The sequence below is a fragment of the Colletes latitarsis genome, chromosome 5 (assembly GCF_051014445.1).
Source record: "Colletes latitarsis isolate SP2378_abdomen chromosome 5, iyColLati1, whole genome shotgun sequence".
Lineage (NCBI taxonomy): Eukaryota > Metazoa > Arthropoda > Insecta > Hymenoptera > Colletidae > Colletes > Colletes latitarsis.
In genome coordinates this window covers 37,325,974-37,385,959 of record NC_135138.1, presented here as the reverse complement: position 1 = coordinate 37,385,959, position 59,986 = coordinate 37,325,974, and the positions used below count along the sequence as shown (strand labels likewise).

General features: G+C 42.9%; 9 protein-coding genes and 2 long non-coding RNA genes across 16 annotated transcripts; 3 read left to right on the top strand and 8 right to left on the bottom strand.

The window, feature by feature from the left end:
- Window positions 1–339: 339 nt before the first annotated feature.
- On the top strand, window positions 340–6,507 carry LOC143341791 (uncharacterized). The gene is made up of 4 exons (XR_013079681.1): window positions 340–1,117; window positions 1,199–1,279; window positions 1,371–1,483; window positions 4,590–6,507. It is a non-coding gene; the product is annotated as an uncharacterized LOC143341791 (long non-coding RNA).
- A 554-nt stretch (window positions 6,508–7,061) lies between these two features.
- LOC143342181 (1-phosphatidylinositol 4,5-bisphosphate phosphodiesterase) lies at window positions 7,062–33,117 on the top strand. Of its 6 annotated transcripts, XM_076765789.1 has the most exons (20): window positions 7,070–10,016; window positions 17,347–17,401; window positions 23,068–23,296; window positions 24,449–24,508; window positions 24,839–24,976; window positions 25,599–25,678; window positions 26,253–26,388; window positions 26,468–26,568; window positions 26,666–26,832; window positions 27,441–27,651; window positions 27,782–28,040; window positions 29,048–29,248; window positions 29,349–29,553; window positions 29,665–29,822; window positions 29,898–30,104; window positions 30,165–30,537; window positions 30,616–30,765; window positions 30,841–31,018; window positions 31,106–31,556; window positions 31,647–33,117. In XM_076765789.1, exons 3-20 carry the CDS (start codon window positions 23,126–23,128, stop codon window positions 31,713–31,715), a joined length of 3,315 nt encoding a protein of 1,104 aa, XP_076621904.1. In that variant the 5' UTR covers window positions 7,070–10,016; window positions 17,347–17,401; window positions 23,068–23,125; the 3' UTR covers window positions 31,716–33,117. The 6 variants fall into 6 exon arrangements, with proteins under 6 accessions (XP_076621903.1, XP_076621899.1, XP_076621901.1 ...); XM_076765788.1 differs by having other exon boundaries at window positions 7,062–10,016; window positions 29,048–29,242; window positions 30,841–31,556; XM_076765784.1 differs by having other exon boundaries at window positions 7,062–10,016; window positions 29,349–29,822.
- LOC143342185 (uncharacterized) lies at window positions 33,107–34,459 on the bottom strand. The gene is made up of 3 exons (XM_076765794.1): window positions 33,775–34,459; window positions 33,372–33,627; window positions 33,107–33,318 (listed from the first exon to the last, which is right to left on the bottom strand). Exons 1-3 carry the CDS (start codon window positions 33,784–33,786, stop codon window positions 33,215–33,217), a joined length of 372 nt encoding a protein of 123 aa, XP_076621909.1. The 5' UTR covers window positions 33,787–34,459; the 3' UTR covers window positions 33,107–33,214.
- A 994-nt stretch (window positions 34,460–35,453) lies between these two features.
- Window positions 35,454–36,595, bottom strand: LOC143342183 (uncharacterized). The gene has a single exon (XM_076765792.1). The coding sequence runs from the start codon at window positions 36,361–36,363 to the stop codon at window positions 35,746–35,748; it is 618 nt and encodes a 205-aa protein (XP_076621907.1). The 5' UTR covers window positions 36,364–36,595; the 3' UTR covers window positions 35,454–35,745.
- Window positions 36,596–37,773: 1,178 nt separating this feature from the next.
- Window positions 37,774–38,617, bottom strand: LOC143342084 (uncharacterized). Its single transcript, XM_076765568.1, is given in 3 exon segments — window positions 37,774–37,917; window positions 38,177–38,524; window positions 38,606–38,617. Coding segments are annotated over 3 exon segments (504 nt in total).
- A 2,981-nt stretch (window positions 38,618–41,598) lies between these two features.
- On the bottom strand, window positions 41,599–42,523 carry LOC143342184 (uncharacterized). Its single transcript, XM_076765793.1, has 4 exons — window positions 42,466–42,523; window positions 42,186–42,312; window positions 41,865–42,034; window positions 41,599–41,754 (listed from the first exon to the last, which is right to left on the bottom strand). The coding sequence occupies exons 1-4, from the start codon at window positions 42,475–42,477 to the stop codon at window positions 41,614–41,616; spliced, it is 450 nt and encodes a 149-aa protein (XP_076621908.1). The 5' UTR covers window positions 42,478–42,523; the 3' UTR covers window positions 41,599–41,613.
- Window positions 41,599–46,911, top strand: LOC143342187 (uncharacterized). The gene is made up of 2 exons (XR_013079744.1): window positions 41,599–41,750; window positions 41,903–46,911. It is a non-coding gene; the product is annotated as an uncharacterized LOC143342187 (long non-coding RNA).
- Window positions 46,912–46,929: 18 nt separating this feature from the next.
- LOC143342186 (uncharacterized) lies at window positions 46,930–47,867 on the bottom strand. The gene is made up of 5 exons (XM_076765795.1): window positions 47,814–47,867; window positions 47,561–47,684; window positions 47,389–47,463; window positions 47,222–47,331; window positions 46,930–47,140 (listed from the first exon to the last, which is right to left on the bottom strand). Exons 1-5 carry the CDS (start codon window positions 47,823–47,825, stop codon window positions 46,952–46,954), a joined length of 510 nt encoding a protein of 169 aa, XP_076621910.1. The 5' UTR covers window positions 47,826–47,867; the 3' UTR covers window positions 46,930–46,951.
- Window positions 47,868–50,379: 2,512 nt separating this feature from the next.
- LOC143342182 (uncharacterized) lies at window positions 50,380–51,520 on the bottom strand. The gene is made up of 3 exons (XM_076765790.1): window positions 51,471–51,520; window positions 50,756–51,263; window positions 50,380–50,678 (listed from the first exon to the last, which is right to left on the bottom strand). Exons 1-3 carry the CDS (start codon window positions 51,492–51,494, stop codon window positions 50,380–50,382), a joined length of 831 nt encoding a protein of 276 aa, XP_076621905.1. The 5' UTR covers window positions 51,495–51,520.
- A 2,935-nt stretch (window positions 51,521–54,455) lies between these two features.
- On the bottom strand, window positions 54,456–55,802 carry LOC143342083 (uncharacterized). Its single transcript, XM_076765567.1, has 4 exons — window positions 55,749–55,802; window positions 55,453–55,526; window positions 55,160–55,389; window positions 54,456–54,772 (listed from the first exon to the last, which is right to left on the bottom strand). Exons 1-4 carry the CDS (start codon window positions 55,800–55,802, stop codon window positions 54,456–54,458), a joined length of 675 nt encoding a protein of 224 aa, XP_076621682.1.
- Window positions 55,803–58,262: 2,460 nt separating this feature from the next.
- Window positions 58,263–59,476, bottom strand: LOC143342082 (uncharacterized). Its single transcript, XM_076765566.1, has 5 exons — window positions 59,459–59,476; window positions 58,994–59,329; window positions 58,737–58,933; window positions 58,446–58,683; window positions 58,263–58,358 (listed from the first exon to the last, which is right to left on the bottom strand). Exons 1-5 carry the CDS (start codon window positions 59,474–59,476, stop codon window positions 58,263–58,265), a joined length of 885 nt encoding a protein of 294 aa, XP_076621681.1.
- Between the last annotated feature and the right edge of the window lie 510 nt (window positions 59,477–59,986).

Below are 59,986 nucleotides of genomic sequence, written 5' to 3'. Positions count from 1 at the left end.
AGAAGCGTAACAAAAATTAACGGGTATATTAATATTTATATATTTTTATTCCTTTATTAAATCATTGCAAGCATGATTATAATTTTCTAATCGGCCATTGTTAAGATAAAGTATGAAAATCGTTAACTTTTTATCCACTTCGATATATATCGAAGTATACACAAATGGCGTCGGTACATATTGACGATAAATTGTAATAGTTTATATTTTACTGTATTCTGATCGCGATTGAATATTTTCAAGTGTTATTTATTTAATTGATTGTTCATATTTCTTTCTTTATGAGTTTTAATTGTAATTTGCATACATTTTCGATGCAAGTTTAAGAAAAAGTAGAAACTACGTAGTTGGAATATGCTATTGAAGCATAAATAACCAACGAACTTTAATTTTTGCAAATTTCGGGATATTTATAAAAATTACGGGATATTCTAACGTTTGATAAAGTAGACATAATCATGCTTACAACTCTAACTATGAAACTTAGTGATATAGTATTTATAAATTGAATAATTGCTTGTACTTAATATTTTATCGTTGATATTCTCATTGATAGAGAATATTTCGCCTTCGTGGCATTGAACTTTTACATGGCAAACTATATATACAGTAGTACTAAGTAAAGCAGTGTTTCTGTTGACGAACATTGACTAAGGAGAGAAAAAAGAAAAACTGTTAGGAAAAGCACTGGTGTGCTTGTTGTATTTCTTATCTCCTGTCCCTTTCTATTCAGCTTCTGTTTCCAGGAAATTTGTTGGCCGCGCGCAATGCGGCCGGTAGATTCAGTGATTGTGCGTAGCAACAGTTTGTTTTTCAGGGTGAAGTGACCCTGAGTAAGTTGTCGTACAACGTAGTTAGGCAAACGCGAGGATAGAAGCAGTGTTTCCTACGCAGTATTAAATTATTTCCAGAGCATCGTGGCTCTTCTTGTTTTTTGAATCGCGATAATAGAGTCATTTGTTCGCCGATTTCAATCTTCGGTCGCGGTAATCTAATTTAATACTTCTTAATTAAATTAATTATTTTTTCAATTTGAAATTTAAACTCCCCGTTACCGGAATTAGAGTCAGTGCATCGCTGAAGAGGATTATTAGGCGGTGCTCCACGAGCGAACAATGTAAATATAAATTTATACTTTGAAATTTTTAACTAAAAATCTCTGTAGTTTTAACAATAGATTCTAATTGTTTTCTTACAGTTTTCTTACAGTCTGAACGTGATCTTGAAAACCAGCAGCAGTACCCGAGGGGTATCGGGCGGTGGACCATGAGGGAACAACGTAAGTATCAATTTATACTTTCAATTTTTGATTAAAAATCTCTATAATTTTAACAATAGATTATAATTGTTTTCTTGCTGGCTTGTTACAGTTCCTGGGCCTGATCCTGAACACCAGCAGGACCAGGCTGACTGATGACTGATGACTGATGACTTCCACTAGGCAGCAACATCCCAAAAACACATCTCATGAAGTTCATCATTGGTAAGTCGCATGCTATTTTGTTTCCTCTGGTCCCCAACCATGTTGTAGGATGAAAGATCCGAATCAACACGGGTGACCAGTTGTATACTTAGTATTTTTGGCAAGTTTAGTGACCGCGGGTATTTTCTATACCCACGCCTGGTAACATGTATTATATTTCTTCAGCGTAGGCTAGATAGGGTCTTCTTGCACTCGCGTTTTTTAATGTAACAATTAAATGTTTTACAATATAATAAATATTTTTTAGAAAATATATGAAATATTTCTATTAACTTTATATTAATTGTATGCCAGAATAGAATATGAATTGATATAATGAAAACATTATATTAATTATATGATTGAGTAAAATATAAATATCAATTACTATGACATTATACCCTAATTTTTCCACATTAATATAATAATTAAATATCGAACGTTTCCTCAATTAATACATCATACGATGTATTTTATGTGCAAGAAGGCATTTCGCGACTGGTCGATTTTTGAGTCAAAGTAACTTGCATTGTATATTAATTTCATCTTTTGAAAAATTTACTTTGACGACAGAGTCGACCAAGGATAACTAAATATTTTAAATACCAGTTTAATAAATTCATTTCAATAATGTATTTCCAATTTCTAAAGTAAATTATTTTATTACAAAATCTTAATTAAAGTCTTTCGCTTCAAATAATTAAATTAAATTCATAATAATTTTCCTGTATAATAATATTTTTCAATATTAATGTATTTTATTCTTGATATATTAAATATATGAAATCGAGTCGTTTTAACTAAGAATTAAACAAGAAATACCGTTTAGTTACATTTAATTAACTTTTCTAGTCAGGATTTTCAGGATACTTTTCCGTGTTCGTTGCCTAAGTTCATGCACATGCCCAGGTGTTATTTGCATGAGCGAATGCAACGGGCACGATGACTTTGTTTATAACAATTTACAATAATAATCCATATGTGTGCGTCTGACATTGCGCTAGTGCATCGTGCACGACGTAATTTCCACATGTGTGTGTCTGTGGTTAGGATGTGGAATTGCGTCGTTTAAACAATTCACTACAATTCTCTATATTTCTATTAACTGCAACATTCAATTTTTATTTACCAATTTATCAAATTAATTATTGATTTTGCTGTTTATGTATTCGTTTCCATACACGATAATTCTAGTAATTCATACTAAAATAAAATAATAAATACAATATACTCGATGAATGACTTTGTATTATATTAAATTATATAAAGATTTTATATTATATCAAAATATTATCTATAATATAAATACGCAATGGTCGCTAGCCTTTGTCAGACGATTTCAGAAATTGGTACGTACATTTAGAGTATGAATGTAGTGTTATGTCCGGGTGTCGGAGGAACCCCGGGGAGTCCTCTCTAGTTTAGGTCGCGCCCGGACATTGAGAATGAGAACCGTGGAGTGTTTGTTTGCGAGAATGAGTTTTGCAATTTTTTAAATATAGGGTTAGGTAGGTAGGTAACTTTACTGTCTGGTATGTGTGCTAAATCTAAGTAGGTAGGGTCAGGGCAGGACTGTCACATTAGTCTTTCGGGTAGGCGCGTTTCGCGTGGCAGTTCTGTACCTGTAGTTACGATTTCGAGGGTAGAAATCTTGCTAATTCAAACAGTCTACGCTGTTTGTTTTAGCTTTATTTTCGACTCCTCGAATCGCGCGACTCTTAAAGTCGCTCTCTCGCGCTCGCGGTCGTGGTCAGGTCCCTTACGAAACGCTCGTCCCCCTCGAGATTCACCACGTATGCTCGACCAACAATTCGTATATTGTTGGAAGACTACGTATTGCACAAAATCTCGAGCCCAGTCTTATGTAAGTTTCAGGCTTCGGCAGGACCGCCGAAGAAAGAAAAGGCTCTAATATAAGCTGAAGAGGCCCCGACAAACTGTCTCAAGAGAGGGCTGCAACAAATGGCTCTTCATCTTCATCTTCGGATGAGGATGGAGAGTCATTCCAGTTATTACCATGTCACTTTACTTGCCTGTAGTTTTGTAGTTAGTTTGTTTTTTTGGCTGGCTCACGTATGCATGTACTTTGTACATGATTGCACCATACATGCCAGCTATCCCTCCCCTGTGTTCTGTTGGCTGGCTCACGTATGCATGTACCTGGTACATGATTGCACCATACATGCCAGCCATCAGGGCAACTCGCGGTTTTAATATACATAGAGTTGCGAATGTGCAATAATCGCGTTTGTTCTTAGAGTTGCGAACTGTTATTCTTCGCGTTGCCTTTTCAGGGTAGTGTTGCGACTTGACACGATACGTGATTGATTTTATGCAAACTTAGGTATTGAATGTTTGCTTTTAAAATAGTGTTGCGAATTATTGATAAACGCGATTGCTTGTAGAGTTGCGAATTACTGTTTTTCGCGTTTACTTTTCAGGGTAGTGTTGCGAACAGTCACAATTCGCGTTGCTTTTTTACTCTCTTATACATATAATGAATATCAACCGCGTTTGCAATTTTCATATTATAAATTAGAGTTGCGATCTTGATTTATCGTGCGATTTTTTTATTAGCTTTGCGATATTTTCAATGCCCAAATTCAACCCCAACTGTAGTATTAGAAGTAGTTAGTTTGTGGCCAGTACATGTGTATGTACATGTACAATTAGCCCGTGATTAAAGTTAGAGTTGCGAATAATATAATGTTCGCGTTTGCTCGTAGAGTTGCGAATAAATATTTATCGCGTTGATACGTCAGTGTTGCGACTAAATACGATTCGCGATTGATTTTATGCAAACCTAGGAACCGAGAGTTTGCTTTAAAAATAGCGTTGCGAATTATTAAGAAACGCGATTGCGAATTAGAGTTGCGAATTACTATTTTTCGCGTTTGCTTTTCAGGGTAGTGTTGCGAATAATTACCATTCGCGATTGTTTTTATTGTTACAAGTCGCGTTTGGAATTTTTCAATTATAAATTAGCGTTGCGATTGTTGATTTATCGCGTTGTTTGTCCCGTAGTGTTGCGATTTTAAAACATCTAACTTCATCCTCATATGTGCCACACTATTGTAGTTTGAAGTAGCTTGAAGTAGTTAGTTTATTTTATGCATGTATGTTGCAGCTACAACTGAAGAAGGCAGTACCTGATCCAGCATTTTTGGGCAACGCGATTTGCATTAGCGTTGCGAAACATAAATATATTTCCATTAAAGATAGAGTTGCGAATATACAATAATCGCGTTTGCTTGTAGAGTTGCGAATTCCTATTTTTCGCGTTTCCTTTTCAGAGTAGCGTTGCGAATTCCATACGCGGTTGCTTTTATTGTTATTTAAGAATAGTGTTGCGAATGCACCAATCGGTTTGCTCTTAGCGTTGCGAATTACTATTTTTCGCGTTTGCTTTTCAGGGTAGTGTTGCGAATAATCACTATTCGCGATTGCTTTCATTGTTATAAATCGCGTTTGGAATTTTCCTATTATAAATTAGCGTTGCGATCTTGATTTATCGCGTTTTTTATTACGTAGTGTTGCGATCTAATGCCCAAAATTTGACGCTGACAACTGCTCCAAGATCATCACGATGAAGCTGGGGATTCTACAAAGCCTTGGATGGCTCAACTTTATTATTAAAATTAGTGTTGCGCATAATTGAATATGGGTGCACGCGATTTAATTAATAAAGGAACCCTGTGTGGTTTATTTTACGAATAACAAGCACCACTCGTGTATAGTTTTTTATTTTATAAATTAGCGTTGCGAAAGAAAGAATGGTCCACTCACGGGTTGTTTGAATTTAAGACGAGTGGACGTTTATTTCAGCTATTTGAAATAAATATTTTCTTTATATATTTCTCAAAAGAAATACTGCTTGAAAGTACTGTTGTAAATAGACCAAGTGTTTCATTCTCCATAACGTGTACAAATTTATAACTTTTATGTGTACATTTTTATCACAGATTTGTGATGCATCTAAAAATGTTATATTATGATTAATTTTATTGTAGATTGAATTTATGATTCCAATATATATATATCTATATCACTAATTATTCATTATTAGAGTTGGTAATTTTTACGGGAGATAATAACCTTTGCAACCCAATTGTTATTTATAAATAGTGAATTTTTTTATTAATATTCTGTATTCTTTGCATAAATTAAAGTTTGCTCGCGATCATTGTTTTAATTGATGGAAAATAGAATGCTTGCATCAAAAGGATATGCAAATTGCAATTCCATATTTCATATTGAGAGTTCATTTCCGCGTAGAATCGATATTTTCGTTCGTTATTGCTTTTTCTGTACGAACATAATTTAGTCTTTAATACAGTAAAATATAATTATTGCAATGTATACGTCTGGAAAATTGTTTTATTTCATAAAAGAAACGAAAAATAAGATCTACGGTAACAAATGAATACAATTTTCAATCTATTCGATATTTATCTTAACACTGAGACGAATTTAACATTTTATTCAATTTTAATTACGTAATATTTATGTTTTTAAACTTTTTAATATCAATTTTTACTCGTGAAAGCTTTAGTTCAAATATTAATTTCATATTTTTCATTCATTCGTATATAATTATTTTTATCTGTGTCCACTAATACACTTTCATTTCAGCTATTAATCCTTTGAACTAGTTCTTGTTACAGAATATATAATCATTGAAGAATGGAATCGGAAATGGTACACGGATTCCATCTTGATCGTTCTTAGAGATATATTTCATACAATTCTATTTATTGTTTAATTTTATGTTTCAGGGAAACATCGTGGGATTGACGAAGACACCAAGAAGAAAATATCTTGTCTTATTTCTTCGTTTTATATCGGTTATGTTTATTGTATAATGAGTGTATGTTTTAGAAAAACATCGTGGAATTGATGAAGACACCAAGAAGAAAATATTTCCTGGTACATCTTCGTTTCTACAGATTGCGTTAGAATATAAGTACAAATGTATATAGATAGTAGCGTTCTCCTGCGTTTTATTAAATACTGTGCGTAACGTGTGTGCGAAACGTGTGCGTAAATTTAAGTAGGAATGATTAATATTAAGGTATATATTAGTATTCTAATATGCAAGATCCATACGTGCAGTTGCACATTTCTGGTTGGATCTTCAGTGTCTTATTAGGCAGTCATAATGAAAGCTTTCATTTAAGAAGGAATAATTAATAATAAAGTACATATTGGTACTTTAATAGTCAGGATTCGTACGTGCGGTTGCACATTCCAATTTCGTTTCTAGAAAACATGTGTATCATCTCACATGTATCAACATTTTGTTAGGGGTTTGATCTATTCATTAGTTAGAGTACATACGAGCAGTTGCACATTTCAATTTCGCTTCTAGAAAACATGTGTATCATCTCACATGTATTGATATTTTGTTAGGTTTTTCATCTCTTCATTGAGCAGTTCTTTTAAGAACTCTCTTTTTGTAGCTCATTTCTAATTGTTCGATAGCTTCTCTCTTAGATAGGTATTCGAATTCCTCGCCAAAGGAAGGGTGGTTGGGGCGAGGCTAGGGTGGGTCTCCATTCGCAGCAACCTCCTCGCGGTGAGACCTGGGGATTATTATTTACTATGTAATTAATAATTATATTAATTACATAGCAAATAATATGAGCTAATGGCTGCGTTCTTCTTATAGTTTCACCTATCTTCTTCGCCCCGGTACATCTTAAATTAATCGATTGATGCTCATTTCTGGACCGTACAGCTTTCATTCCGTTAAAAAGTACTAACATTTCTGTAATTTCATTTTCTGTCTTACTTCCTCTTGTGTTCATTTCTAAATCTGTTGGTAACGTTGCGAATGACACTGAAATGGTAATGGGGCTCTAGAGCCCCAGAAAAATGGTCCTAAAAAATACATTGGGTGAAAGGTTTACTCGTATACTTTATGAACTTTCGTGACCCAATCTGACTGCCATATCGACCTGAAAATTCGGGGTGATTTTAACGTCCTCTTCTCATGTATGACGGTCAGTTGAGAAACTATTCACTGAATTAGTATTGATGGATTCATTTCTAAATCTGTTGGTAATGTTGTGAGTGACACGAAAATGGTAATGGGGTTTCGAGACCCCATAAAAATGGGTCGAGAAAATACTTTACCATACGTGTTAAATACGTATACCTCGTCTGTGGATGCACTTCCCGTGCATACTCCATCGATAAACGATGCAATTTTCCTCGCGATGCAGTTCCATCTGACGTTAAATTCGACCACCTGTCAGGTAACAAAGCTTGCTCGTTACTTAGCCAGAAGATTCCTTTTTTATCGAAACTCGCAAGATTCTAATTTTGTCATTGATCCGTTGTAAACTCTCGATAGTATTTACGATACGCTTTCTCAGCTTGGCTTGGAGATAAATTTGAGCGAGGGAATTTATGAAACGATCGAGTATTGTCACCCATCGACCGAAGCGAAACGTACGCATAAAACCGGTTTACCAATGACCTAATAGTTACGCAAGATTCTGAACTTTGCTATTTACCTTGCTACTTAAAAAATACTCTTCTCTGTTACGCACCCAGCGTGCAATTACTTGCAATATAAAATTAATTTTATAATATGTAACTTGTCGAGCACTTCCTTGAAATTAATTTCTAACAATAATTCCTCATTTTTGCGTTACTGACAGACGCGATACATGTGACTTGCAAAGTAGTGCATTTTATTGATAAAGTCGATCACCCAATACTCCCGTTACGAGAACTGTTGCGCAAAAAGCAATAGGTACAACCAATAAGCATTTGATCTTTCGATCCGTTTATCTCGTTAATATAACCACGTTCCTGTTTTATTTTTATTAGCTTGCAGATCAGAGTGGCATGTTTATTTACATATCACCTGTCTACTAGCATAGTTAGCTGTCTTCGCTCTATTCGCGAAGAAATGTATTTATATCTTCTGATTCAGCCTTTCATTCTCTACTGAAGCAAATTCGGAAATATCATAGGATGTGTTTTGAATATACGGTTACCTGATGTCTTTTCAGAGATAATCTTACCGTCTTGTTTCATTCTTTTCGTTTTACGTCGAAAACGAATAAGGATCCAGTGAAATATTTGCATAACAACGTTTCTAAATATAATAGAAATGCGAGTTCAACGTAATCTAGACACCCGTGTTTTTCAAATGCTAAACAAACGTATACACGCTTCTAAAATGTCCCGATATCTAATTACTCTCCACTCGAAGAATCTAAATATACTGTGTCCAAAACGAGCTTCCATTCAAGTGGTATAATTTGAGTTCACCGCTTCGAAGTGGCGTGGTCCCGTAAGTACTCAGACACGGAAACTCGTCGCAGGGCTGAACGTTGCTTAAATATTAGGCTACATTGCTCGCTGTTTGCAGAGAGGGTCTTTTCCTCGGACTCGATGACTAATTTATCTCGTAAAAGAATAGTAAATGTCGCGAAAAGATGAATAATATTTAGATGCTACTTACTGTTCGTTTTTCATTTACGAATGCTGTATGTAATTTTTTTTCCTTCGCGACATTCGAATACGAGGAAAAACAATTCTGTAGAATCTATTGAATATTCGTCAGGATAGCTTCGTAAATAAGGATAAGCCAATTCCTATTATTAAACGCAAGTAAGTAAGTTTAATGGACAAACACCGTTTCGAAAGATCGAATGCAAGGAATGCAATATTCAGAAAATACCTCGATGAATCTTTTATCCGGAAAGTAGCAAGAGACCTCAAGGAACATTTCCGCCATTACGCAAAACTGCAAGGCTGGTCTAGATACGAAAAAGAACACTTGTTTACAGAAGAGCTCGCGAATGCATTCGGACAGTTCTAGGCTGTAATCGTCGATAACGAATTCGAGTCAACTTAAATTCTTTCTCCTGCTGAAACGACATAAATAAAACTCCATGTTACGATCTTGATCCTAGAAAAAATTCAGGGACAGTCTTGCATAAAATGATTATGTCGTATAGATCCAAGGAATCTCGATCCAAAATAGCAGCATTGGAGAAGAAGAATGTTCTCTGCGGTCCGATTGAAAACGATGGGTCTTTTCGACAGGTTTACCAAAAAAAAAAAAAAAAAAAAATAAAAACTCCAAGTTCTCTTTTTATAGCTCGAGTCTAATAATAGGCGGGGCGGGTGTGTAGATCGTTTGCCCGGTTCGCGTTTCGAATCGTGATCCGCTCGTCAGGGAATGCATTTACCAACGGAGAGAGCTGTAAACGAAGCGGCAAGTCGTGGCACATGCGCGCAGAGAATAGGACGGTATCGAGCCAGGCTGGTGGCTTGCCCGTCAACAGACGGTGCCGCACCGTCAGTTTCTTCCGCCGCGCCTGAAAGGCGTTCAGTGTTGCACCGAGGAAACCGCGCGCTCCTCGCAGAACCGTTCGTTCGCCTTTTTTTTTTTCTTTATTTTCCCTCCTCGAGGCTCGAAGCGTCCGCGCGTGCATTACAGCGTGCGAGCCCGCTGCCAGAGGACCCAGTGGAAGAATGTGATCGGGACTGGTGCACGTCTGCCGCCGTCGTTCAACCGGCGATCTCGCACATCGTGAGTACAAGACACCTTGCACGAATTACAGCGTGTAAGTGCGTGCGTGAGTGCGTGCGTTGTACGCGTCCGTCCATGGTCACTGGACGTCACGAGCACGCGTTGCGTGTGTCTCGGTACCGACAACCTTGACGATCGTTTACGCGGTTCGAACGACCATCGAACCACCTTGTTCTCGCTTGTTCGTTTCGCCTTCCGTTTGTCTTTCCCGCTCATGCGTGATGTGCATTGTAGTCCCGCGTGCACGCACGGCTTCCACCCTCGATAAACCGTCACGCGTCACGCCAATGCGTGATCGACGTCGCCAGCACCGATCGCGCGATCGACGGGCCTCCAGACACCGGGTAAGAAAGTGGGAGGCGATACGGTGGTGATCCACACGACCCTGACTGAGAGCCTCCCGAGGGATTTTCGAGGTCAAGGGGATCCGGAGCGTGGCCGAGTAATAGCGGGACAAACACATCTCCCCCGTGAAACGTCGCGGTCGATCCCTCTGACCACCTTCCTATCGTCGATATTAACTTGTCATCGGCCATCAACCACTTTATCTCCGGTTCTCTCGCTTCTCTGCCGTCTCTCTCCCTCCTTCTCTGACTTCTGACCTTCTCGTCGGTGGGGACCCCGGCTCTAACGACCGGAGAAACAAGGCGCCTCCGGTGTTATGCTCGTTAGTTCCGCGGTGACGTGGTTTCCATTCTTCGAGAAACTCGTCGCGACCGATGCACGAACTTTAAGCCCCGCTTTCCGGGTACTCGTGTCAAAGTTCACCCGAGACTTTCTATCGCCGTTACGCGTCTTTGTCACTTTGTACGCGCCAAAGAGTTACGGAACGACGATTATAGGGGGGACGTTTAAAAAGCGTAACGAGATAATAGCTTTGACAGTACTCTTAAATAAAGTATTACTGTTTTGTGCGTCGCGGTTTCGTAGAAACGATTTCCGTCGATATTCCTAATGAAATTCGAACGACTCGAGGACATCGTTACGCGTCGATGATGCACAGATACTAGCACGACGCATTAGGAAGCTAATGCTTCCGAGAAAGCAGCAAAAAGCGTTTGTCTTGCCATCTGATTTATAGTAAAACAACGATTAAATATAATGCAATACTCGATGTGTTATTTTAGAATTGGATTTCGCGATGGCTGCGTTGCTCGAGTCTACGATGGTCGAAGAGAATGCCCCTGGAAAAAATTCAGATTCACCGATTGAAATATTTGAGGAAGGCTATTCTCTGTTGACTAAGATTTAGCATCGTATAAATTAATGACTAATAGCATTCGTATCGCGGGAATGCAATTTATGGGCAAGGAGTACTCTGTTTACATCGTGTCTCATAGTTTCTGGCAGTGGGCATCTGTTTAAAAAGTCGTGTCAATGTCTCGCCAGTAGATAGTAAAGTAAACGCGAGATCCTGATCCAGAACAGAATATGCTAGCTATTTATTCTTGCGTATTTCTCAACTCAAAGGGATTTTCCGTTTTGTATGGACGCTATTTTAGTACTATAGAAACACATCAATATGTCATTCGATTAAAAATAACACTGTTCTCTGGAGCGTCGCTGTAATCAGGGCTTTTTATAGCCGAATCGTCGTTTAATCTATTTTTAATCGAATGACTCAAATGTATACGTCCTTGACGGGAACTAATAAAAATTTATGTTGTTAGCTTCGACTAGTCTAGTAATGTGATCTCATGGTGTGTATTTTACTTGGTCCTCTGATGTTTTAGTCCTCTGATGGACTAAAGATCATTTAGAAATACTTGATTATAGTTTTTTAGGCATCGTCGATCATTTTGTCTAGTTGAGAGTCAACGTTTCTTTATTCTATTTTTAGAAACGATAACATATATATTAAATAGAAAACGTACCGATAGCAAAACTATAAATTACGATAGAAACAGAAACCAAATAAAAATCACAGTCGGTCTCGTAAAACGACGATGTAACTGGATGAATGGGACATGTGGTTGATGTCTGGCGTAACATCGGTTTATGTGTTCTCGTTGAAATTTGGATCATGCAACCGACGAAGAATCCAGAGCACCGCACAGACAAATTGTAAAAAATTCATTACGACCAACTAGAACAGCGTTTCTGAAACGGTAGTCTGCCATCCCCTAGGGGTCTGCAAACGTGTTGGAGGGATTCCGTGAGAGGGAGGAAACAAGACCCACACTACCTAATGAAATTTTTTCAAAATACTGCTCGTAATATTTTCCTAAGTCTGGAGCAATTGAAATATCGTTCACAGTTTTATTAACATTGTTCAAAATTATGAGGAAACGCGAGTATAATGTCCAAGAAAGGTAGAAAGGTCGCTAAACGTAGCTGAAAAATATTAAATCTATACACTTATAGAAGCTTCCAAGAAGAAGTTAACGCTCTGTCCCGAATTTAAATAACAGCGTGACAGACGGTGTCGTTTAAATCGCGTGTCGGAGGAACGATAAATTCTGTTTCGTGCAACGCTTGCGATCAATCGCGTACCAGAGATCATTGTAAAAATCACGAGAGCCTCTCGTACGTTGCTTCGAACGTGGCTGGTGACCCTTCGGATCGCCTCCATTCTTCTTAAAGCGACCGCGAAGCGTATTAAGCGATCGAGCGGTCAATGTCGCGGCTTAACTCGTCCTTCGAAGCCCGCGCCGGAAGTTATGTAATTATCGATCCGTGAGCGGTAATTGAACCACGGTCAGCCGTCGATTAATCTGTCGGTCGAAGAAATTCTCGGTGGCTCGTTGCTCGTTCTGTGTGTGCGTGTGGCCTCAGGATCCAAGCAACGCCCCGCTATTCATCGACTGTGCAAATATTTTTTCACGACGCTCCGCTTATTATGTGTATCAAAGTGTAAATGTTTGCGCTGTATTTACGAGCGTGTGTGCGCAAAGTCTAATGGCTACTTCGCAGGCGATGCTGGCCATATTTTGTAAAAAAAAAAAGGAGAAAAAAAACTGTCCCCCCGGAAAAGGGAACGCCGGAGCCGGTAGCTACCCTAAAGAGGTAAACGCATAAAATGCACCGTAAATGTTTGCGCGCGTGCGGCTGCTGCTTTTATCGGCGACTTCGCTTTTCCATTCGTGTCCGTCGGCCTTCTATTGAACGTCAATTTCATTCATTCTCGCGCGTAGCCACGATTAGGGCGTTACGTAATATCGCACGGACTCGTAATGCACACAAGTCGGATGGTTCGCGGCGAAACGAGGTTGCGCCGCACGGTGAATTACTCACTTAAGGCTTTCACGCGGCTCCGCGCAATCGACACACGGATATTATAATGTCACGATGGCATTCGCGCCATCCGTGGCAATATCGGCCTCCGAAAGGTCGGACTCGACCCGTACCACTTCGGGAAAGACGATATTCGATAACTTTAATTAGATCCGCTGTCCTATTTAAAAGCCAAGAGTTTTCACCGCAATCGCGGTTGCCCTGGAATAATTGAATTCTTGAATTCCATTAGAGATTCTCGAAAATCAATACACTCTGTCCACTTAGGCGTGCAGGAATATCGGGATCCACTCAATTAGGTCTCGCGATATCGACTCGCTTTCACAAATCAATCAAAATTGACAGAAATCAACTTACAAACTACTTCGATCATCTTCGAACGAGCACATCAAACTCGTATATTCTAATTCAGAATATTAGAAAGATCACGAAAGAAAATTTATTGTCGTATGTTACGTATGGATTGTAGATACTATCGATCGACTCTAATAACGTGTCATTGAGTTCGTAGGCGTGTACGTGTATGAGAGTGCGCCTTATTATATGGCGCTTGGAAATATTAAAATCGAGTCCATTGTTTGAACACCACGTCGAGGGGCTATTGAGCTCACTTTGAAACAGCTTGCAAGACTTCGTTAACTTTAAGAAATGACTCGACGTAGATGCTCAATATTGGCCAAATTGTCGAGAACTTGTGATAAAATATACGAAAACAATTAATTTTTTGACTGGCTTGTACATTTAACAGTTATTGAAAGGTCTAGAATGAGAATAGGAAATATAAGAGTTATGGAAGCGGGAAGCGTAAAAGGATTTCGTTTTGTGGATAATAGAATACTATCGAGTATGCTATTATTCCGTGGGAACGTGTTTCCAACAATCTATTAAAGCTCCAAGTCGAAAGTTTTATTAATTTTTGCAGCAACGCTGCGACAAGCTGGAAGAATGTGGTTCCGGGGAAAAGGAAAATGGCTCTGAAGTTTTCTATCTCCCCTCTTAGCCGTAATACACCGCCTGCTCCAAACTCTCGAAACTTTATCAATACTTGGAATTTCTTGCGTATTTATAGCAACTTTCTTTCAAAAGTAAAATCGATATTTTAGGAAAGAATTTGTTCTTCTGGAGTAAAAATAACCACTCCCGTAGCGTTCAAAGTTTTCAACTTAAAAATTATGTACGTTATATAGGTCTCGCTATAATTATATTTGTAAAACTTTGATACGTTGAGCAGTACCTCGATAGGAAAATTGATTTTCATAAAATTGATATCCGACGACAAGCCTATACTCAGGAAACCCTTGGCTACAATGTTACGACTCGTCTATAAGCCTAGAAACTTTTAAGAATGGAGGGATCAAAGTTCGAGAAGTTCTGCTTGGTCGATGCTTGTTAGTAATCGCTTCAATAAGTAAAGTCGCTGAGTGGCAGCATAGGTTGCGTGTTAACTTTTGCGATGCGAGTTCCCTTCGACGAATCCCCTTTTCTTTTCAACGCACTGTTAAAACATACGTATATCAAAAATATCCATAGAAACAGATTTTCAATTTCGAACAATACAATTTTACCATGCATAGGATTAACGTTTATCGTGTGCTTACGGAAAAATCAACGTTTTCGCGAACAATGATTCTAGAGCGATTCGTAAATTATCTAATAAACCTGTCCCCGTGTAGGAGACGCAAGGTTCGTGGAAATAGCGTCCGAGATGTTTTGCGAGCAGTCAGCGAGGGGATTATCAATAGCGACAGGCTATGTTACGACATATTCTGCGTTCTTCCGCTTTCACGATCGAAATACTTGTTCCACGCTTGCCCATTAAGTATCCACGGAGTTCGCGTGTTGGCGCGTGCGCTCGCGACACGTTGTTAACGCGGTCTTGAGAAAATCGTCGGGTGCCAGGCGCCAGAAATGTTTTCATCGTGCCAGGGAAGAACCACTGTACACACCCCCGCATTATTTTCGCAACGCTTCTCCGTTTACGAGACGAAAACTTCTGTAGAGGCTGCGCGCGAGCAGGTTGCACGACGCGTGTACTCGACCGTACACGACACAAACCGAATCGACGTTTACGAACGATACCGCTATTTCAAGCGAGAACCGATGCGTCTGGAATAACGTTTTGCAAACAGCGGTTCGCCAGCGGCAAATTAGCGGGTTAGGCATCGAGCCAGTCGTCGACAGACGGATCCTCGAATCTCGCGGCGGTGTTAGCATCGAATAATACGGAAATATCGAAGCCACCGACGTCCACCAATTTAACACGATCAATACCGTTTCATTGGAAGCGACAGGGAGCTTTATTTCGCCGTCGATCCGGTTGACGTTTTCTTGAAAGAACGCGCGTGAACGCTCTCGACCCTCCTGTCGTTGATTTATAGGTGGATACTATGCTTTTATTCTGATTGGGAGCCAGAACGGGGGACGTTTCCCGAAAAGTGCGGAAACACGAGAGATCCTAAAAATATCTACGCGTCTTGGAGCTGTTTCGTTGGATAACGCTTGACCTTATTCCGCCGGTTCCTTCGCTTTTCCTTTCCCTCCCCCCGTCGACTGTATTCTTCCGTTATCATTGTTGCTCGTTCGCTGAAACGCGTGCACCGAATACGTGCAAACGTTAAAAAATATCGCCATCAGCCGATGGCCCCGACGCTCCCATTCGTTTCGGTGCGGGAACAATGGTCGGGAGAACAATGAGCAAAGTCGCGGCTGTTCTTCGAACGTTCAAAGCGACGCGAAAACGGTTTAGCGCATCTAATATTCGTACGCTACCGTAGACGTCATTCGTTTACTTTTGCGAAACTCTACTTCCTACTGCGTCAGTCGAGATAAAGTCTCGATAACTCGCGGGATATCCGTGCACGATAGTAACCGTCGATCGGTACCCGACCTTTCTCGCCCGCGAACGATATATATCCGGTTACAGAATAATGGTCAATCTTGGCCGCGCGATAAGCGTTTAATTAAATGCGCTTCATTAGCCGCTAGTTCGCCGCGAAACTTGCGACGTCGACGTTCGCGTTTCGCGACCAGCCTCGAATTTACCGTCTATCGACGATCGTTTCGTAATCTCGGGATCAAGTGTGACTAAGTGTTTTCAATTAAGGCGTTACGTCATTCTAGTTTATGTTGTTTTCGATAATTTAATTAATAGTCAACGTATTAGTAAACTCCTAACGTTTCCCGGATAAACAAGGTAGGCTATTTTATAGTGACTAATATAAATACATTAACTTTTTGTTAATATCCTTGCCCCGTGTTATTTAAAAGAAGTCTGAGTCAGACCTAGTTTTCTCTCTGTTTACACGTGGATTTTTAAAAAGTTTTCACTTTGAAAGTGGTTGTATCGAGTGACTGTCGAGTTATGCTTATCCAGGTCAGGATATGTCGTATCGAGAAGAACGCGATTTCAGCTTGACATTTTTGAAAATATACATAATTCTACAAAGTACCTCCAGTCGACCGTTCCTACGCCATACATTTACTCGTTCGCAGTCACAACAAGGTTTGTGTATTTTGTCCATCGATTTTTTATGTCCGCGTGCGTCAGGCGGACGCTCCTTACTAGAGTATATTGTAATCACGTTTGTAGAACACACAGAATCCAAATATACACAAGGCAAATATTCTCGAACAATGGAATTTCTCTCTTTCGATCGACGAACGACAAACAACCGGTGTTCTTTATGGTCCCACATTTTTCTCGAAACGAATGTCCACGTTACTTTGTCCCAGTCAGCACCCACTATCGGTCTATTATTAATAACATCGATAAAGTTTCTTCCCCCAAAGCTTTTCCCGGAACTTTCAAATATTGGCAATTTTTCGATCCGCGAGAATTTCAACCGGAATCGAGTAATGCAGTTTGCGTCGCGAGATTTGATAGATTGAAAATGAGATGAGATTCAGGGATCTCTGGCGGCCGGAAGCGCGGGAAACGATGTTTGACAGACGCGTGAAATACCCACCGAAGATTGGTCATAAAATCCGGAGAATCGAATTTGCGTGTCGGTTGCTATACATAGGCACGAAGACCTTGACTCTCGCGGAGATGTAAGAAAACCGCATTATAAACTTTATTTGATCTTTCCTGCCGTAGGTGCAGCGGGGACCTAAAATGTGCAAGCCAGCCAGGAAGAAACGCTCTTAACGTCGTAAGTGGCCTTCACTGTTCTTCGCTTCACTTTGTTCCTTCTACCGTAAGTTAACGTCGTTCGCTCCCGCGGTTTCCCCTGCCTGAAAAGGAGCCGAAATTGTACAGAATTTTTCCCCCGAGTTTTACGCTTCGCGTGGCTTGATGGCGGGTAAACGAATCGCGGGGGCGGGAGCACGGATCTAAACTCTTTCACTGGCAGAAATACACGCGGAGGACGTCGACGACTATCAGGATTTTTGAACAGCAGATATCCGTACCGATATGCAATTTATGAGAAGAATTCTCTCCGCTGCATTCCAGATGAATCACGATTAAAATCCCAACGAGCGCTTCCCCGATGTTGATTTATGCAAACAGCCATTGCCATTGTATACCAATTAATAAAGCCGATTATCCGTCGAGTATTTTTGTCCAAGCAGCTAAGAATCGCCATCTATTCTTTGCAAAACTTTACGATAGCATCGTGGGTAGTTCAATTTGCTTACATTGTATCTTTACAAATGCAAATTCATTTTTTTTTTTACGGTCCATTTCCTGCATTCAGACGCGCAGCGATCCCCGTAATACGCGTTTCGTATTCCAACTTCCTGTTTTGCACACGTTGCTTTTCCATATTTTTTTTATTTTTCTCTCTGTATATTCCATACGCACGAAATTAGAATTAAATTGGCAATTATGAAACGCAGAAAATTGTAGCTTCGTCCACGCGAACTTTGGTTTAAAAATCCGACCGCTGTCGCAATCAGTCTTGGAGTAACCTACTTTTGCAAACATTAAGCTTACAGTTTAATTTCACAGTAATAAACTTTCGTTCCAACCGCCAAACCGTCCGAGTCATTCCCAACTAATATCGCGAGTCTTAATTTACGGTTCGAGAGGATTTGAAAGTCGCTACTACTTCCGAAGAAAAATCCAACGAGGAAAACCAATTCAAAAGATTTGCAGAAAGTTTTCGCTGAATTTGCATGAGCAATCGTGGTGTATGTGTTTGTTCTATAGTTACCGCCGCAATCCTGCACAGTATAAAGTCCAAAGTGCATGTAAACAGAGTCGAAAAATGAGCATACGCGATTCGAAAATTCAAAGAATTCGATTTCGTACACATGGCGTACAAGGACTTGACCGATTCTGATTTTAAAATTAATCCGATACCCAGTGTAAAATTCCGTGTTTAAATATTTATATTTATCTAAAAATCCCTCGATAAAATTGAGGATTTCGAATTCACTCGCTTGTATGCAGTCTTATGTTGTAACCTAGGCACGTTCGTGTTTCACAGTCAGGAGCAAATTCTATATTTCTGTTTATGTATTGAACTTTATCCATGAATAATGTTTGTTCTCAGTCAGGAGTATTAAACTTACTCTCCTGTGAGATGATATCTACACTCCAGAATCTATTATTTTTATGAATATAACTTTGCCCAAAGATAACAGCGAGTAGACGACAGGCGAAAACTTATAAATTGCGAAATAGCATCGAAAGAAATATTACAAAATAAAATAATAGAAATATGGACTCTCGTAGAAATAACTAAACAACTCGTGGAGAGCATAAAACGTAAACTCGGACGTATAATCAATGCGAAACGCGGTGCAACTAAGTATATATAGCAACGTAGAATAATACAACAATAATTTATGCGTTCGAGTGCTTTTACGGTCTCCGTAAAAAACTTGTTTACATTCAATGTTCTATGAATTCTTCATAGGTGTTTTGCGTCCCAGAATTCGTTGAATTTTATCCTCGATAAATTATTAACTACGATTGACATTTAGAATGATCGACATCGGTTGTTTCATTTCTGATTAGTCGCGAGCGTGATCAAACAGGTATCGAAACCGATGTAATTGACAGATATCGACAAGATAATCACGCGTCCGAGTAAATCCGAAATCGTTTGAAAACGTACATTGGAATGTCTCGATCAAGGATATCAATTTCAAACACAAATGTAACGACGGTATCGAAACACGTGTCGAAACGATAAACAGTCTTTCTCGTTACTAATCAACCGGACAACGATGCAAGGCGCTTCCGGTGTCGTGAAATAACGCGTAAAAGCTGCGTTCTATTTTCCATGGAGAGAAGTTCAGGATTTATTTCTCGGCACAGGGGGGCGTGTGCCGTGCTCTAGCGTCGTTCTATTTTCACCTAGTCGTCTCTGTCTATGGTTCGTCCTACTTTGTAGCCAGGGAATAAAGGTCAATCGGTGCAACGATGCCAGCAAATCCTTTGCGCTTCGATACAGTATCGACCCGTCGAAAGAACCAAAAGCGTGTCGCGATCGCGGCGATACAATTTTATCCGAATAATATTTAAGCGATAAAAATAAACTTTCGAGCGTTCGATGCAAAGAAGAATAATTTCTATTCGACGGTTGAAAATTTCGTTCGTCCCTGCTCCAAAAGCGTCCATTTGGAGTGACCTTTAACGGACCGTCGCTCCCGACAGCCCTGGGAATTTAAATCCGTTTGTTATCGTTATACGCCGAAGCGACGGTCAATCTCAGTTTCGTTCGACCGAAAAGGAAAGAAAGCCCGAGTTCGAGATCACTTAAGCTCGAGAGGTCGATCCGGAGCTGCTGCGACCTGACTGATTGAAGAATAACTTAAGAAGTCTGTGTAGTTTGGACGCGAAAAGAAGTTCTCCGTTTTCACATTTTTTTAATTTCTTTCACATTGTCTTGAAACGGTATTCAACAAACTTTGAAAATTGTTTTGGAAAATTAGCAACGTTTATAGGACTTTGAATTCTCTGTATTCGTTTTTCCCTGAAATAAAATGTTTCAATCCGGTTGGCACGATATCTCAGGATATTTTGACTCTATCATCTGAACTAAAATAAACTCGATATCTGTAAACGTTTCTTTTATCGCGCGAAGAAGCACGACTTAGCGAAGAAATCGAACGTTTGCTCTAACGTGCTGTAAGTTTTTCGATTCCCAAGCTTCCTCGTATCTTGTGTTTTAATAACTACTTTTATGCATAATGACTCCCAGTACCAATTAAAGTATGTTTGAAAATTCTTTAGCAATAATTGAGACTGATTAAAACTCAAGGTGCAGGCGCCGTAGATAAGATTGTAACTTTGAACAGAAAAATTGAAACGATTATGAATATTCACGAGGTTAAGACGATTCGAAGTAGAAGCATAGTTATGTAGTACAGGAATTTGGGTTAAATCTTTTCGAGTGCGGTAATGTATTTCGCTCGATTCTCTCGAGACAAAAGCAAATATCTATGTAAGTTATTTAAATGCTTCGAACAACGTAACCTAATTGCCTTGTAACAATATTGATAGCGGTATCGAACGACGGAGGTGAATAGAAAGTAACACCGAGGTCGCAGTTTACGCGAATAGGCGGCAGTGATAGGCGATTATAGCAGAGATATATTAGTACTATGGCAAGTAGAAAATATTTTAAATCCGATCCATGCCAGGCCTCGTGGTTAACATATATTAAACTCGATGTCAAAGGGTTAAACGTCAAATATGCGGCTGAATGTTAACGAACCGGTCGTGTGCGCCATTCACGCGATGCAATCTGAAAAGAAAAGGCATCACGCGACGCAAGAAAGTCTTGGAACGATGACATTACCGTTTGAGACACAGCCTGTCGGACGTGACAGCAAATTGGGTTAAGAAACGCTGTTAACTCGATCTCCGAAGAGACCATCCGACGATCGAGGTTGTGAAAATAGTGTTAAAGTCCTCGTGAACTGTGCCACCGAAGCCAACAATAACAAAATTGATTGATGCTCGCCTAGATTCTGTCGAACAGGTCGGTGAACGAACGCGAAGATTTATCGTTCGATCGACAAACGTGAATTTCTTTACGGACGAGGCTTCCGCGCTTAGAAAGCCAATTAACGTGGAGCGTCTCGCGCACGGGGCGAAGATCGAAGCTCTCCGCTTAACGAGATCAACGTCTAATTGGATTCTAATGCCGATGAAAGACATCGTAAGCACCTATGCGGCTCATTCTGCCCCAAGTTAATACGCAATTCTTGTTAGGAAAATACAATTAACAGGCGGTTTACACCAGGAACGTTAAAAAAGATTCATCGGACTCTCTTCCTCGATCAAAACGCGTTCGAATCTTCGTTAAATCATTTCAGTCGTCCTGAAAATAAAACGAGAAAGATAATATTTAAATTCTATTTTAAAATACCGTCGCTACATTAAATTACATTTTTTTATTCTGATAGCGAGCGATAACCAACCTCATATACTTTAATTATTTGTTTTCTCGATCTGTTTCCTATCTGTGAAATGCCGCCAATCGTGTTTACAGTAAAAACATGTTTGCTTGAACAGCGGATGCATCGTTACTTGGAAAGCCTAGAGTACTCGTTCCGAGCTAAAAAAAATTCGGGCGATATATTTCAAGGTCAACAAATAAACTTATAAAAATTTATGTCCGTCTACCTTGTGCTTTTCGTTAAAAAAATTTCGAAATATCGAAAGTCGAAACTTTATTTCGTTTACTGAGTCGCGATATTGCAGTCGATACTTCTGCTTTGATTAAAAAATCTTCTGCATTTCAGAATCAAAGTTCTCACAAGAATCTACGCGATCGAACAATTGTTTCGTGCTCCATATTCTAATCCCGATTGTTTACATTGTTTCACATTCCTTTACTTCGATTCACTTCGCGCATTCTTTTCGGTGAAACGGTTCCTTTTTCTCGTGCCACGTTGTCTGTTCAAAATGTAATATCACAGTCCAGAATACTTCAACAAAACGATTGCGAGGAATAGAAAAATAAACGCGTAGAATTGTATTCGCATAGGCAGTGATAACTTGTGCCAACAGTTACTTTTAATCGCGAATTTGCAATGCATGACACTAAAGTTACAATAAAAACTCGGAATTTCGTAAGAAGAACATACCATTTGAAAATGGCGTTTCTCTAGAAATTTGCAATTTAGAAATGCATTTAATAGAATACGATTATAAGACTGCGATAATCGGGAGGACTCATCTCGATAGAGGCCAGATAATCCATAGAGCTTCTCGGTTAGCTAAACGATCCTCTCGATGGGAATCTCCGCTTAAAAGACGGTCCCGCGAACGTGTTTTTATCCAATTCGGTTAACGCGTCGGTGGTCGTTCCGAATAAAAGAACTTCAAACGGTAACCGCGACGATCGTTTGGTATTCTCAGTCGCGCCCGCAAACTTTCGTAATCTCGACGAACGACGCTGGAATCGGTAATGAGGCGACGCGATAAGAACGCAGCCGCGCAACTATTTCGCCAAAACTGCCGCAATTAATAATTTAAACGAATCTCGCTCGGGACTTTTAAGTGGCCGGCACAGTCGGACGGATCCAGCTTCGACTACCATGTAAAAATTTATGAGCAGCCTAACTTGGATGCGGTAGACTAATTTTCAGGTTGCACGCGCAACCGAGATTTCATTCGTATCCACCGTTCGGAGCATTCAACTGTGTCACGGTCGCGCGCTGTCTTTTAAAACGCCATTATTTTTGACATATTCTATCAGCGTTTGCTTCGTCTTACGATAGAAGTTCGGTTCTTCGATTTCTCTAAGAATCAAGTGCTACTTTTTGCAACCTTTTGCGTGGTTCTCAAACTTGGCGATTTTAAAATACTTTGTGGCGTTTGGAAATTTTTTTTAAATCTTGGGACTCTCGTTAGGAATCGGACGAGAACCGACGTGCGTGCTGATCGACGCGGACAAATCGGTGCCAGGAAGATGACGAAAAGGTTCGAGTTCAATTGGCAGATCGAGGTACCGGTAGCGCTCCGTCATGGATGCACTTTCGATCGGTGGGCAGAGGAGAAGGACAACACGGAACTCGAGCCGAGTTGCATGTTCAAGGTCGACGAATATGCCTTCTTCATCTACTGGCAGAGCGAGGGAAAGGTGAAACGAGAATTTCCTTTGATGTCCGGCCCATCCTCCTACGAGAGAAACCTGTCCGCTTTCGATTTTAATCTGCTTCTGTAGATCGTTTGAAAAGTTCGTGATCTCCTGTATTTAATTGTCGAAGTTGCAATTTAAATGCTCGAAGTAGTACGTTTTCGGTTTACAACGACCCTCGTAGAAAATACGAGGCGCCATGGCTCGATAAATTTCGAGATATAACTTATTTATGCACACCTTGCGCAACGAATATCCATCATTTTGTCATTTTATTCCATCGAAGTGACCGAGGCGCAGGTGGTGGAAATGGGAGTTGGTGTGTTCCAGGTCTCTTTTCCTTCCTTTTCTGCCATTACGATAGCTACGTGCATGATGCACGGTGATAATGCTAGCTGTAATTTCGGTTTTTACTCTTTCCAGGAAAGCAACTCGGTTGACATTACGAAATATTTCCGGGGAACGAAATTAATTTTGTAGTCTACCAAATTGCTGCAATTACAAACGAATCCTATTTAAAAAGACAGAAAAGGAGATTCAAACACGCGACCTCGAGCATGAAACTCCCGCTTATATCGTTCACGCCACGGCGACTTCGATGAAAAAGCGACGAAGATTGATATCCTTACTACACGTTGCATACTATGTACACATGAAACTTGCATTGTATATACATTCAAACTTATCGAGTTATGATATTCGTTGCTTTGCATATATTACCCGGAACGTGAAATTTACCATCCAGCAAAAGTAGATTAAAATCGGAGGCGGACAGGTGAGGCTCTTCCCTCGTTATCGCGTCGACTAAGGTTTATCCTCGACCATTTTTCAAATTACAGCGTAACAAATGGAAGCATAAATATTTTGCGGTATTCCTAATACCACTGACACGATTAAAAAATTGCAAATATTAAAATTTGTTTATTCTAAGCGTTTCAAATACACGTCCATTCGTTAGAGGAAGTCGATATCGTGCATCGAGGCAGAGTTGGGCAAAATGTGTATCGCTGAATCTAGCTGATTACGACGAATTGTTATCATGGTTCGTTAATCAATTACAAATTCAATCAAGGTGTGATTAATTATTGGCCAACCCTGCGTCGCAGACGAAGGTGCGAGAAAACTGTTTTAGCGTCGATGTAATTTGTTGCGCAGGAGGGAGACGTGATAGAGCTGTGTCAAGTGAGCGACATACGCGCCGGTGGATTGCCCAAGGTAAGAAAACCCTTGTTCTCGAGCAGTTTGAACCAGAGGTTTGCTTTCGTTTGAAATATTCAGCGGAGAGCTCAGCGAGAGTCCGACGGAGACGAATGTACTCGAGCGGAACTCGTCGGTACACGGAAATGTTTTGTCGTTTGTTCGCAACGTTAACGAATTCATTCGTGCCCTCGTATCCCCATTCATACCCAAGCATTTCGACGTTTCTTCCTCTCTTAAAACTACTCTGCGTCGAATTCAATCGACGGCATACATAATTTTTCCACAGCGTGTTTCAATCGAATCTAATTAAACCCGACTATCGCATCGTTCTGTAATGTTACGTAGGATCCGAAGTTGTACGATAAGCTCTTGACAAAGCACGGTGAGCAATTGGAGGAGAAAAGTTTGACCATCTGCTCCGGCGTAGATTACACCAATATCAATTACCAACATGTCGTTTGTCCGGATCCAGCGACGGCCAAGGTAAGTTGGATCGATAGAGCCTTCTGCTCCTCGCTGTTTGATCGTCCGTCTGGAAAATTAGCGAACGAAATCTCGGAGTAATAGGATGCTTCTTAAGGGATTATTCTGGTCCAGATGGTCATCTTCGTGGAAATCTCTACGAATTAAGGAGCTATTGAACGCGAATAATTGTTTCTGCTAATTGAGCGTTCGAAGTTCTCGGCGTCTTTTCAACATCGGTTGCAGAGAAAACGGAGGAAAGACTGAGAACGAGCCTCTGCAAAATTTATGGCTACTAAACTTTTAATTCTCTCTAATCTGTTCCAATCTCGTCGTTTTATTCTGCCCCATTTCCCACGATACTATATTTATGTCTTATCTTTAAATTAGATTTTAAGTTTTGTTTCTCTGTATCGCGGACAAAGTCGTCGAATAAACAAACAGAGAAATATAGTATTATGGGAATTGCTCTTTTAGACCCTCTGGACCGCAATACTCCGTTAATTGGAATATCGTTTTGCCCGACGTTGGTGCAATTAGAGCGCTCACATGCGAATCGAACGTAGAGATATTTTCCAATCCGCTGGTTAGGAAATTATTAAGGTAATCAATAAGCCCACGTGTTTGCTGTGTCCTGTGACAGGTATGGCTGGATGGCGTACGATCGATTACGCACAACGTGAAAGCCAACAACGTTTGCCCGCTTACGTGCTTGAAGAAACAGTGAGTTTACTAATGCAATTACACGTGCACACCCACGCCGCAGTAATGTTTACGCCGTGAAATAATTGGCCAGAAACGTTGTCGAAGGCCTATCGTACGCAACATGGACGTCACGTTGCTGGACGTGACGTTCCATCGTGGATTCTCTCCGCAGTCTGACGAAATTTACGAAGCCTTTTCAATCGGGACGAACCACGTACAGTACACCCGCGCTTGTTGACTGAATTCTTCCCCGCCGTTTAGACGCCATCGATATTCTTTTTCCTCTGGCCGATCGAATGAAATTATTAAATATAAAACACTTTCTATCGCGTTAGGGTGTGTCACGGCGCCAGAAGGGTGGCAGCCCTTTGATATATCGGTCACTGGTGTTGATCTTTCTCTCACCACGCGTCAACGAGTCTCTGCACCGACCATCTAGAATTCGTATCCGGATCTCTCCGTTTGACGCCTGGTTGTCCCGATTTTACGACAAAAAACGCGGCCCCGTAACGTTTCGCCGCGCTAATAGGAAAGTTATTCCTGGAGCATCTTTTTGTCGTTGAAAAATATGCAGTTTTTTGTCATGTTCCAGTTGGATGAGGCTCAGAATGCTGGTCGATCCGAATGGAAAAGTTCCGGTGAAAGTGGTTGCGAGGACTTTCGCGTCCGGGAAAACGGAAAAGCTCGTCTATCAGTGCCTCGCCGATTTAGGCCTACCTAGCGGAAAGGTACAAAGAAAGAACCACGTATCGTTTCGACGCGAACGATCCCGTTGACTCAACTGAAAAAAACGATCGAAATTTCTAGAACGACGTGATCGAGCCGGACGATTTCACCTTCGACACCTTCTATGCGCTCTACCACAAGATCTGCCCGAGAAACGACATAGAAGAACTGTTTCAATCCATGTGAGTACAAGAAGCGTAACTTTTCCCGATTCGATATCGATTCCACGATAAACCCGAAGAAACGTGTACCGTTTTTGTTCGCTTCCGGTCGTTGCAGCACCCAGGGTAAAGCAGACACGATCAATCTGGATCAATTGGTTACGTTTTTGAACGAGAAACAACGCGATCCGACTTTGAACGAGATCCTCTATCCCTTGTACGACGAAAAGAGAGCGATGGAAATCATAAAGGATTACGAGCAAAACGAGACCGCACGAAATCAAAGTAGGACTTCCCTTCTCTGTGTTTCTTAACGGTTTTAAGGGAGCTTCGCCAACATCGAGTAGAAAATAATTGAAGTAATATATACGTCGTACGGTCGCGAACGTTGCAATAAAGTATCGACGACGGGGAATTGGTTTGGGGGCTGCCGGATATAAATAAAATTTTCTAGCGGTAGTCGTAACAAGTTCGCTATGGTTACGACTTTGATCCTTATCTTTTAATGCTCTACGCTGCTATAAAATATTACGAGGACTGTATTGAAACGTGGAATGCAAAAATTATAACTTTATAAGCTGAACTTAGATCCAACTGTTTGAATCTAGATGTCAAGAATTTTCTCGTTCGTATAAAATTATCAATGTCGGAAGCAAATCTGTCTGATCGTCGATAGAAGGGTAACGATGCTTCTAAAGATTCCGGTTCGTATCCGGCACAATTGAATGGAAAATATCTGGAGAACGTTCTCTTCAAATATTTTGTACTTGTTGATTGAAATCGCCTGGCTCCGCGGCTCTCCCCATTGAATATCTGCTATCGACCGCCTAAGTGTTCGAACTAGTTTGTATCTGCGAAACGGCATCCTTTCAGAAGCAATCACGTCCTTTCAGAAACGATGACGAAGGATGGTTTCATAAGGTACCTGATCTCCGACGAGAACGCGCCGGTTTTCCTGGACAGGCTGGACGTTTACATGGACATGGACCAGCCTCTGGCGCATTATTACATCAACTCGAGTCACAACACGTATTTGAGCGGTCGTCAATTTGGGGGGAAGAGCAGCGTCGAAATGTATAGACAGGTGTTACTCGCTGGTTGTAGGTAAGGGCAACGAAATGTCGACCGAACAGGCGTAAATTTCATTCGACTCGCGTTTCGGAGTACCGTTCTGGCTGAAGATAAATCAACTTTGTTCGAAACTTTCATCGTTAATGATGGTTTAATGTTTAAGGTGCATCGAATTGGACTGTTGGGATGGGAAAGGCGAGGACGAGGAGCCGATAATCACGCACGGGAAAGCCATGTGCACGGATATTCTCTTCAAAGACGTGATTTACGCAGTGAGAGACACTGCTTTCGTTACTTCCGAGTTCCCCGTTATACTCAGCTTTGAGAACCACTGCGGCAAAAAGCAGCAATATAAGCTGGCAAAGTATTGTGACGAAATTTTGGGTGACCTGCTGCTGAAAGAACCTCTCAAAGAGTATCCCGTAAGTTTCGTCGGTATTCAGAATTATTACGCGTGATATAAAACGGCTTAATGTTTTGGCGAATCTACGTAAACATTGCCTGATAACAGACAAAGCCCCTACGTCAATCGGAATCTAGATTCTCATCGATAAACAAGGCAAAAGTACTCCGAGCCTATTGTTATCGAAGCTTATCTTTATTGAGCACTCGATACACTATATACAGGGTGTGTCGGCTCGAATAACACTATCGGGCATGGGCAGATTTACGATGAAAAAATAAATCGAAAATTCATCTCGAGAAAAGTAAGTTTGCAAATCTATTCGCGTGCACTAGCGTCAAACGTTTATTAGAAATTAGCGACGAGTAAAAAATCGTTATTCGTATGGAGTCCACCCTGTATGCATGTATGTATCAACACTTTAATGGGAGACTCTAGAGGCCAAAATAAGACGAAAACCAAGAATATCAATTTGTTGTTGAAGGCTTCGTTAAACAGTTATTAACGTTTAAAGTTCCGACCGTACTGAATTTTTTTCTCGAAAATGCGCAGGATTTTCGGGGTACGTCTATTCACCAAAAATTATTCTAATCGACCCCTGCAATTGAAAATAATTTTTCTAGAACGATTTGAAAAATTTTAATTTCACCGAAAAATTTGTCCACCTACTCGAATTTTTTTCTCGAAAGTGGGTAGGATTTCGAGGGTATGTGTAATGACCAAAAATGATTGTAATTGACCCCAGAATCTAGAAATAATTTTTTTAGAACGATTTGAAATTTTTGAATTTAATTGTTAATTACTTTTTAACGAAGCCTCCATCAGCAAATGAGTATTCTTGATTTCCGTCTTATTTAGGCCTCTAGAATCCTCTATTAAAATTTTTCCCAAGGGTGGCCGAACACCCTGTATATTAGAGATTAGATTATGCGTGTTCTATAAACGAGGTTGGCAGTTGCGGGCAGATATCGATTAGGTAAAAGTGAGCATTAACAAAATGTTCGATGGTGTGTTTCGATAAAATAGCTGGAACCCGGGGTGCCTCTGCCGCCGCCCAGCGCTCTCAAGCGTAAAATCCTGATCAAAAACAAACGTTTGAAGCCGGAGGTGGAGAAGCATGAATTGGAGCTGTTTAGACAAGGTCAGTTCGTTATCGAGGACGAAGTCAAAGAAGACGCCAGCGCGCTGCCAGTCGTGGCATCGGTCGTTGAACAGCAATCGGTAAAGGTAACCCTCGATATATGCGCCAAGCATGGAATCCCCTAGATCCATTTTTCACGTTCGACGAGACGGAACGGTTCACCGTAGTCGATCGTGTCGTTTTCAGGAGGAAGTTTCGACCGCGGAATCGGTCGCGTCGTCGACGACCGGTACACAGCCGCAATCTGGCTCCAGCGCCGGTCTGGGCGACAGTTTGGAATTGGCAGTGGTTCAACCATACACCGGAAGCACGACGAACGTGCACCCGTTGCTATCGTCCATGGTTAACTATGCTCAACCCATCAAGTTCGTGGGCTTCGATATCGCCGAACGTAAGAGCACAGATAAATCCTTTAGGTTCAATCCTTTTTTCGATGCCCCTTCGACGACCCTCGCGGGGGTAAAGACGGGAAGGCAATGTACTCCTTTGTCTGTTCGTACAGAGAAAAATATTCATCACAACATGTCTTCCTTCGCGGAGAACACCGGCCTGAACTACCTGAAGACGCAAGCCATCGAGTTCGTCAATTACAACAAGCGACAAATGAGTCGAATTTACCCGAAAGGCACACGGGCCGACTCGTCGAATTACATGCCACAAGTAATTTCCTACGGCGTTGTAGATCGCGACCAAACGACCTTTTCACGCGTCTAACAATCGATCGTTGGGAAACAGGTCTTCTGGAATGCTGGCTGCCAAATGGTATCGTTGAATTTCCAAACCGCGGACCTGCCTATGCAACTGAACCAAGGGAAGTTCGAGTACAACGGCTCGTCGGGCTACCTTCTGAAGCCGGACTTCATGAGACGAGCCGACAGGAGCTTCGATCCTTTCGCGGAGAGTCCTGTGGACGGCGTGATCGCCACCCAGTGCAGCGTCAAGGTATTTCTTCGCGTCTCAATGCCCGTCGAGACTCGCGTTAACCTTCGTTCTGGGTGGCAGGTGATAGCTGGACAATTTTTGTCCGACAAGAAAGTCGGGACGTACGTGGAGGTGGAGATGTACGGTCTACCCACGGACACCATTCGCAAAGAGTTTCGAACCAGAGTTGTCCCGGCGAACGGCCTGAATCCCGTTTACAATGAAGAACCCTTCCTGTTTCGAAAAGTGGTCCTGCCGGACCTGGCTGCGTTAAGGTTCGCCGTTTACGACGAGTCCAATGGGAAGCTTTTAGGCCAGAGAATAGTCCCTCTCGACGGTCTACAGTCAGGGTACAGGCACATATCTTTGAGAACGGAGGCGAATTTCCCCATGTCTCTGCCTATGCTCTTCTGCAACATCGAGATCAAGATCTACGTGCCGGACGGCTACGAAGGTTAGCCAGTTTCTGGAAAGAAACGACAGTCGCGCGATTAAGGGTAGGCTGAGAATTTTCTATTGACTGAAATTTCAGGACTTATGGACGCTCTTACGGCACCGCGGGCCTACAAGAAACCGGAGAACATGTCGCAGAATAAAATGCGCGGCCTCGGGATCGAGGAGAACGACAACAGGGGCAGCGATTCCGCTCCTCCTCATCATCGCGAGCCACCCAAACCCAGGGGTAAATATTAAATACCGAACGTTAGGGGCGATGCATAGCGTTGTACTTCCTGCTGAAATTGGAATTTATCAACAGAGGAGATGAAGTTCGACCCGATAACGGTGGAGGTGTTGCGACAAGAGAAGGGTTACCAGAAAGTGCTGAGAAAGCAGCAGAAGGACTTGGAGTCGTTGAAGAAGAGACAGCAAAAAGAGAAACTAACCGTCCAGAAGCAACACTGCGTTGCGATAGAGAAGATTATCAAAGGGAAAAAGTACGTAACAGTTCGCTTGCTTCGCTTTCGTGGCATAGTGATCGTGCCTTCGATAAAGAGGCGAGCGTCTGTTTCTTGTTTCGACAGCAAAGCGGAGCTCTCGAGGGACCCGACCGTTCGTAGAGCAGTTTCCGACCAGACCGTTCAGTGGTCCCGTCTGGCCGACAGGCAGCGTCGCGAGGAACGCGACCTGGTTCGTTCCCACCTGGAGGAGCGACGGAACACCTTGTGCAAGCTGTGCGTGACCGCTCAGGTGTCCCAGCAGAAGCAGCTCGGGGCGCGTCACGAACGTGAGATCAAGGAAATGAACGCGAGACAGGCGAGGCTCTCGGTGGAAAGCATGAGGGAGGTGATGAACGACAAAACATTGAAGACCAGGGGTATCAAGGAGGGCAGACTCAGGGAGAAGCAACAGAACAACACGAAGAAGTTTATGGAGGAGAGGAAGATCGCGCAGATCATACAGAACAGGGAGAAGGAGAAGCTGAAAGTAATTCACGAGAAGCAACTGGAGGAATTGCAGAAGGACATGAACGCGGTACGAAACAATCTGTTATTTTTTTTAAGTAATTTATCCAGCGGGGTTTGGGGCAAAATTGTCGAACGGTCGTGGAAATTATTCTTCCAGATCATGGACATGTACAAAAACGAGGAGATGGAGTACGAACTGGGCCCTAAAACCGAATTTTACGTGTGATGGCCGTCGCGGTGCGTCGTATTCGTACCTCTGCATCCGGGACGGTTACAGGGGGACTGAGGTGCTGCGTTCAGAGAATCCGCTATAAACGTTAATTACAATTGGAATTGGGAACAAGCCTCGTTAGCTGTCGTTCTCCGATCTGCCGACGTTTTCGCCCAGACGCGATCACGTCAGCGTCGCGAGAACCGGAAGCAACAAAACAAACTCCGCGTTAATCGTAATTCTAGTTCATTCTCCTGGATATTTTTTTATAAAAAGAAAGCATCTTGTAACTCTCCATACTCTCCGTCGTCGCACGAGCAAGTACCTAGACTAAATAAGGGAGTCAATAAAAACTAAAGTGATCTAGTCAAGTTCTTATATTAATGATAAGTATATATTTATTATATGTGCAGGTACGTCCAGTTGAAGCGTGCGCGCAGCAATTGCATCTCAACGGAGTGCAGAGATAATTTATTCGTTTCAGAATCACATTCTACGTAAAATGGTGCACAGCCGTATTTTTCTCTAGGTTCTATGTTTTCTAAGGTATCTAGAGAAACATTCACAATATCACTGAGAGCAGACCTTTTTATTTCAAGGCTAATTTTATTAAAACAGTAAGATATTTTATAGCAGATGAAATATTTCGACCTAGTACCATTTGAATCCCCTTTCAGAATATTGAAAGGTACGTACGTGCCACTTTATCTTTTCAAATTGCAACTTAAATGGGATGTTTGCTGGGAAGTTAAACGAGCTCGCGAAAGTCGAGGAACAGTTTTTCTGTGTCTTTCAATTTGAGAATCGATTGCGTGTGCAGGCTCGAGCTGTTCGTACCGCGTACACGAGAAGCGGATCGCGCGGAGTCAGCGTGCCGCGGGATTCGTCGATTTAAATATTTTTCGATTGTTAACGCTATTATCGAATTCTATCGTACCGCGTGCGTGAGCGAGAGAGCGACTGTGCGAGCACGTGTGTTTCATTGCCTAACGCCGAAAGGGATTTGCCGTCAACGTAACGATTCCTTCGCTATAATTGTACTCCGAACAATGCTTGTTACGGTCCGGAAGCAGTCGATAGATCACGCGTACACGGCCATAGCCGTGTAGGTGGTGCCGGACGCGATTAGAGTATTAGTGTCCCGCGATTTTCAGTCACGATCGAGCAGGTACTCGTTTCGGGAATCCTTTTTTCCCTCCTCGGAAGAGTACACTCGCACGAATGGTCCAAAGTCGTAACGTCGCGAGCCAAAATAGCATTGTACATAAAACCGAACTAAAGGAGAGCCTAGCATAATAATTACCACGTCGTTGTTTTCATTCTAATAATGTTATTTACACAAATGATTATATTAACCTATATTATATATATATTGGATATAAAGGAGTAAGGAGAAATAAAGAGATTGCTAGCCCAAGTCGTCGTCGTCGTGTCTCAAACTCGATCAACGATTTATTTAATATCCGACACAAGAAATGAAATTAAATTACGATTTGGATATCATATTCCAGTAACTAATACTCGTAATCGTGTTCGTGGTTAAATCGATCGTAATCTTGAGGAAGACTGTGCCGGTGTTCGAGGTCCAAGTCGTTCGTCGTTACCTCCTCGAACGGATCTGGAAAGATAAGTCGGTGATATCGATTCACGAATAGTTTGAACTAGAATTACCTTCTGCCAAATGGTCCACGAAATTCTGCTGGATACCAGCCGGTTGATCTTCGTCGTAAGCGTTTCCTAGATCTAGGTTTCCATCTTGCGTTTTATAGTCTTCGAGATGCGGTATTTCAGGTTCGCCGATTCGTACGTTCTGGTAGCTAGTGGCACCGTTGCCATGATAAATGCTCTGGAAGTTCGGGAAATAGGTCTGATCCGATGCTCTGGGAAGTCTTGCCGCTTCACAGATCACGAGAACCGCGAGATACGACTGGAAAAACAGATAATATTCATAGGTACAGATATATTAGATCAGATATAATTCTTCGTAGACTTATGACGCGAATAATGATAACAATTTTTTAAAAATTGCTCGTTAAAAATCACTGTTGGCAATATTACGGAGAAAGCAACTCACAAAGTATCTCATAACGAAGGCTTAGAACGAGTCGGTGATCGTCTTCGGTATTCACTGAAGGAAATTTTCCCGTCAGCATACATTATATACGTTCGCGTAGGGTTTCGAAAGCCCATGCGAAAATCTGGCCGGATGTTTACGATCGGTGGTTGGCGTGGACACGATACACCGACGTGCACGTGGGCATGAGAAAATCGGTGGATCGTTGCGGTTTCAAAACCGCGAAACGGTGCGTCTCTCGTCGTTGCCACTTATGCAACGCTCGACGTTACGAGCTGCGTGACGAAACGACGATTCCTTGAAATAATCGGGAATCAGTTGGAAAGCTCGACCCATCGCTGGGCAGCCCGCAATTAATTCCCTAGTTAGTCCACCGTCGATCTGTCGTAATCGGGTCGAGTGATAAAAGGCAAAGAAATGTCGGGACTCGTCTAACCTTAGAAAGGCCGAGCCAAGAGCTGTCACGTTGGAGGTCACGTTTTTCAAATTGAAATTAGGAATAATTAATTTAGAATTACGAAAAGTGCACCAATCGTGGCAATGCACACGCGTTAGATAAAACATTTTTTTCACTTGATCCCTCGCGGGTAGAAAGGGGATACCTTTATGGCAATTTGGGGACAATTAGAAACGAATCGATCTAAGGCCGTGCCTCTCACCAGGTAGCAATACCGGTTCCCACAATGTAAACATCGATGAGTCAATAACGTAAGTTTGGTAAAGTTTTGAAGAGAATCATATTGCAGAATTGCAAGTGTAATGAGCACACGTATCGTCTGCTAACAATAAATTTTTCTTTCAGATTCGCGAGATCTTCAACGGTGCGGTGTCTACAGAGAAACCCCAACGACCATGAATTATAATTCGCGTCAATATTATCTTCGTTTGCTCGTTTCTAAACTCACATATCATTTTAACAACGGGCCGGCAATATCGTTTCTCCTGAGGAGAGAAAAAGCTATGCATACGTTCATTGCGGTTGCTTTTTTCGTAGACTTTCATATTTTACGGCGTTAAGTGCGCCTCGTTCTAGATTCTCATATAATGTCAACATAAATATTAGGTATCTATTTTTCTATTCACACTTTCTAAGCTTCGTCAAGAATAGTAGAAAAACAGCAAAGGTATTCTCTCAGCATACGATGAGAATTTAACGATCGCTGGCACAAACTTGTTAAATCTGTAGCTCCGACCAGAGTTGGGCAAACTGTAATCACACGGTAATTACCGGTCTAATTGCAACGTAATCCAAATGGTAAATCTTTAAAGCGTGCAAAACTATTTAACTACGTTTTGCCCAACTCTGATGTGCGCGATAAATATTCCATCCGGTAAAAATTAAACCACTGCGCGAGGCAAAGTTTGTTTGTCGACCCGTGGATATCCAAGAATGTAATATCCCGAAGGAACGAGTGTCCGAGAGTGGCCAGCACGGCTCGGGAAGTTATACACGACCTTAGAAGCGACGTTAATGCGATTCAGCATCCGAGAACAATCGAGGAAACTTTCGCGAATGAGTTTCTGCGGGTCAGGCGAATTAAGACCTCTGGAAAGGCAATCTCCCGACGAGATGTGGTCCTGTCGAATGAAAAGGTTTGGGAGAGTTTCGCGAAAATTACCGGGCTATCGAAACTTTGCGCTTCAAACGGTCGCGTACCCCTGTTTGAATCCTTGTCGCGTCAAGGATTCTCGTTTCGTGGACCTTGAAGGGAGAGATTACGGAAGGGGAAAGTTTGATGACGGACGGACGGATGGAGTGTATACGACAACAAGATTGATACTTCCTTCGTTTTTATTGTACAATCCGCGAAATGGAAACCTTGCTAAATTACGCGTGACTGCGACTCGTTGCGACGATGAGGGTTTCGCGGAAGAACCTCGAAGCTTTGTGGTTCCCGGTACTTTCGAAGCTGGACGATCGATCTGGATCGATCGTTGTGATTGCGCCGCGACAGCTACGCCTCGGCCCCTTTAGGGACACCATGGTTTCGCCGCCGCTTGATAGACGGGCGCAGAATGGACGACAGGTTGGACCACTGGGTGGACCACTGGATGGACCACTGGTTGGACCACTGGATGGACCACTGGATGGACCACTGGATGGCTGACAGGGTGCACTGGCACCTGCACCACCTTTGGCGGCTGGTATTGAGGAAGATGGACGACCTGGGGGACTGGAACGTCGTACTTCTTGAAGTAGACCTTGGGTGGCTCGTACATCACCTTCTGATAGGTGGGCTGAATATAGACGGGCTTCTGGTAGACTGGCGCGTACGAGACCATCGGTTTCTGGTAGATCGGATACACTACTTTGGTGGGCTGGACGACGGGCTTCACCACTACGGGAGCTACTACAGGCTTCACCACCACAGGAGCTACTACAGGCTTCGCGACGACCGAATAACTAGGCTGATGAACAACGGGCGCTGCATGCACCACCGGTTTCACGTAAATTTGTGGCGGGGGTGAGTAAGAGATCGGATGGGAATAAACCGGTGGACACGGGTTATGATACGACTCCCTTTTTAGCTTCATTTCCTCCGCCATGGCAGCGTCTTCCATCATTACATCTGGCATGTGCATGCCCATCGCAGTCTCCGAACGTACGCTCGACAGCCATATCAGACACGGTATCTGCAGATTACAAAACAGTTTAATTACAAATTAATAACGAAAGCGTAAACTAGGATCGACCGTAGTCTCGTCGAACAGTTTATATTTAATCACTTGCAAAGTAGCGACCGTGATTGAGGTCTAACAGCTCCTTGCAACGATAATTAGTATTATTTTCAAGAAGCACAACGAGACGTAGGATCGAAATCGAAGTGTAGACGGGCTTTCAGTCTGCTTACCAGTAGTCTGAGCATGATTAATTCGTCGTCGTCGAAACGATCTTCCCGAAGAACGCCGGATCTAATGTCCTGGGCGAAACTAGAAGCGCGTCGTCCGCGTCCGTCGATTTTATAAACTTTTGCTCCACTTAAACGGGGCAGGTTTCTTACGGTCCGAAGTCGAATGCGATTCCCTTAAGCGGCCGTAAAAAGCGGTCGTCGATCAGGCCTATGATGCAACTGGTCTCGCGCCCCGGTATTTCCTGAATAAATTCTGTACCTCGGAGCGTACAGTCACGTTACGCGATCGTAGTTAGGCGTTCGTCATTTACAACACCGACGGTCAGTCATTGGCCGGTTTCTGGACCGACAAAACCGGAGCGCAGGACTCGTAACGCGCTCCCTGGATCGCTGCAGGTGTCGCCTACAGAAATTCGCGATACGGGCAAGAAAAAGTTACGCTCGCGGGAAATATTTACTACGACGTTATTTAATTTATGGTATATCCAATCGAGAGACCGTAAATCAGTGTTTTCCCAAGCGGGGGGGGTCGCCTTCCATAGAAGGACAGTCTTGCGATCAAAAGGGACCGCGTGTACAGTCGCATTCGAACACAGTTACAAAAATCATACGAGATCCTTTCAGTTTTCGAAATAACTCCGTCCTTTATCATCCTTAAAATTATTGAAAAGTATCTCGTAGACGTTCTCGATTAACTCGAAGTCACCGGTTCAGCAACCGGTTCCGGAGATCCTCTATTCGCAAAATCATCTACTTTTACTTTCACCGAGACGCAAAGTAATTATTTCGTTGCAGATCCGGTGGCAATTAAGTCGAGAAAACACGCGGGGTATTCGATCCTCGAAAGAATCGTATTTGGTGTTGGGTGACCCAATTAAGAAATACTGCGACACAAAGGAAAAACGAGTCGCGGTGGTCGAAACAGAAACAGAGCCTAGCGTCGCGCTTTCGAAACGGATCGCCTCGTCGGAGGAAAGAAAGCGACAGGATCGGTTACGAATAAAACAATTTATTTAGACAACGTAACAATGCATTATGTATAGAGTGACGTACTATTTACAAGTGTTGCAATTCCAAGAAACAACGTGTTTCTATCGGTTATATTTTTTGGCTAAACTGCTTCGAAGACGTCATTGCTCCTGAGGGATCAGTGCTTCCAACCGTGTCCCTTGCTCTGATGATGGAAGACGTGTTTGTAGACGGGCACGTGGACTGGATACGGTTTCGGGATGGGCACTGGAAAATGCTTTTCCACCGTCACGGGATATGGTCTCTCGACGACGTACGGTACCTGTGCACAAACCAATCTTGAGTCTCTAAATGGAATTACGGAGTTGAACAACCGTTGTTACCAGTCTATCGCGAACGACGAACGACGTTTCACTCATAAACGAGTGACAACTAGAATTCTCCGCGGACCAGATTGTCCAAGAATGGTACACCGACCGGATACTTTCGCGTATAGATCGTCGGAGAACCGAGGAACGCAATGCAATTTGGTATCTTTCGATAGATCAGGAGTTGGACGCGATATTACGTTCACTGTGTACCTTTTTCTCCACCAAGTAGGGTTCGGGCTTTTCCACGGGGATTTCCACGTGCTTGACCACCTCTACAGGCACCGGATGTGGCACTGGAACTTCGACGTGGTACGGCTGAGGGATCGGAACCTTGATCTGTTGCGGAACCGCGACCGGGACCGGGTGCGGAATCGGTATGGCGTATTTTTTGTAAATCGGAATTTCCACGGGTTTCGAGGTTTCGTGGTAGGTAGATCCGCCATGGCCTTCGTCGTACGATGCGCACACTGCTGCCACCAGAGCGGCAAATATCTAGAGTCGAGACAATAAATGAACTTTGGTACACGTCGGTGAAACTCTTGCACTGGAGAAAAATCTCTTAAGAAAGATTAGGGGGTTCGTGGCTGTGGAACTTCACGCGGTAAACGCGACTCGAGAAACTCTCGGATAGAAACTTACGAAAATCCTCATGGTCTTTTTGCTGAACCCAGCGATCACGCTCGAACGAATCTACGGCGCTCAACCCGCAATGTTAACTTGCCACGAACTGTTTGTTACTTTCAAAGTCACGGCCAAGTATTTATATACCAAAGTCACTTTCTCCCTTCTCTTCATTACGTTGCCTCTTTCTACACGTCGCGTATATTCGTCGGCGTCTGTCTGCGTAGATAAAATAACACATCTACGAGCGGACGAGCATTCGCTCTTCCTGACATTCACGCATCGGCCTGCCCCCAGTTCCCGTAAATCCAACTCTGTATTAATTGGACAATTAGCGAGATTAACATTTTACAGCGCATCGATGTTGTCGCGATACCGAACCTCCTCGTTCCCGACGCTAAACGTTCATTTTTCTAACGCCGATGATCGATCGCGATTGAAACGACGCCCCCGTTCCGAGAACTCGTCAACCCGTGTATTTACGCACGAGTAATTAGGCGAGGGAACGATAGATATTTGAGAAATTTACAGTCACTGCTCCCACGGATACCAAACGCAGTAGTCGCTTTCGATTTTCACCGTATCGAATGAACGTTACATTGTTGTGGAACAAATAGCTCCAGCGAAAGGAAGTTGTTCCTATCGCGTCGATTATCTCTTCATTGAGTAATTATGAGTGTAATTAACAATCCTTGTTATCCAGCGGCGAATTAGTTTTTCGATAATCGTAGGTGGCTGAGTATAGTAATCTTTGAGTTCGATCGAGCGAGGAGAACACAACCTGGTCGTGGTTTGGTTCGCTGGATGAACAATTTGTAAATTACTGTCAGCCAGGTTCGTTATTAGTCGAGGCGTTTTCATCTGAAATTAACACGCGATCGCTGTAGATCGTTTAACGTCGTTGTAACTTTCGCGCCCAGGGTGTAAAACGACAGACAAAGCATACTATTACTTCGTATAGGAAACGTGTAAATTTATTGAATTTTTTGATACAGTTTATATTTACAAACTGTTTCAATATTCAATATTTAATATATGGAATGTTTCGAAGACATTACTATAATTCTATATAAAATAACCCTACTAATATGCATACAATTTCTACTTTATTCTCTTCTTAATTTACTTCAATCAGGTTTAGACTTAATCTAGACCTACTTCTTCACTAGTGTCATAGATACCAGTGAAGTCAGTCTTTGAATCCAGTTCTTTGAAAGTCTTCTTTTAATTTCTCCTTCCAGATCTTGATATTAATGGGTTGTAAACAAATATCGTAGCAGTGTTATTTTATTAAATATTCAAAATAATGTCCTTGAACCTCTACTTAATTGACACAGAGAATTATAGATTATAGATTAGAGAATTAGAGAACATTTAACAGAAATAGAATTGGTCGAAACATATTCAGGACGATACATATTTATTCGATGGCGTGAGTCGTTTGTTTTATTTTTGATTTTGAGAAATTATATATGCATTAGTGCACATATATCATACTCAACGTGGTTGAAACGTCAACGGCTAATTAAACACTCTCTCTTATCTTGTTACACTTACATCCAATATATTACACTGTTTTGAATAACTTCTCATCCGATCCATACTAGATAAAAAAATGAATAAAACACAACTTTCACGTTAAATGTATAGTCTTTGCTCGCTGCGATACTTCATTCGTAAATACGGAGCATCCTATTCTTTAAAATTGTTGTTGCAACAGAAACAGTTATATAAATCGCCTACAGCGTCTTTTTAATTGACCGAAGAATGTTTCTGAACGAATAAAATTTCCTAAACTCCAACTCTACGTTCGTGTGCGACCGCAAAAACATTTACGCGTGCAGTCGGAGATATTCGACTTAGCGCGAGTGCAGGGTTCATCGAATGTCCATCGATCATCCCGTTGCGCCGTGGATCTAACTTTCAAACGGGCCTTGGCACAGATACATGAAAACGTGCAGCATGTATTGAAGGAAAGTGCTGGCGAGCTGTACGATGATTTTAATAAATACATATGAGTACACGGAGCAAAGCAGAAAATAATACATATCGTGAACCAACCAAGTCTGCCTCAACGTATTATTTTCTCCTTAATAATCTCGTATCGTTACACGAAGAAAATATTAATTTACTCTTGTAAGACCGACAGGGTGAATGTCAAGGTTGATCGAAGAAACCTTGCCTCGGATCGATCTATCGATCCGTCACGAAGAGGCCATCTGGTGGTTTGAAATTTGATCGAAAGGTGGGTAGTAAAAATTTAATATTAAACGTTTTTGATATTAATTAGTACTTTTTGAATATTTAATACGAGACGTTACGAGAGCATGCCGAGGTGTGGCCATGGGAGAGAAGTTGCACAGAAGATTCGAATCGTACACGATACTCTCCGTATCAGCGAGCGGAACAGTGAAAGTGTATCTCGAGTAAAAGTGGTTTTGATGCAGGAACGCCGCTGTCTCAGGCTCATTATGGCGAATCAAGATCGCGCAGAATTCCCTGACGGTGGTCGGTTCCTTTCTAGTCGATTCGTAACACCGCGGATCAAAAAGGGGAACGAAACGCGCGGGGATTACGCGTTGCCCCTTTGTTCGTCGACAAACCGCGACCAGGAAGACGCGTTCGACCTAGTACCGTTTCCTGTCGATCGAACCTGCAGGATTATCTTCCGCGATCGACTAATTGAATTATGCGCGGGGTGAGCGTGCACGCGAACGCGATCGCCGACGCGTATAGATCATCGAGTGCGATTAAGTCAAGATGACGCTTTACATTTCAGACATCGTTTATTAACAAGAAACAAACTTCGGTTCGCTGGAGTAGGAAAAACTTAACGAGTGCGTAAAATCGTAACGGTAACAGGAGTATCGGTAACATCGGTGTCGACGACGCAGCGGTCGACACGAGCCTCTTATCAGCGTTCGTTTGGACCGATGCGTCAAGTTCGATTAAATGATTTCCAGGCGAAACGATCATCGGTCCGTAGAGAAGTTCCCAAGCAGCTTAGCGGCAAGCTGAATTGGAGCTTAGTGCCATCCTTTGCTCTTGGAGGTGTAATGGAATACGTGCTTGTAGACTGGAACGTGAACCGGATACGGCTTGGCGACGGGAATAGGGAATTTCTTCTCCACGTACACCGGATACGGCTTCTCCACCACAAAAGGTACCTGCGTCAATGCGAGAATTACACGTTAGAACGATCGATCGAGGCACTTGACGTTACCAACCGCGCAAAGATATTCCTAATAATTCTATTTGAGCGATGACAAGTGCTTACATGCTTCTCGACGATAACGGGTTCTGGTTTCTCAATAGGGACTTCGACTTCTTTGACGACCTCCACCGGGTAAGGCTGAGGAATCTCGATGGGGACATTTTGCGGCTGCGGGATCGGGATTTCTATCTTCTGAGGTATCTCGACTGGCACTGGATGAGGTATCGGGATCGCTGGAAAAACAAACGGTTATTGTTAATCATCGTGCTCTTTAAAAATACGTACGCAGAATCAGACAATCGTTACGCAATTCTTTTAAAAATACGAGCGTCCAAATACTCTTGTCTGATTCTGCGACTGCAGTAAATTTCCTAAAATATTTACCATATTTTTTATAGATTGGTATCTCCACTGGCCTCGACTTTTCCTCGTAGGTCGAGTGACCGTGGTCTTCGTCCAGGTGCCCCGCAAAAACCATTCCAGCAAACATAGTTAGCCCGATCAACGCGATCTGTAAACATTCCAGTCGTTATTCTCATTCCTCGTCAATTTCCGATAGCAAGTAAGGTTTTGTTAGTATTCGAATAATCTGTAAGTGCATTTAGACGTTGAAACGATTTAACAAAATTTCCAGTTCCGCGTGTTTTTCGAATAAAAATCTTACAATTTGATTCATAGCTGCAGGTGTTCGGACAGGGGTGTATTAATTGTGTGAGTACAAGAATCGAGCGTTGAATGTCTATGGCAGTGGAACACCGAGCTTATATACTAACATCGATTCCACCACCTTTCACTGATTCCTTATACTAGAGTCTCGACCCTTTCCATGTTATACTGAGCTAGATCTAACCGCGGGACAACCTTTAGGGGAAGTCTATGCGCCGCTGATGAATATGAAAGGTTCGCGTTTCATTTTTCACGCGGTTCATTGAACCGCTCCCTGTCTACGGTGCACAGGAAGTTTGGATTACGCGTGCTTGCGGGTGCGGGAAATGCATGGAAGTACCCGTCGTTAGGGTAATACTCTCCGTTCAATGGATCGCTTTTAACGTGAATGAAAGAATTTTACCCATATCGGGTCAAAGTGTACGCTGCTCGCGCTCGAACTCATCGTAAACGTATAATTTAGACTCGTTAGATGCTCGATGCTTCGTTCGTAACTTGTTCGAATTTCGATCAACAATTTTAAGAATACGACCAAGAATTATTATTAATTCTTCTTAAGCTTGGAAGAAGTTGGAAATTAAAGATTAATCTAGATATCAGACGGGGGAAATTTAAGTGGAATCATAAATAATTTTACGCTTACCGCGAAGTCACCGACACCGCGGAAGATCAAAAGCGTCTTCGGATGCAACCGCAAATTTACCGGAAGTGAACGCCGGGTGCGGTCGCGAAAACTTCCAGAGACGATTCCGACTCCGTGGCAACTGAGCCGTCGATTCTCTCTGTGGAATTAAATATTCAAGAACGGCGGCGGTAGAAAAAAAAAATCCATTAATCGTCCCACGTAAATCACGATACTCTGCGTGGAGGTCGAAGCGTGCTAGTGAAATTGTTTCGCCTAGCATTTTTAACTCGCTGATGCGAGAAAGGGCGGTCACCCATGAGATTTCTTTTTCGGGTGTAGACGGCCCCGCAGCTGTATCGCTCGTATCTCAATTTTACCGGAAGTGAAGGTGAATACCGCTCTCCGCCGTGAAGGCATTCAAAGCAACTCAAATTTTTCGGTACGATGGAATGAAAGTCGTAATGCGTTCTTGTGAAAGGATTTCTCGCGAAATGGTGATCGATCCAATGAATTTCTTTTTTTTTTATCCCATTATAAATGCAGATAGGTTAATATGTTTCGCCAAACTCGACGTAACGAGACTCATCACTCAATAAGAATTTCCAAGCTGCGCTCTTCTGGAACAGTATTCAATTCCTTTTTTATTTCTAACTCGAAGATGACCAGATGATCATATTACGATGATAGTTTAGACAAACGAGTTCTTTCAAAATCAGATATTTTGGAACGTTTGATCTAAACGATCGATCTGTGCCCGCGAGAGAGAAAAAGAAAGTCTATCCAGTTTCATAAATCATACCTTTGCAACATTCTTTAACACCGCTGATACGGGTAGTATTTCTCGTGGTCTTGCTTTGAAAATTTATAATTATCATTCGTAGCCGGGATCCTCTTACTCCGAGCGGTAGTTTAATTATTCGACGCCACCTCGTCGTCCAGGAAACATCGCAACGCAATTTGGTTGTCCGCTAACGTGTATATTAATCCCAGAAGCCCGGAGATGAGATAGAACAGAAGTTAAATGTAACTGCGGCAGCAATTTAATGCGAACGCGGATAATATGTAATATGGTAATATCTCTGGATGGGAGACCATGCTACCGTGAGCTATCATTTCACGGTGGAAAGTTTGTCTCGGAATTCGGTACGGTTTATACGGCTACAATGTCTCCTCTGCGCGAATTTCCGTCGTACAGAGTCGTTGTTTGCATTAAACGCAAGTATCAGAATGTCCCACAAAATATTGCTCGTACCGGAATCTTAATTTAATTACCGATAATTTGCAACGAAACACAATTTCCAGCGCGGTGATTCATGAGATTCTATCATCGTTCCGAGTGCAATCGTTCTTCCCTGCTGATCGTTTGAACAAAATAAACCGTACGAAGCCTCTATTATACACCGAGTGAATTATTATCCCAAACGTAGAAATAGTCCGATTCTCGCACCGGAATCGCTACGATAATTTAATGCTTGATGTTTAGCAACAATCGAGGCGTATCGCCTCTGTTTAGAACGTCTTTAACGCGGCGACTGCCGAGCTCCGCGTCGAATTTTACTTTCGCCGGTGAACTTTTTTTTTCTGTAACATGCATTTCTTTCGCCCACGTTCTTGTTCCTGTTTCTACGCGCATGCAAGGTAGCGTTGAATTACGCTCGTTATCGTAAAGAACAACGTGAAAGGACAGCCGAGAGGCGTACGCGAAAGCAATCATTAGAGAAGTCCTTGCACTTCTTTGCATCGAGTCGAGAGAGCAATTAAATTTACCGGTTTTAACAATTTCTTCGTGTGTAATTTGATCGTTTATATTCGAGCGTACGGGAAACAGAAGAAAAATTAAATAGACAAATAGATGGTATGAAGTAATAATACCTCTCGAGGCAGGCATTTCAAACTTCAGCCGTTTTGCTATTGCTTCGGAACATGATCTTCGCGGAAATGAACAGAAGGGTGCATTTATTCGTAAGAAGTTTAAGCTATGTTTAAATCTTCTTTACAGCCTCATTACTATATGGTTGCATGATCGAAAGATGTCTCGAGAGATATGCACGTTCTATTTAAGTTCAAAAATAAATTTATTATAAGGGTTGATCGCATTGGTTAGGGGGTTGGAAAATCGGGACGATACCTTAGCGTGAACAGGCCCTTCTAATCTATTTTACAAGTTTCGGTTTCTTTTGTCGCACGTCTGATGTATTTATTTAATTACCTGCAACACGTTTGCTTGACATGTAATTAAAATGAACAGGAGTACTCGCGGAAGAGTAATTTGGAGGCGCGTTAATGCCTGTAACCGCAAGTTATTTAGAACCGGTCGACTGGCCGGTGTAATGCTACATCAATTCCGGCTTTTCGACCAGTTGTGGCGACAGGTAGTTTACACAAATAAATTGTAATTCTCTCTTAAGCGATAATATTATCTTATATAAATGTTCGTATCGTCATACTGTTTGGAGGACATAATCCATAGATTGTGCAACGTACGCTTGGATAACAAATCTCGCGAACGTTAACGTAGAACATGGAACACGGAACCTGACAGCTGAATATTTTCCCATTCCTGCACAATGTACAGGAAAAAATCCAAAGATACATCCTCCTACGATTTCCTTTGCTCTTCCGCCTTCCTAATGATTGTCAAGATCGACCAAACGACGGATCATCTTCGTGCCTTACTTTCTCCGCGTCAGACGTTTTCTATCCTCGTTTCTTGATACGTTTTCACTACGTAGTCTATCATTTGCAGGACCCTTTTGAACCCAAAGTTGAGAATATAATGTATTATAAATAACATACATCTTCTCGCTTTTGACCACTTTCTCGCGTTTTCTGGCCTCTGTCGCGTTGCTCGACGGAAGGACAACGCGTCCTTCCGTTGCAGACGAGCTTGATTATCCATCAATTACCTCATCGTTTCTTGCGTTAACGATGTGCTCGCGAGGCTCGATTAAATGCCCGCTTCCGTTCTTCCGCGTTGAGTAAACGAGATCGGAAAAACGTCGAGTGAAAGTTGATTTTGAATTTTGTTTTCGCTTCTCCACAAATGCTAGAATTTAGGTAAGATTAATTCCGTCGACGCGGAGACGAATTTCAAGAAGAATAAATTTCGAACAGTTACGTTCTCTTTCCCCCATCGAGCACTATCTTGCCGTGAATTTACGAAGGTCAATGACAGAGGAAAGCAATCGCGGTGATTACTTTCGCCACCAGCGTCCTACGTGTACATTCTCCTTTCTCCATCGCACCATCGTCCACCATTGTCACGACTCAATAATCGTGACATCGAGTCAACGTAATCACGTAACTCGGGATTCCTTTGTTTTTCTGTATCCTGTGATTGCTGAAATTAATCTGAAATACCAGAACTCTCGTGTAGCTACATTATAACATCGTTACTATCGATTTTTTTGGTAAAGCATGCATATTCAGATAGAAAGTAAAGTAAAAAGAAAGAAGATAGGGGCATGTGCGTAAAACGCGGAAATAAAATAATGATACGGCAGTAGGCTGAACCGTGAATCGCGAAGATCGTTTGGATTCGAGCTATAAGTTGCGTAACGAAATAGATTGATGTGGCACTCGTTAGCGAGCACAACCATTTTATTAATTCAATTAAGTTTACAGTATAGAGTACGATGAGAGTCTAGATATTCTAAAGCACGTTGCTTTAGATTTCTAACCATGATATAAAATTCATATATAACAAATGTAGACCATCTTTCAAGGACTTATCTCGTTAGTTACTTGGGAATTATTTAGACCAAACCACTTGTAATCAACAGTTTCAGTTTATTAATAAATAATTTTTGTGAACATCGAGAGGTACAACGTGTAACATCTTGAAGTAATTATTGAACAATTAATGCCCCTTGTGACTGTGAACGATAGTCTTGTAGACCGGAATCTTGATTGGTATCGGCTTCACAACGGGAACGGGAATGTGTTTCACCACTTGAAACGGAACGTGCTTCTCGACCTTCACAGGAATGATCTTCTCGACTGGCGTGGGTACCTTCTTCTCCACCTTCTTGAACACCTGTTTCTCCACCTGTGGAAAGAGAAACGAAATTTAGGTTGACCGGACGGACGCGACTCGAGTCCAGATGAGGTAATTAACCGTCAATTTAACCTGATAAGGAACGGGTTTCGGTACGATAACCGGAACTGGGTAAGGCTGCGGCACTTGCTGAACTTGCAGACTCTGAACGGGGAACGGAACGTGCTTCACCACTGGTACTCCTATTGCGGTGAAAAATCCTTTGTAAAGATCGTTTTCGACGACGGTGATTTACGTACCAATTGATTTCACAACGGGTATATAGTGTCCACCTCCACCGTGACCTCCCGAATCGATCCCGGAATCCCACCCTCCTGATTCAGTGAAATAAAATACACGAATGTTATCTTAGAATCCAGAGCAAAATAATCGCGTTCGATCGTGAGTAGCGCGACAGAGGAAGGATCGGACCTATTTCACCCAAACCAATATCGTGGCCATCGTGACCCACATCGATTTCCCCTAAAGTCAGTCCATGACCTCCTAGTTCTAATTCACCGGCCAAGCTTGACCCGACCACCATCAGCGTTAGGATCTTAAAAACAGAAACATCGTGAACCGCTGGTCGCAAACATCCCGGAAGTTGGATCGCACTTAATCGATATCGGTTACTAGCATGAACGATGACATGATATAGGGGGTGGCGACGTCACAACTCACGTACGAGCTTCTCCATTCTATTCCTGTGCCACGCATACGAATGCTTCGTGAATAAAAGATAAACTCATGACAAATTCTTCGCGTAGTCACTTTATATAGCTGCACAGAGGGAAACACCGGGACACCCCACTATACCGCGAAATCCTATTCGACACCTTCACTGTACAGGTTACGTTTCTCTGTTTCTTCTAACGTCGTGTGTACCAGTCGAGGCTGTTACGTAACGCACAACTTCCGTCCTTCCTTGATCGCACGATTTTCAACAATGTTGCTTTTGGCGCCTTCCTTTTCGTTAATCCTTTTCCTGCTAATTATCACACACGTTCCACGCGAATGTGTGTCCATGCGTTACTCGAACGGAATATTTACACGCGATGCCCAAAATATATATTTCTTCCGTAACGAAATGAAATTCTCCTTCGGTCGAGGTTCGTTTAAGTTGATAAATAGAATAGAGAAAGCATGTGGAGGAAAGTGTATAACAATGTCATGCTTCTGGACCCAAACGTGTCACGAGATTTATGTGATTCCACGTAAAAAATAACGAAGGAGTCTTTCTACGTTTCTTCGTATCTCCCACTATTTAACAATCATAACAAGAGGCGCTTATCGTGGAACGATCTGTGTAAATGGACTTGCACCACTTTTATAATGAACTCGTATACGTGGACCATCGGTAGCCTTCCATCTCGACGCTATTGTGCTTTAAAAATATTTATGATAAAGACTCAGGTTGCGCGGGGACCTCATGAATATAAGTTAACCAAGACCGATGGTCCAGATCCTCTTTCTAAATAAAGTAAAACCTTACTTTCTAGTTGGACAGGAAGAAAAATAATATATTTCTATTTGAAATAATGCCAAATTTATTTCAAAAAATTTCAAGATCTATTTAGTACTCTGTAGTCTCTGATTTAATCTGACTTTCAATTCCTATTTCGGATATCGACTTCTTCAATCTGCGGCAAACATTTTTCGAGTAAATGGTAGCATGTTTTGATGTAAGTCTGCCGAAGCGAAAGGATTAAGCAACTTAATCGAGCACCTTTCTAGACACGATCAAATAAACTTCTACATGTTACACGATGAACCGACAGTAGAAGTAGTAACAACTTCCTGCTTCCCGATACCGGTCAATTGCCTTACCAACATTGTATATACCCGCGTTTCTCAACCCATGGGTCCAATATTGGGCAGCGTTAGATTCGTAATGAGTCTGAGAAATAGAAGTTGCTCGAACCTGCGGTTTCCGCAACCGAACGAATCGTTCGCAAGGAATGCTTTCGTTAACCCCTTCTCGTACTTTAACAAGTCTGACTCGTGATGAAGATTTTGGCTCAAACATGAATATCACGAGCCAGACAAGAGTTGGTCACGATTCTTATAATCTCTGTTACAAAGCAATTTAGCATCAGTCGCTGACGTCGTTTGATCGTTGATTTTACTCTCCTATTAGAGACCTCCGAATAATAATCGAAGGAACAATGTGCATATTTAACATAAACTTTCTTGCACCCAACGCGCAACTTTCGAGAAATCTTACTTAATTCGAGAATTATTGGATCTCGTATAAACGTACGTTGTAATCGATTGTACGGGTTAATGAATAAAAGAACGACTTCGATGGGCGTGAAAACTAATTTGCATTTCCATTACTATGCGACTATTAATATACATCGAAATCGTTTTAACTGCTTTCTTGCGGTCGCTTTCTGATCATCGGAAACGTCAAAGAAAGTGTCGACCGCGCTGGTTCCGGCAACTTCCGTTTAGCGCTCGCTTAGGCGAGCATCCCCGGTCTTCACGGCTCATTTGCCACGGTGAATCGCGTCGATCATGCTCCCTCCTGTTCCGAACTAGAACGCTGGCAACGTTCACTTTCCACGGAATCTATAGCCGATGTATCGAAAATATCAGTGAAAGTTTTGATTACCGATCTCGTGCGCGTTAACACCGATACATCGATGCATGCGTCGTACAAATATTCAATTCGTACGGGTTAATAAGAAAAAATTAATTAATCCCTCCAATGCCGCGTGGAAAGTTCCGTCGAACGACTATCGAATTTCTCCTACGAAATGTGGCTCTTCTCAAAGCTATTCCATACAACGAACAAGGAAGCGTCGAGCGCATCTATGATAAACTTCTCGATTTAATTCAAAGATACAAGAATAAAATTATACGGGGCGGTAATTGCGTTCAAATCGCGAACGTCTACTTCGTTCAAGGTACTTTACGTGGAAGATAAATCGACTCGTAATATCGAGAGGGAAATCTACGCAGAAATCTCGACGATGATCAACTTTCACCGGCAAAGTATTCGTCTACGTGTATTTTTTTCCAAGCTTTTTATTGCAAAAACATGAACAATAACGTTTAGAGAGACTTAGTAACAAAAAGGACATCGGTAACAACGGTGCTTAATGTATATACAAAAGAAACTGTGAATACAGTCGTTCGTCTCGGCGATCGGATCAAGTACAGAGGACTGTTTTCCGCAAGTTTCCACCAAGGTTTCATCAGGGTTGGCTGTTCAGCCTCTGCGGTCGTTTCGACATCGATCGAGAGATCTAATGCTTCTTCGCGTGGTGATATATCGTCTTGTAAACGGGGATCTTGATCGGGTACGGTTTGATGACCGGCACTGGCACGTGTTTCTCGATTGTAATAGGAATCGGCTTCTCCACCGGCACTGGGATGTGCTTCTCCACCGGGAACGGAACCTTCTTCTCTACTGGAACCACCACGGTCTTGACGATCTGCACGGGCACCGGCCTTGGAACCGGCTGGGCCACCGGGTACTGCTGAGGAACACCCACGGCCACCGGGTGGGGCACGGCTATTTTGTAAATTTGAGGAACTGGCACCCCTGAAAAAGTTCATCGCATTAACACTTTGGCTGTCGTAATTACACAAGTATCTAAGGAAGTAGATCAGGAAGCTTACCGATGTGCTTGACCACTTTGACGGGCACAGGTTTCGTGACTTCGACGTGCTCGGACACAGGCACGCTCTGGACCACGCTATGTCCGCCGTCGAGGGAGACACCACCACCACCGTGGTCTCCACCGTCGTATCCGCCGCCAAGGGAGGAGTAATCCGAGCCCAAGTGGTCGCTGGAAACCTCCAAGTGTCCACCGGAGGATCCCTCGAAGCCTCCGTGACCTCCCAAATCGCCTCCGTAGCTACCGCCACCCCCGTAGCTTCCGCCGCCGTAGTCTCCGCCGCCATAATCACCGCCACCGTAGCTTCCGCCGCCGTAGCTTCCGCCCCCGTAGCTTCCGCCGCCGTAGTCGCCACCGCCGTAACCACCACCCCCAGACGTGCCGTGAGTCTCCTGGTCGGACCTTTCTATCGGATGGAAACCTCCGTACAGCTGAGGGTGGTACGCGTTCTGATCCTGGTTCACGATCACGGGCGTGGCCGTGGCCAAGGACACCAGAGAAAGCAGCGCCTGCTCGACGAAGGTAAAGTTCAAGTCTGAGCGAATGGAAAGTACTCGGGCAAGGACTCTACTTAATATTACCCGCCGAGTGTTTAAAGTTATAAACGGAATTACAGTGTAATGAAGGTAAACGTTTGAATTTACGGTTCGATTATCACAAAACGGTTCCCCCTTGTCACGACGGCAAATACTTTTGCTTGGATGTTCTTTACTCACGATTGTATTCATGTTTAGACGCATTTGGCTCTGTAGACCAGGTTGCTGGTTGCAGAAGTTCCTTCGCCGACTGATACATCTTTGCTCATTGCTGGTCTTAATATACCGACGGGCCTTTCACTGTCGACGATGTAGTTTAGTCTGGGATACCGTGGCGGTGAGTTGCGCCCGGTCGGTGCAATTCTTTCTCCGCCATCGGTCCAGCGAACACCGTCCTAGGCATTGGCCGCTTTTGTGGATCCGACAGCGCCGCGCGAATTAGACATTTGCTGCTCTATTCCACGCGTACGCTCGGAATTCCCTGCTACGATTTGTTACTGCTACCCGTGCTCCTACCATTACGTCAATACATATTCAAGGCTCGCGGAACTTTGAAGATTCCCAAGCGTTATTCGTGCTCGGTTCGTTGGCTTCGTAGCCTTGGCTCGCTTGGTCGTTTCAATTCTCGCGTTGTGCTACGACGGGTATCCTATGCAGATGCAATTCAATTATTAGAGCTTCCCCAGATTAAACATTTTATTCAAGGAAGATCTATCGTGCAGTTCAATGAACGTTATTTAAAGCTTCGATTTGAGCATATGAATAGTGCAACCGAGTTAATTCGAGGAAGGGGTATAGATAGCATGGATATTCATACAATTAGAGTTGTAAGAATGTGATATTAGAATGGTATTCGTGATCGAAAGTCAGGCCAGAACGTTCTCGAACTTCGAAGTGCATTAAAATCAGTGTCTTTCAAAGTGGGGGAGGGCAACCCCTAAGGAGGCGTGGACCGAAAGGCACGCGAAAGAGAATATTGAACGTAGAAAGGTGCGGTTATCTTAAACAATTTTTTATAGCAGTACATTGATCATGAAAGTGTAACATCTCTCGAAGTGTATTTTTTTATACGATTGTAATCTTAGCACATATCTTGGGCATAGACGTTTATTTTTCCAGGAGAGTGCCTTCCAAAATCTTGGGACACCATTGTTACAGGATAAACTATTAAGAGTATGTCCAGTTTAAAAAATTAATAACCATACTTTACAGCCTTCTTCAGTTTGAAAATTATTCTGAGAGATGTTTCAATTCATAAAGATCATCAAGATTAGGAAAGAAATGCAGCAATTAATGTTCTTTTTACCTAGATATGTAATACTCGATAAAATGGCAGGAGGAACGTTAATCATTACATTTCTTTCCTGTACCCAGTGATTATTGTACTATGTTGCACTGGATTCTTGTAATTTGTGGGGAATAGTTGAAACGTTTAGTTGTATATACTACGATTAACGTGTTTCATAAACTTTTTCTTAGCAGTTTTAGTTCAGAAGAAGATCAACGTTCGCGGAACAAGCACCATTTTGACTTTTTCTGTCTGGAACGACCAGAATGAGAGTCGTTGTACAAACATAAGCACAGAAATAGCTTTCTAATAATATATATAAATCATGCATAGCTAATCGATGGTTTAAAAATAATCAGGAAGCAGAGCGACTGAACTGTGGGACAATTGTTCGAATGCTCTAATATAATGGGCATTTTCCTGCGTGATTGCGCAGAAAATCGAATGAAAAGAACAGTCAATTACGAGGCATTCGTTAGCGTGAGAATTCGTAACGAACGATAAATTAATCTCCTCGAGGAAACGACTACCGGACAGGAAGAGAGATTTCCGTTTATAATTCTCCTGAAATCATTAAATGTCGAATTTTCCGCACCGCGATGAAAGCACTCCGATCCCACTCTCCATCGTTTATATTTTCGTTTAGCCTTTCCGAAGTTAAAATTATCTTTCATTATTTCACTCACCGTGTTGCCAAGTATAAAATTGAAGTTAGAAAGTATCGAGCATAGTCTCATCGGAGGTGTACGATTATATTCCATCATCCGGTTGGTTCGTTAATCAACGAGCCGAAGTGTCGCGAAAAATGCGCCTCTCGAACGATTCCTGGTGAAATTTATCGTCGAACAAGTTCGTTCGTTACCTTCGGAGAAGTTTCTTGAACTGTTACGTGCGAGCGTAATTAATATCTGAAACTAGAATGGTAGAAAACGTTCGCGTTAGACGACAAATAACCGGCTGACGATCGCATGTCCGCGATACCCGAGACACAACAAGCTCACGCACTTCTGCAATTTAACCGGAGCTGTGGAGAGAGCATAACGAAAGCCTCTCAAGATCATCTAGGCGCGAAGTACGTTATCTGCTATCGTAACTATCCAGAAAATTATGATGATTAAAAGGCTAAGGCGGAGCCCAAGGATTCGTGACTTAACTGTCCGTAATTATTCTCTCGGAAACTTACGCGAACCGATGGAACGGTCCGTTACTCCGATTGGGGACTTCGTAATCGTTTCGACGATAACAGTACCAGTTGTCACTTTGATCGACAGCTCGGAATGGTATTGACGTTCCTCGGAGTTCAAGACTGCACGCACGACCACGTCGCGAAAATAGTCCGTCATTACACGACCGGTAACTCTCTGACCATTGTCGGATTGGCCAACGAGAAGTACATCGACTTTCCCGTGTGTAAGAAACGACTGCAACCATTACTCTTAACGCTAAATATGTGGAGATTATTTGTGGCTGTTATTAATCTAACTTTGACACTTTGACTGGCAGGTCATTCATATATGTCCGACAGAACTTTTAAGTCTCAAGTTGAAACGTTAAAGAGAATAAATTTGAATAGGATTCATTTTAGTCGTGACAAAGGAGAGATCAAACGGGAAAACGATTAACTATCAATCATTTATTCAACACAGCAAACAAGCAAACATAAATACTGCTTAACAAGACCCTCGGAGGGTTTGGTCGTTTCTTATCGACGGATGCGTCCTCGTTGATCCTTCGATTCGCCGGACGATTCGTGTCACCTTCTTCCAAGGAGAACTGCAATGTCGCTTATCGGAGGATGCACGCGCAGAAACTGCATTTCGTATCTTCTTCCATGGAAGCGCGAGTATCTGTACATCTTCTGAGCGTCGAGGACGCGTTTAGTGGCTCCATCCGTGCCCGTGGGACCTCACCCGATGGAACACGTGCTTGTAGACGGGGATGTGAATCGGATAGGGTTTTTCCACGGGCACCGGGATGTGCTTCTCGATGGTAATGGGTACGTGTTTCTCCACCGGGACTGGTATCACCTTCTCCACGGGAAACGGGACCTTCTTCTCGATGGGTACCGCGATGGTCTTCACCACGGGGATCGCGATCGGCTTCGCGACGGGCACGTGAACTGGATACGGTTGGGGGACGCCCACCGCCACCGGATGGGGCACTGGTATCGCTACCGGTTGAGCGACTGGTACTCCTGTCGATGGTTGTACAAAAAGTCTAGATTGAGTTAGAGTCTACGTGCGTGAATGTGTCGTGAAAGTGCGGTCGATGGGAGGACTTTCAGCGGAGGAAATCGGCGAGTAGATTTGGAAAATCGCAAGAGGGCTCCTTACGACTTGAATTTAGAGGACAAGTTACTTTGTATCTATTCTAACGGAGTCTTTTTTATTTTCAGGGAAAACACGACGCTCTGCCTCCATGAATTCCATTTTAAAACATCGCGTGCAAGTTCCTCGACTCTGCGGAGGATTGCTTTTATTGCGTTCCCGATGCATTGCGCAACAGAAGGTCAAGATCCACGATCGTACTGGGCCAAGGACAGGTTTGCATCGACGAGAGATCGAACTGTCGATTAACTTACCGATGTTTTTGACTACAGGAATCGGCACGGGCTTGGTGATTTCGACGTGCTCGCTGACAGGCACAGCGGGGGCGTAATGGTGCTGGACGTGTCCCCCGTGCAATCCGTGATCGAATCCTCCGCCCCCGTAGCCGTAGGAACCATAACTAGACAGGCCATCGTGGACGCCTCCCGACAAGTGTCCTAATTCCACGCCGTGCCCCCCACCGTAACCTCCGCCCCCGGATACTCTATAGAGGGAAGTAGTCAATTATTAAACAAATATTTTAATTCACAGGGACGTCCGATCTTACCCTTGCCAGCCTCCATAATCGCCAACTTCGATCTCGGCCAACGCAGACCTCGCGATTAAGCTCGCTACGAGCACCTGAAACAGTCGACGATTAATCTCGAGTCTTTTTATTGTTACAGAATCTACTATTAATCGGACAGCAGACCGGAGGGGGTCAGGGAACCGATTTCACAACCGTTTGCCCCCAATGTCGGTCAATCGGATGCTATTAAATCACTTATTCGCGACGATGATTTCACAATAGAAGTTCGCGATGAACGAGAAGGGGGGAGGGGGGTAGAACGAGGAAGAAAGTACCGACAGACACTTTTCACCGGCATTGTTCGCGAGGGGACTGCGATTTTTGGTCATGGTTCGTCGGTTCATGGTTCTCTACCGCCTGGAGGGTTACTTACATGGGGCCAAAAGATCATTCTCTGGCCACTTGACGAGGACAGTGGGTGAAGAAACGGATAGGGATACTGCGGGTAGTTGCCTATGGACCGCTCCTTCTTATACGCTTTCTCCCTCTCCCCTTCCTAACCACGCAGATGATCTCTCCTGAAAACCGGACTTGCATGCCTTACACGCGTATAGGAAATTCACTCATGAAACGAAACGTGACACCGACTGTTTGTGGATATCCTAGACGAGAGACTTTCAGTATCACGGTGACAGAATCTGACGACTTTGAAACCATGTGTCTACGCTTGGAATTTACGTGGACCAAAATGCTCCATACAGAGCGATCGAAATTGATACACGGACGGACAGGATAGTTGATCGGTCTTCCTCGAGAAACGCCGACGGAATGCAGCGTATTCCCCAAGTCGATCGCGGTGAACGTGGTGAACGCCCATGCGAGCGTGGACCCTCGCGATGAAAGCGATTTCCTTTTCAACTAGATCTCTTTCTTCCGTTTTGCCCTATTTCGCGTCGCGGGATCCCCGACCGGAAATCGATCGCGTCGACTCGCTCTGGCCAAGGCAAACGAGCGCTCGCCGTATTAAACGATGCATAGTTTTTGTTTAGCATACGATGGATTGAACCAACGATCGAAAGTTTTTTCAGATCTGAAATATTGTTAAAATATATGCTAGGTTCAGTGAGAGTAGCGCGATCTCTCGCGCAATAAGAAAGGAAAGCAAATAAAACTGGGTGAGATAAAAGGCAAAACTCGACTAGAGCCAAAAAACCGGCATCGATGAAAGTATTGGCCGGTTCGGCGTGAAAGGAGGACTGCTCTGCCGTTATAATAGTCGCGACTGCTCGAGAGACGGTCACTGCGATCCTATTCATGAAACAGGTTACAACTCCGTCGTTTTAGAATGATCGCTGCACGATGGCTAAGGTCGAAATTCAAGGCTACTGGATCATAGATGCAAAATTAAGCTCTCCAGCCACTTTGTCCGAAATAAAGAAACACTCGAACCTATTATTGATCTATGACAGCTACCACTCTTGTTTTCAAGTTACGTAACATTCATTTACAATATTATCGATTACTTTCGTGCTGCAATCTACCCCGAGAGCCGAAGATCCCCCATTTCTGAAGCTGTCAAGCTCTCTGTCCGTCTCCCCGGGCGATTCCCCGAAACGTAGGTGCATCGAGTGTTTCACCGACGGGTGACGGAAAGGGCCATTGTCCAGGTAGACGGGCAGAGAGTGGTCACGGGAGTCACCGGGCTAAGAAAGAGTGACTTTGATCGAGCGACTTTCTTCCCACGTAATTGGCCCTGATTCGCGGATTTGCAGCAGCCGGTCAGGATCGCCGTGACCGCAGCGACGGAGAAAAGGGGTATTACGGATGGTCAGGAAAGAGGCGAGTGAAAGGATTCCGTGCTGAACGCGCTGGTAGATTCGAGGAGGAGAGTTTGTCCGATCCGGTCGTTCTCTCGGCGCGGGCTGCTGGGCGTTGTATCGCACGTAACTGGACACTGATCTTGCATTCTTCGGTCGCCAGATACTCCGTCTTCCCGCAGAACGGATCGCCTGGCGGCCACTTTCACTGCGATTCTACGGCAAATTGCGATTTCCATTGTCTGGAATCGGTCCAGGAAACGGTAAATTCGAGAGGGAGCTGACCCCTGTCGAAACGACGTCGTTTCGAAGCGGTTGCCTTTAACGATCCATTTGTCGCGACGATCGAAGTGTGTCACGACCGCGCTCTGTTAGATAATCGCGGATAAACGCGACTCGGCGAACCGTGCACCGGATGACACAGGAAGAGATCCGTTCTTTCGGTCAACAGACCCGATTAAATTTAACGAACGATCGCGAGATCAGCACGCTCAGCGATTCCGTTGCTGCTCGACGGCGATACAATGCGTCCATCGGTGAAAGTACACGCTGTACTTTCTACGCGACACGCGAATAATAGCACGTGGGTCCTTCGATTAATTGAGAGACGAATCATTGTTGAAATATTATTAACTGAAACCGAACGCTGCAAATTGTCCACGAGAACGAAACTTATTTCTACAGCTTCGTTTAACCCTCAAGTGGAAATCAGCTTTTCTTTAAACCATTTAAAAAATAATGAACTAACCAATAATCAACTTAAGGGTTAAATCCAAGAGCCCTGTCTACATTTATTTTCTTCGACATTCAATCTTGAACAATCGTGTCACGCGCAATCTTTTACAGATTTAAAGATTTAGATTTCGTTTCAAAGTCTATACGAAGGGTGTGTTTTGACGGGGGAGACCGTAAATGAACAGAGTTTGTGAAACAGAATTTATTTGTAACAGATTTAAACAATACATGTAACCGTCACCATAACTATAACGGACGATATAAAGCTTTCGAGTTTATGGGGCGATGAGATGTCTTTCAGTGACTCCAGGGATGGTGGGGTGGTTTCTGCAGGGCGGCCAGCTGCACAGCGTTCGCCACGGCGTTTTCCTTCGCCGCTATGACGTCCTTTTCCTACGAGTCAATGGAAACAGTTACTCCTCTTCTTTTAAAGACACGGTTTACGCAAATTGCTTTCGTTTCCTTGAGATTTTACGGTACCTTGGCCTCCTGTTCGCTTTGACTGATCTGCTTGTCGACGTCTTGCTTCTGCAACTCGGCGGCTGTCGCGGCGGCGTTCCTTTGAATCGCAGCTGCTGCAGCCGCTTCCCTGGCCGCGGCCACCCGCTGTGCAGCTGCGACTGCATCCTTCAGAGACGCCAGTCTCTGCTGGAGAGCCACTAACTGCTTCGCGCTGGATCTGGCTTCCGCGTCCGCCGACGACGAAATCTCCTGGGACCTTCGCGACCGGTCAGAAAATAACTTTGACGTTGTTTAAATAAATATATTTACCTAGCAGCAGCCTCCCGCGCAGCCGCCTCTTTCGCCAAAGCAACCTTCTGTTGAACGACAGCGGCGTGTTTAGCTTCTGCTACCCTGTGTTGAGCCGCGTTCACGTTGTGATTCGCTTCGCTGGCCTGTTGGATGGCCCTCAGAACGTCCGGAGGATAGGCTATGGTGGGCGTTCCGGGGGCTGGATCCTTCAGAGCCTGGGTTCAACGCGATAGAATTAAAATACGGAATCAGTAACCCGGATAACTGAAACGTACTTGAATAGCCACGTCGTGCGTGGCTTGAACTTGAACTTGAGTCAGGGGAATGTCGGGCACTCCTGAAGGATTCCAAGGAGCAGACCCAAAGATTGTCGGAGATGTTCCGAAATTGGTAGGGACCCATGGCGCGGTGGGAAAAATGGGCGCCACTCCGAAGAAATCGTAGCCAGATGGTCCGAATGTCACCCCTCGTTTCTCTTTCTTCGACTGCAATTTTGGCTCCGCGACTGCGATCAATGCGAGCGCGATAACGATCTGAAACCGTTTTAAAAACTCAACAAAACAAGCTTCAGTGCTCGGTAGAAATAGCGTGAACATTAGAGTGTTACTATTCTATATACAGTGTCAATATTAGAATCTGAATTTTCAATTTACTGGACTAAAAATCGTCGATTACATTTTCGATTACATTACAATATTGTAATCGATGGAAATTCCCGTTTAATGGAGTAAATAGATTACCGTGTAGGCGGTGTTCATCTTGGAGGAGTCGTGGATGACGATATCGATGATACTGAATTCTCCTACTCGAAGGACAAGTATATATACAGATTCTGATTCGTAGGAGAATGCCCTATCGGCGTCGGCGTAATGACAAAATTAATTAAGACTATCGAGGCAATGGAAAAATTGACATACCGCGGCAGAATTACAGGCCTTTATTGTCTAATTACGATTAGCTGCGGTGGCGTTGCTGTACAATCACTGCGCGGAAAGCCGGTTACCTGGTTTGAAATTGATGGACCGCCATGACTATGTTATGTTCTTGTTCAGGGAAGCAACGTGAACTAACTGTATCCCCGCACGCTTCCGGTAAGTTGCATTTCTCATCGAGAGAAGGTAACTTTATTTCGTCGACGCCATAAGTAACATCTGTCGAAAGTCACCTTCACTCTCGACGAATGTAAATCTAAACTAATATCGAATCTGAATCTAAATCCTACGTAAAAATACTTATCGGTGTACGGAAACGCAATGATCGACTGTCTA

Coding starts and splice junctions, on each gene's coding strand:
- LOC143342181 (XM_076765786.1), top strand. CDS start 23,126: ATGACGAAAAGGTTCGAGTTCAATTGGCAGATCGAGGTACCGGTAGCG. Junction 26,389..26,467: donor TAGGCCTACCTAGCGGAAAG/GTACAAAGAAAG, acceptor CGAAATTTCTAG/AACGACGTGATCGAGCCGGA. Junction 31,019..31,105: donor AAGATTATCAAAGGGAAAAA/GTACGTAACAGT, acceptor TTGTTTCGACAG/CAAAGCGGAGCTCTCGAGGG.
- LOC143342185 (XM_076765794.1), bottom strand. Junction 33,319..33,371: donor CGTGGACCATTTGGCAGAAG/GTAATTCTAGTT, acceptor TTATCTTTCCAG/ATCCGTTCGAGGAGGTAACG.
- LOC143342183 (XM_076765792.1), bottom strand. CDS start 36,363: ATGGGCATGCACATGCCAGATGTAATGATGGAAGACGCTGCCATGGCG.
- LOC143342184 (XM_076765793.1), bottom strand. Junction 42,035..42,185: donor ACCAATCTATAAAAAATATG/GTAAATATTTTA, acceptor TTGTTTTTCCAG/CGATCCCGATACCTCATCCA. Junction 41,755..41,864: donor CCGTTATCGTCGAGAAGCAT/GTAAGCACTTGT, acceptor GCATTGACGCAG/GTACCTTTTGTGGTGGAGAA.
- LOC143342186 (XM_076765795.1), bottom strand. Junction 47,464..47,560: donor TATTGGTTTGGGTGAAATAG/GTCCGATCCTTC, acceptor TCACTGAATCAG/GAGGGTGGGATTCCGGGATC. Junction 47,141..47,221: donor CGAAACCCGTTCCTTATCAG/GTTAAATTGACG, acceptor CTCTTTCCACAG/GTGGAGAAACAGGTGTTCAA.
- LOC143342182 (XM_076765790.1), bottom strand. CDS start 51,494: ATGCGTCTAAACATGAATACAATC. Junction 51,264..51,470: donor GTCTAAACATGAATACAATC/GTGAGTAAAGAA, acceptor TTCGTCGAGCAG/GCGCTGCTTTCTCTGGTGTC. Junction 50,679..50,755: donor CAAAGTGGTCAAGCACATCG/GTAAGCTTCCTG, acceptor GAACTTTTTCAG/GGGTGCCAGTTCCTCAAATT.
- LOC143342083 (XM_076765567.1), bottom strand. CDS start 55,802: ATGACCAAAAATCGCAGTCCCCTCGCGAACAATGCCGGTGAAAAGTGT. Junction 55,527..55,748: donor CCGGTGAAAAGTGTCTGTCG/GTACTTTCTTCC, acceptor CGACTGTTTCAG/GTGCTCGTAGCGAGCTTAAT. Junction 55,390..55,452: donor GATTATGGAGGCTGGCAAGG/GTAAGATCGGAC, acceptor TTCCCTCTATAG/AGTATCCGGGGGCGGAGGTT.
- LOC143342082 (XM_076765566.1), bottom strand. Junction 58,934..58,993: donor CGCACGACGTGGCTATTCAA/GTACGTTTCAGT, acceptor CGTTGAACCCAG/GCTCTGAAGGATCCAGCCCC. Junction 58,684..58,736: donor GCGCGGGAGGCTGCTGCTAG/GTAAATATATTT, acceptor CCGGTCGCGAAG/GTCCCAGGAGATTTCGTCGT.